General features: G+C 39.3%; 1 protein-coding gene across 1 annotated transcript; it reads right to left on the reverse strand.

Annotated features, from left to right (window-relative positions):
• Positions 1–30,867: 30,867 nt before the first annotated feature.
• LOC137235032 (methionine--tRNA ligase, mitochondrial-like) lies at positions 30,868–56,396 on the reverse strand. The gene is made up of 5 exons (XM_067758275.1): positions 55,382–56,396; positions 48,453–48,503; positions 37,702–37,787; positions 31,162–31,577; positions 30,868–30,988 (listed from the first exon to the last, which is right to left on the reverse strand). The coding sequence occupies exons 1-5, from the start codon at positions 56,394–56,396 to the stop codon at positions 30,868–30,870; spliced, it is 1,689 nt and encodes a 562-aa protein (XP_067614376.1).
• Positions 56,397–72,089: the final 15,693 nt, after the last annotated feature.

A 72,089-nucleotide genomic window follows, 5' to 3' on the forward strand; every position in this document is an offset into this window, starting at 1 on the left:
AAGTCATCAGTATGATACTATGCCCTGTCTGCATCAGATAGGCAATCACTTTATGAAGCATACACGTTTTTTGTTAGCATCATGATTCATTTACATAAAAATAACTACGCGTAATATTCAAGTACATAATCTTAATGTAATTGTGATTTATTGATAAAATACAAAAAATGAAGTTTTGCTATATTACGCCGAGGACACCTCCCTGCGATTAGGTTAGATAGTTAATTTTGAAACCAGAGACTTAAAAGTGTGAAATCATTTGAAATTTTGAATCATCGATTTAAGAATACTGTTTCTTCATTCAATCACTCCTTAGTCAGGAATCTGGCTTACTTTTAATTAAAGTCAATTCAAGATATCAACACAAATATTTAGTATTGTCTGTGATTACCCGCCTTTTCGTTACTTAAATAGTAATAATCCACAAAGAAGTTAACTGGAAAAGGATTTTAATTGAGATTTGCCTAAGAATTGAATAATAAAGAAGCAAATGAAAAATATTTCAACATTCCTATTCCGAAAATTGTCATCGTTCTAAACAGGTGTTGCCAATGTACCATATAAAGGGTACTGCATGAGAAAGTACTAACCTACATTCGATCGTCCTTAATTGGTGATTAAACAATTAGGTAGAGGGCAATTCATTATAAAGTTCTTAATACAAGTTCCATCATATACTCTTCTTGGCGGTATATGGTGGTGGCCAGATGGAACACGGTATCTATACTGGTTTGTGGGTAGACAACTTGCAAGAGTAATATACTACTTTTCTATATTTTCTAAGAAAAAATATTCTTTTAAACACGATATTTGTAATTACAGTCAATTAACGTAGGCTCTCTGGGTCGTTTTAGCTTTCATGATAGCAAGAAAATTGAGTACAAATCTGGAACTAGACATAATTTTTCGGAGTTATGAAGCTCCAACGAAATCGCCAATAGACCTATGTACTTTGATGTATTTAAATTCAAATTGCTTAAACTCTAGTATCTGTTTTCGTTCTGTCATCGGCCAAAATATCCACAATTTACTCTATTTGGTCAATGCGCAATGTGTTCATTCGCAAAGTCCATTTTACAATAATAGCGCAATAAGTAGGACATATAGTAGTGCCATTTTGACATATAGAGGAAAGCAATAGATTGTCTTATGTTTGGACACCATGAAGATGATTTAAGGCTTTCTCTTTTCATAACAAACTACTTAAATAATTGGAAGGATATTATTTCAATTGACCAGTTTTAAACCTTTCTTTTTTTTGACAGTTTGAGTCTAAACTTAGCCTTCGAAGTAGAAAGGCAGTTGGAGATTGTAATTTTTTTGTTTGCGGATCCTGTGGCAAGGGGGGCCCGGGCAAGATTTTATAGAGACAATATGCTTGTTAGATGTGCAATGCAATTGTTGCTTAAATTGTATTCTGGGGCAGATAGTTAATCTGCGTTAGGGTGTGTTGGCCTCGTTCAGAGGAACGAGAGCTGGGTTATTTGGGATAAAGGAACATGGATTATTAAAGTTCATTTTCGTTGTCGTTGGGCGGAAGTAGTACCAGTTTCGCGATTGGTCTGCTAATTTGTCCCTTAATTGTATTGACGTCAACAACACGTACACGGTTATCGGAACCTGGATGTGTGTTGACGATTCTCCCCATTCTCCACTCGTTTGGTTGCAGGTTATCCTATTTTATGACGACTAGGTCCCCGGGTTTTAAGTTGGATTGTGGATGTTTCCATTTATACCTTTTCTGGATCTCGGTGAGATACTCCGATTTCCATCTTTTGCAAAAGGTTTGATGAAGGGCTTTCATCTTTTGCCATCGGTTTACAATTGCGGTAGGGTTTTCACTACAATCGACTTCAGGTGGAGATAAAAGATGCCCACCTACAAGAAAATGGCCTGCAGTAAGCGGCTCCAGGTCGGAAGGGTCGTTGGATGAGGGACTTAGAGGTCTCGATTTGAGGCAGGCCCCAATTCAACATAAGAGGTTTGTAAACTCTTCGAACGTATATATATGATCGGACGCGATCGTATTAAAGTGGGTGAGGAGCGCTTGGCGGTATAAAATGCCATTCTAAAGTGTGATGGCTGTATTTATTCAATGTTCCGTCACTTGCTTCATGCAGAAATGCCTTAAACTCGGATCGTAACGATCGCGAAGTTCCGACAAAGTTAGTACCATTGTCGGAGTAAACGTTTTTCGGACAGCCTCGCCTGGATACAAATCTGGCAAAGGCAGCTAGGAAGGACCCGGTACTAAGGTCGTTTGTCGCTTCTAGATGGATGGCAAACGTATCCTTTTGAAATTCGACATCCCCTCCCTCGGTAGGATTTTATATCAAATGGTCCCGCGAAATCTACCCCAGTGTTAGTGAAGGCCCTAGTAAAGGTAGTGCGCTCTTTCGGAAGGATCCCTGTTACGAGCCCCTTCAGCCTCTTACTTAAGATGGGCTTGCTTAGCATGTTAGTAAAAGTGGTGTGTGCACTGGCATTAGTACGGGAGCTTCAGCCTGGGGAGGGTTCGAAACACCTTTACTGAACCAAGCCATCATCCTTCAGCTTGGGGGCATAACACGAAATTTAATTTGCACACTAATGAAAGCTACCGGAAAGCCTGAGTACCACCCATTATGCCTGGAAAAACCCATACCTAGCAGCGCGTATCTTACTTTGGCGGCTGCTCTCAACCCACCCTACCATGGCTTTAAAGCTGTTAATAAAGCCCCAATAAATCCACCCACACTAACTATGGAATCAGACCAACGCAATTAAGTTTAAAATTCCATAATTACAAATATTTATTAAAGCTCAATTCATTCTTCTTATATTCTAATAGAAGCTTCAAAATAGGTATAATGCTAACACTAAGATTACAATTAATCCTAAAGTACTAACATTTATTTTGTTTGGGGGTATCAATCAGCTGACCAAAACCAACCTACCTCAAGCATACATACATAAGGTATTCCATAGGCTAACGACCTTGTCATTCTCGTAGACTTGTGGCTTATTCAGAAAAAAAAATAATAGAGAGGGAAGAAAAACCCACTCTAACTCCCTTTGGTTTGCTAAGCAGAGATCTCAGCAATCCATTCAAAGATAGAAATTAATGATACAAAAAAAACTAAGTTGACGTGCATATATAGGTATGTATGAACTTATGTGCAATTTGGCGCACGCAAAAAAAAAAACAAAAATATAATGCATCTACGTACATACATAACTACTATGTATGTAAGTACATGTGTAACTAAGCACCTCCTTCTCTGGTTATGCTAAAATAGTTGGTGGACAAAATGACTTAAATTCACTTACATGCTTTTGTCGTTATGTACCCATTTGCTTAGTCCAACGCTGTCCCACGAAGCGAAGAAGGCCTTCCTTGCTTTGTATGAAGCGGCTGGTACGCGATCGTAAGCTTAACCCTATGGAAGAATCGTTAGGGATAGGGAAGATTTCATCCAACCAACAAAAAAAAACCTGCGATATAATTAATCTTAAAAACCGGCTGGGGCTATTTTTAGGTCATGCATTGTAAGACTGGTGTGCGAAGGTCGCTTAAAAAGTATCAAAGATTAATCGCCGCCGGCATGAGCGCAAACAAATGAAAAACTGAGAGATTCTAAGAGAATTTCCAAACTTTTGTTAAAGTAAGAGTTTTAGTATGTTTAAGGTGCCTTTCGGGTTTCTCTCGAAAAAGTAAACAGAAAGTGGGTAAATGGAATGAAAAGTTATGACATTTTGTGGAACTAGGTCAGTTTTAGCAGCGATCATATGGTATTCTAAGTAAACGTACATAGAATAATTCTGTTAATAACAGGTTGTTTAACATATTTGCATATATAAAAAAAAATGTTCTTAATCAAATTAAATATCCGACGGCAAATTTGAGATCTAGGTTGAAGGTAAGTATAAAGAGTAGCTTAACTGGAAGTATGAAGATACTTGGTATATCTTAAGGGTAAGTAGTAAACTAATGTATTAACCGTATATTTAATTTCAAATTCATTTCAGCTTAAGTAAAATTTTAAATTCGTTTTTTCCTTTGTTTTTTTTTTTGATAAATATATGGTTATACCTATCCACATGTGTAATTAACATGCAGCAACATAGTTACAAACTAATAGGTCTTTTTAGCTAGCTTTACACAAGGGAACTCAGACCTTAGGTTCAAAGGTAGGTATTACTAAATTAAATTAGGTTAGGATCATTTTAGATCGGCATGCTAACCATCTTTCTAGATGCATATGCGGTTTTAAATCTATTTACTGTCCTAGTTTCTTTTCTAGCGACCACGCATCGCTAGAATAATATTGAACTATGGGAGTTAAAGTAAATTGATTATTTTATGTATGATTGGGTTTCATAATTTGCGACTATATAACTTGATGTATTTTAAGCGCCTAATTGGATCGGGTTTTGAGGGGTTAGCCGCATGCAACTCGATGGGGGCTCCTGCACCCGTCTTCCAGCGTTCCGCTCGCTAATCTTCTCCAGTGTATGCGCAGTAGGTATTTGTCTGCAAGGGTACCGAATTTTAATTCCCATTCGTTGTTTAAAATACTAACACTACCCGTCAGCACTAAACTACACGGACACTATGTTATAGGATGACACTGCGTTCTTACCTAATTTCTGGGCCGGATCTTTTGCAGGAATTGATGATTTTGTGTTGGTATGTTCGATCTACCGTGGGTAACGTCCTACGAAAACACTCGCGAATTTAGGCGCCTTGCTAGGTTTAACTTAAAATTGAACACTCGACCCGGACTTAAATTTCTACACCAGATGTTTACCGCACGGTAGTTCCTCAGGAAAAGAAAGAGCTGAGCTCCGGAAATCGCTCAAGACCCATATGGTTATCATTGACGTCTTGATTATCGATATATGTATTTTGTTATCAAAAATCATATGCAAGCATTGACAGACGGACGGAAGTTGAGTTTAGACTAGTGTTAGATAATACAGAGTGTTACAGAGTCATGAAACTTGTAACAAGAAAAATCAAAAGCATAAAAAGAAAAAAAAAATTTAAATGAAAAGATGGAAAGTATGGTTGGTGCTGAAGTGTTCATGTACCCAGGGTACATATACCCCCCCACCTAGAGTGTTGGTGCGGTTGGTATCTTTCCTCTGTCTTTTTGGATGTCCTTTTGGTTATAAATAGCTCGTTTGCCTGTATCTACGTCTTGCAATTCATATAAACAATTGCCAGTTTGTGCAACAACGGTTGCTTTTACGAACTTAGGGGCAAACTTGGCACAAAATTTCTTTGAGGCGTCACTCAGCACAAAATTTCGTCTATAGACCGAGTCTCCAACCTTAAATTTTTCTGCCGAACTTCGCAAGTTATATCTTTTTGCTGACGATTCGAACGCTTTTTTAATATTTTCACCTATAGACTGCCGTATTAACGCCAGTTTGTCTAATCTATCTACGACGAGACCTTCGAGGGACCCCAATCTTCGAAAAAGCGGATACTCGTCACCATGAGCCGGCATCTGCTGACCGAAAAGGGCATAGTAAGGGGTACAACCTATGGACTGGTGAACAGAACTCCTCAATGCCTCGGCAATGCTTGGCAAGTGTTTGTCCCACAGAGCCTGGTCATCTTTTAAGTAAGCCCTTATTCCTGCAATTATGGACCGATTAACCCGCTCGCTGGCATTCGCTTGAGGACTGTATAAGGCAGTGTAGACATGTTTGATACCCCGTTCAGCAAGCAAATTATTGAACTGGGATGACTTGAATTGTTTCCCGTTGTCACTTAAAATTATTTCGGGTGTTCCGAAAACAGCAAACACACTTTCCCGAAGAAAATCGCATATCCCAAGAGCATTAAAATTCTTTACGGGCTTGAAAAGAGGAAATTTGGTATAGTGATCCAAAACAATAAAGATTCCGATATTACCTTGCTTTGAACGGGGATATGGACCGAGAAAATCGACGTAGAGTTTTTGAAAAGGACGCTGAACGGTGTATTGTGCGGACATAGGGGATCGCAGCGTAGCGTTTGATGGCTTCGTGATTTGGCAGGTTTCACAACTTCGGATGTAGTCCTTTACGTCAACCGTCATGTTTGGCCAATAAAAGTTCATTCGAAGCCTTTCTAAGGTTTTTGCTATTCCTCCGTGGCATTTGTTAGGCGGGCGGTGAGCATTCTGTATCACGTTCTCAACCAAGCTTTTCGGGATCCATAGTTTCCAGTTGTATACCTCCCGCTCCGGGTTACCGTTGGGACATTCGGTCCTTTTATAGACCCGGTCATCAACTATTTGCAGATCTGGTAGTCTACTTTGATTGTTTTTAATATGAACTATTAATTTCTTGTACTCTTCGGACTTGAACTCGGACGATTCTATATCAACTATCGGACGGACCTCTAACTCATTGATTTCTTCGAAATTTTGACGGGATAAGGTATCCGGCACTACATTTAAAGAACCCTTTCTGTGCTCTATTTTGAATCGATAACCTTGAAGTTTCAATGACCATCGTGCTAATCGGGTGGATAGGTCGCTTTGGTGCATCAACCACTGAAGGCTGGCATGGTCAGTCACAATTGTAAAATCTTGCCCTTCAACATAGGCTCTGAACTTTTTTAAACTGAGCATAGCTGCAAGGCATTCTAGCTCCGTAACGCTGTAATTGCTTTGAGCCTTGTTGAGTTTTTGGGAGAAATATGCAATTGGGACTTCGATACCTTCTTCATTCTGCTGCACCAAAACCGCACCAACACCAAGCTTAGAGGCATCACATTGAATTATGAATGGCTTTGTATAGTCAGGACTGGCTAAGACAGGGGCAGAACATAATACCTGTTTCAAAGTATCAAACGACTTCTGGGCTTCATCATTCCAAGTGAAATTTTTGTTTTTCTTTAATAAGTTAGTCAAGGGGGTGGCAATGGACGCAAAGTTATCTACGAACCGACGGTACCACCCGGCCATTCCAAGGAATCGCCGAACTTGTTTAACGGTAGTGGGTACTGGATAATTGGTAACTGCGGAAATCTTCTCCGGGTCGGTTCGAAGAGTGCCATTACCCACAATATATCCCAAATACTTCACCTCACTGATGCAAAACTTGCTCTTCTCCACGTTAATGGTTAATCCAGCTTTTCTTAACTGGTGAGCAACGTCGGACAGAACGGACATATGGCTATCAAAATCTTCGGACAGTATAAGCAGGTCGTCTAAATACACAAAAACTTGATTTTTTAATTTGGGTGGAATGACGCGATCCATCAAGCGGCAAAGTGCTTGAGGGGCGTTGCATAAGCCAAAGGGCATTACACAGTATCGATACAACGGACGGTTGGGGACAGTAAAACAAGTATAATCCCTAGATTTCTCGGACAGGGGGATTTGCCAAAAGGCTCTACGCAAATCTAGTGAAGTTATGTATTTTGCCTTTGGTATCCTGCTTAGTATACCATCTATATGCGGGAGGGGGTAAGCGTCCTTAACGGTTACGCTGTTTATCTTTCTGGAGTCAAGACACAGACGGACCTTATTTGGCTTCTTCACTAGAACGACCGGACTGGACCAAGGACTGTTAGGGGACTCTTCGATCACTCCTAACTTAAGCATTTCATCGATTTCTGCGTGAACTAATTTTTCTACCGCAGGGGAAATGGGGAAGTATCTTTGTTTGATCGGACGGACGTTGGGCTGTAGCTCTATTACGTACTCCATAAAAGACGTTTTCCCTAAGCCTTCCTTATCACAGTTCGGAAATCGGTTTTTAATCATATTTAAGTGAACGGTTTGCTCGTCAGTTAAGAACATGGCATTACCACACGGTTCTACATCAAGGGCAATTTCGGATATAAGGTGGGGCGCGATTTGGAATTTAATCCAAAAATCGACTCCCAATATAACTCTTTGAGACATGCTCGGTATGACAAAAAACGAAATCAACTGATTCCTACCTTCAAATTTTACTTCCAAGTCTATAATCCCGAAAACCACTTGCGTTTTACCATCACCGGTACAAACGGCAGTTTTATGTTCTCGCAGCTTCTTTTCTTTGCGAATCTCGTCTGCAAGTGAGGATCCTATACATGAGACTTGGGCTCCGCTGTCTAGCAATCCTAAATGATCTACACCACAAATCGTTACTTTAGCATAGGGCCTTAGGTCAGATGACTTCTTGGTCAAAGAGCACACAAAGTTCTTAATTGATCTTCGTTTGTCCTTAATACCTCGCCAAAACTCGTTAATGCGGACGGACGAACGACTTCTAACGGGTATAGACTTATTTTCTTCAGAAAAAATTCGGTTTCGGACTTCATTATAATTTTTCAGGCGGACATCGTAGGGAACAATCTCATGGACAAATGGACTAGTCTTCGCAGAGTGGCTACCTGTTTCTGCGCGGGAAATCAAAGGGCTTATTATTTCGGTTTTGGGTCTTTGCGAGGGTTCAACTTCGAAACCTCGCCCGCTTGCAAGTTTCCCGAACACGTTTCGCATTTCGGCCTATAAACATTTGGCTTGCCGCAGCCGTAACAAAAGACACTTCGGTCTTCAAGACAATCCATATACCTGTGACCTTCACTCCTACAGTTCCAGCACACTAATTTCGACGCGTCGAACGACCGTTTCGTCACCTCGTCCACTTCACACTCTGCAGTTTCGGGTATTTCGTCTTCGTACTGCAGCTCATTAGCATATCTACGGGGTGCTTGTCGCGCATTTGCGGATGGTAGTGGAGTACAGGACTTTGTAATTTCGCTTGCAAGGCTTTCACCCTTCAAGCATAGTCTACGTAGTTCGGCGAGAGAGCTAACAGGTACATATAGCAACTGCTGTCGGATGCGGGGACGTAGGTTGTGTTGCAAAATTTCTATCAGTTCGGCCTCTGTCAGTGGTACTTGTAAGGGTTCAGCCAATTTGAGAACAGAATTCCTAAACTCATCAAAGCTCTCGGTCATACCCTGCTTTCTGCCTCTAATGTGCTCCTTCAACTCAAAATCACTTTTGTGTTGTTGGAAATTAGTTCTGAGAGCCTGACACAGGGAAATCCAAGTGACGCGTTCCACTGAACGTCGATACCTCCAGTACCAATCTTTCGCATCGTGAGTAAATAAACTTTGGACATGTTCGCAAAGGAGGTTGAAATTCCCACCGAGGGTATCTATTACCTGGCATTCGATACGGTAAATAAAGCTATCGACCGATAACCGCGTTGACCCATCGAACGTGATACCCCAACTCGAAATGAGGTGTGCAATTCTGCCTGAATTGGGTACACTCGACATATCGCTAAAGCGAAGCTGGTCAATTGCACGATGGAAAGTTTGGTTGGAGTTATTGGGTAAATGTGGTATGTCCCTAGGCCAAAATCCAGTCGAATGATTGTTTGGCGGACCTAAGGGGATATTGTTGACTACCGGACTATGGTTCTCTACTGGTGGAGCTGGCGGCTCATTCGGATTTTCCCTATTCAGGTTTAGCCTGGCTAGGACCGTGGTCAGGGTACTCTCGAGTCTTTGCTCGATCAAGTGGGCTACTCGGTTCTCGAGGTCATCAACTACAGTGGCCTGTCTAGCCGCAATCACGGCCGCAACTATATTTCTGATCCGCCCTTCCTCGTCTCTACTACCTGTATCTGGTGCAGAAATAGGTAAACTCTGAGCACCGTCTTCAACGTGACCTTGCTCATTGCGGGGCAGCTCTGTGTTCTTATTGTTGTTCTTTTTAAATTCCCTGCTAGTGCACCTGGCTCTGCATTGAGGACATGAATTGTTCTTTTTCAACCAGTTTAGCAAACATGCTCGGTGAAAGGTATGGTAGCAAGACGTTGTTAAGATGTCGTCGGTAGCTTCAAGGGTTTCTTGACAGATTGTACAGCTATTCCCCTGAAGTGTCACCCGTACAGACCCTTGGTTAAACGCCATAATAGAAAAAAATTAAAAATCGAAAATCAAAAGAAAAGCAAATGCTTAAAAAAAAAACTCCGATCCTGAGGACCACAACCCAAAAACGATTCCTCAATGCCCGTAATGCGAGGGTTTGGGAACTAAAAAAATGTTAAATCCAAACAACAATGAATCGATTTACAATAATGGAAAAAAAACTAAGTGTTTTATATATTTAAATTGTATGCACATATGTACCTATATATAGTACATACATACGTATCTCGCTCAATCAAGGTGTATATGTATGGTTTTACCAATATAAGATTGGTAGTTTGCGTATTTCCTAATATTCGTGAAACTACAAAAAAAAAATTGTCAAATCTACAAAGTAAAGTAAATCATCAAAAATATGGTTGGTCTGACATCCAAGCTGTGTGGCGGTCAGTTTGGTAGGGGCATTCCAGGTCAATCGAAAATGAATACTCGAGGCTTTCGGCATGGAAGCAACAAAATCAAAAATTAGAAAAACACTCGAAAATGGATTTTGAGATAAATTAGTTTGCCAGAACTTCACAAAGGTGTTAGATAATTACACTATCGGTTGGCTAGCTGACACACAGACGAGCTAAAACCACAGTTCCAAATAGCTAACATCCAAACGCTCATGAAATCTGCAAAATCTTAACTCCTATAAGGTATCTTCGAATAGGTACAGTAGCTTCAGCGGTCAGATCCGTAGACATCAAGCCTTTAGGGTTCTGCAATTCCAGCGTCAGCCCTGAGCTACTCTGACTACCTAGACATGGCTTCAAAAAAAACTATCAATTAAATTGGTCAAAACAAAAAGCATTTAGCTAAAGTTTCGCGCTTCCAATCAATCGAATTTGGTTCACAAAAAAAAATAAAAAAGGTCATATAGAAATTTTCAAGAAAACGAACAGACAAAAAAACGAATATTCCAAGAGGGAATAATTGGTAGGGACCAAAAGTCTTCGGCGAAAACTTAGTACGCCTCCGGTCGTCGGTCAGTCAGGTCCCTGCTCGGGCGCCATTTTCTGTTACGAGCCCCTTCAGCCTCTTACTTAAGATGGGCTTGCTTAGCATGTTAGTAAAAGTGGTGTGTGCACTGGCATTAGTACGGGAGCTTCAGCCTGGGGAGGGTTCGAAACACCTTTACTGAACCAAGCCATCATCCTTCAGCTTGGGGGCATAACACGAAATTTAATTTGCACACTAATGAAAGCTACCGGAAAGCCTGAGTACCACCCATTATGCCTGGAAAAACCCATACCTAGCAGCGCGTATCTTACTTTGGCGGCTGCTCTCAACCCACCCTACCATGGCTTTAAAGCTGTTAATAAAGCCCCAATAAATCCACCCACACTAACTATGGAATCAGACCAACGCAATTAAGTTTAAAATTCCATAATTACAAATATTTATTAAAGCTCAATTCATTCTTCTTATATTCTAATAGAAGCTTCAAAATAGGTATAATGCTAACACTAAGATTACAATTAATCCTAAAGTACTAACATTTATTTTGTTTGGGGGTATCAATCAGCTGACCAAAACCAACCTACCTCAAGCATACATACATAAGGTATTCCATAGGCTAACGACCTTGTCATTCTCGTAGACTTGTGGCTTATTCAGAAAAAAAAATAATAGAGAGGGAAGAAAAACCCACTCTAACTCCCTTTGGTTTGCTAAGCAGAGATCTCAGCAATCCATTCAAAGATAGAAATTAATGATACAAAAAAAACTAAGTTGACGTGCATATATAGGTATGTATGAACTTATGTGCAATTTGGCGCACGCAAAAAAAAAACAAAAATATAATGCATCTACGTACATACATAACTACTATGTATGTAAGTACATGTGTAACTAAGCACCTCCTTCTCTGGTTATGCTAAAATAGTTGGTGGACAAAATGACTTAAATTCACTTACATGCTTTTGTCGTTATGTACCCATTTGCTTAGTCCAACGCTGTCCCACGAAGCGAAGAAGGCCTTCCTTGCTTTGTATGAAGCGGCTGGTACGCGATCGTAAGCTTAACCCTATGGAAGAATCGTTAGGGATAGGGAAGATTTCATCCAACCAACAAAAAAAAACCTGCGATATAATTAATCTTAAAAACCGGCTGGGGCTATTTTTAGGTCATGCATTGTAAGACTGGTGTGCGAAGGTCGCTTAAAAAGTATCAAAGATTAATCGCCGCCGGCATGAGCGCAAACAAATGAAAAACTGAGAGATTCTAAGAGAATTTCCAAACTTTTGTTAAAGTAAGAGTTTTAGTATGTTTAAGGTGCCTTTCGGGTTTCTCTCGAAAAAGTAAACAGAAAGTGGGTAAATGGAATGAAAAGTTATGACATTTTGTGGAACTAGGTCAGTTTTAGCAGCGATCATATGGTATTCTAAGTAAACGTACATAGAATAATTCTGTTAATAACAGGTTGTTTAACATATTTGCATATATAAAAAAAAATGTTCTTAATCAAATTAAATATCCGACGGCAAATTTGAGATCTAGGTTGAAGGTAAGTATAAAGAGTAGCTTAACTGGAAGTATGAAGATACTTGGTATATCTTAAGGGTAAGTAGTAAACTAATGTATTAACCGTATATTTAATTTCAAATTCATTTCAGCTTAAGTAAAATTTTAAATTCGTTTTTTCCTTTGTTTTTTTTTTTGATAAATATATGGTTATACCTATCCACATGTGTAATTAACATGCAGCAACATAGTTACAAACTAATAGGTCTTTTTAGCTAGCTTTACACAAGGGAACTCAGACCTTAGGTTCAAAGGTAGGTATTACTAAATTAAATTAGGTTAGGATCATTTTAGATCGGCATGCTAACCATCTTTCTAGATGCATATGCGGTTTTAAATCTATTTACTGTCCTAGTTTCTTTTCTAGCGACCACGCATCGCTAGAATAATATTGAACTATGGGAGTTAAAGTAAATTGATTATTTTATGTATGATTGGGTTTCATAATTTGCGACTATATAACTTGATGTATTTTAAGCGCCTAATTGGATCGGGTTTTGAGGGGTTAGCCGCATGCAACTCGATGGGGGCTCCTGCACCCGTCTTCCAGCGTTCCGCTCGCTAATCTTCTCCAGTGTATGCGCAGTAGGTATTTGTCTGCAAGGGTACCGAATTTTAATTCCCATTCGTTGTTTAAAATACTAACACTACCCGTCAGCACTAAACTACACGGACACTATGTTATAGGATGACACTGCGTTCTTACCTAATTTCTGGGCCGGATCTTTTGCAGGAATTGATGATTTTGTGTTGGTATGTTCGATCTACCGTGGGTAACGTCCTACGAAAACACTCGCGAATTTAGGCGCCTTGCTAGGTTTAACTTAAAATTGAACACTCGACCCGGACTTAAATTTCTACACCAGATGTTTACCGCACGGTAGTTCCTCAGGAAAAGAAAGAGCTGAGCTCCGGAAATCGCTCAAGACCCATATGGTTATCATTGACGTCTTGATTATCGATATATGTATTTTGTTATCAAAAATCATATGCAAGCATTGACAGACGGACGGAAGTTGAGTTTAGACTAGTGTTAGATAATACAGAGTGTTACAGAGTCATGAAACTTGTAACAAGAAAAATCAAAAGCATAAAAAGAAAAAAAAAATTTAAATGAAAAGATGGAAAGTATGGTTGGTGCTGAAGTGTTCATGTACCCAGGGTACATCCCCATAAGTTGCGTTTGTGTCCGCTTCCTGTAAATAGTACAGACCTTACAGTTGTGGATAACCGACCTTATCATGACTTTAACGCGTGGGATCCAGTACTGAGTGCGGATATGACGTAGCATCAGCTGGTTCCCTCCATGCAGGGTGGTCTCATGAGAGGATTTAACTATAAGTCTGGATAACCTGCAAGTATAAGGAAGAATAATGGGATGACTTTCGTTATGGGACATGTCTTTGGATGCCCCAGTCCGCCCCCCAGTTCGAATGATGCCTTCTTCATCTATATATGGGTTCAGGGGTAAAATCTCACTCTTCCCATTTATTAGTTTTGCTGACTTCAAATTTGCGTACTCTTCTTGATAATGTTGCCTCTGGCATATTGTTATCAATCTTCGTGTTGTTTTTTCTACTTCGTCAGGAGCTATCGAATGAGAATCCCTTTTAAAGGAGGCTTTAGTTGTTGGGTGCGTATTCTGGAAAAGCCGAAGAATACAGGATATAACGCGCAAAGCCCTTGGTAAATCGGAAAACCTATCCAGAATATCAAAGTTATTTTTGACCGAAGTTGCATGAACTTTCACCCTCTTTTCCTCCATATTCGTGTTGTAATCTTCTTCTTGTGTTGGCCATTTTTCGTCGTCTTCTTGTAAAAAAGAAGGTCCCTGCCACCACAAAGAATTGTCGATTAGATCCGAAGCGAGGAGGCCTCTGCTCGCCAAATCTGCAGGGTTTGACGAGGAGTCTACGTGCCGCCATACTTTGTCTCCAACTTTGTCGATGATTTTCGTTATTCGATGTGCCACAAACGTTGACCACGAACATGGTGGCTTTCGGATCCATGCCAGTACTATCGTCGAATCTGTCCAAAGGGTTACTTTAATATTGGAAAGTTGCATATTTTCTATGGCCGACTCTATGATTTCTGCAAGTAGGACTGCGCCGCAGAGTTCCAGTCGAGGCAATGATATAGTTTTGACCGGGGCTACTCTCGTCTTGGCCATCAGCAAGTTGGTGAAGACTTGATCCTTCGTTTGTACCCTCAGGAAGACAGTGGCGGTGTATGCTTTTTCCGAGGCATCGCTGAATCCATGTATTTCGACATTGTCCTTCAATGTGTAGTGAACCCATCGCGGTATGCGTATATCGTTGATTTTTTCGTAGTCAGTCATGAATGATTGCAACCGATGTAGAGTAGTTTCAGACACATTGTGAAGACCCCAAAATTACAGGCTTTCGGGGCCTCCACAAATTTGGATTTTGTATAAATTAAATTATAATTTACTTATACATACATGTATATACGCTTCCCAGCTATAAATTGAAATTAGAATAATTTACATATATATATATTGAACTTACCTATTGTTATATAGATATACCTTTCAATTATAAAATGAATTATAAAATTTATACATATGAAATGAATTTACATACATTTGGAATTAAATACATTTTTAAAACATATATAATTATGATTCATATTAAATTATATATAGAATAATGAAAACTTTTATCGCAGAGTGTAAGAACTCAAATAATTATACACAAGCATACATACTTACGTATAAGCAAACAAGGAGAAATGGAATTATCAAACGATAGCGAACACACATGCGTACAAATATACATTTAGGATGCTTAGCTAGCTTTAAGAACTTTTATTGTAAAATCAACGGAAGCCGACTCAAAATGGTATAAAAGGAGCGGCAAATTCATAAGCAAGGCACTCTGGGCTTAGCAGTCGTAGAGTGAGCTATACAGTGGGCTGTGTTAAACATCCACTACGGAGCAACTGGTGGTGTCAAACCCCAGCTGTTTATGCTAGGTATACCGCCGAGTCGTGTAAAACGTTCGACGATTACGTATTTTACTAGGGATCCGGTGAGTTGTGTGAAACGCTCACCGATTACGTATTTTACCAGGGATCCGGTGAGTTGTGTGAAACGCTCACCGATTACGTATTTTACTAGGGATTCGGTGAGTTGTGTAAAACGCTCACCGATTACGTATATATTATAGTCATATACGTGTGTATATAGATTTTATTATTGATGTAAATAAATCGTTATTTTATAACGCTAAACAACATATTTTATTGTATAGGCGAACCCATTCGCTGAGTTATACCCCAGCTATAAACCCGACTAACGGGGTTCGTTACAATTGGCGACCGAGCAGGGACCCTTATACATATAAGGGGACATATATTTTATTTCACCGGAACATATAACAAAACAACATGGTCAAGGTAAATTGGATTTATTATCTGAAGAAGGAAGATCTTTTGACATACGCGGCCGAGTTTGGATTCAACGACAGCGGAACCGTCGACGAGTTGAGGAAGGAGTTCGCCCAGTTTATTAACCAAAATCCGAGCTACGAAACACGTTTCGCAGAGTTGGAAACAAAGCATTCCAAAACAACATTAACCGCTAATCAACAAGGTCAAGGCAACAGTGAAACCGCTTTCGGAAGTCGACCAGCAACCCCAGTCAACAACATTGAAAGCGTAAGCATACCTACGATACCTAATATGTCATATCAATTTGCAGGACAACTGACCCAACCCCCGTCTACCGTCTGCGTAATGGATCGAGCACTAAAATGGGGAATTAAGTACGATGGCAAAGGTGACCCACTGAGTTTCGTCGAGAGAATAGAAGAGCTGGCGGAGGGATATGAAGTGGACCTTAATTTACTCCCGCGAGCGCTACAAGAACTATTCAAGGACTGAGCCCTGGTATGGCTACGGAACAATAATCGTCACTGGAGCGAATGGAACAAATTTAAACACGAATTTTTACGCTTCTTTTTGAGCGCATCATACTTCGAAAGGCTGGAAGACGAGATACGTCAGCGAACACAACGACCACGAGAGTCGTTCAAGGACTACGTTTTGGAACTACAGAACCTTATGAGACACGCTAACCTCACCGAGGAACAAAGACTGCAAAGAATATATCGAAACTGCCGCAGTGAGTATCAATTATATATAAAACGAACTGAATTTCAGACGCTCGAAGGCTTGGTGAGTCTAGCAGAGGACTTCGAAAATATCACGAATGGCAGAGATGCGCAAAGGGTAGTGGCAAGAGCACTTCCAGCAAGGCATCCAGATGACCGGCAATTTTCCATACAAGAACTACCAGATGTAGAGCCTAGTAGTAGGATTGGCAATGGCAATACACAACGAAGTAACCCACCAACAAGACAAACGTATACGAATCCCAGGACCGCATGCAGGCGATGTGGTGAAAACGGACATCGGGCCTATGCGTGCCGCAATGAGCGTCGAGACTTTTGTTGGGAATGTGGTCGGCACAACATTCTCGCAAAAAATTGTTGCCGCGTAGCATCGGGAAACGACCGGAGACTCGACCAGACCCGAGGGGTAGGGTCTCCAACAGTACAAATTCGGGAGGTCTAACTATTTTGAAGCAAACAGGAGGGCGCATTTTGGCCGACGTAACGATAAATGGCTGCAAAGTAACAGAAACAGTAGATACAGGAGCGACAAGGAGTTTTATGAGTGACACATGTTCGAGGAGATTAGGTAAGGCGATTTTGAAACAGGTACGAAGCCGAGTGGTATTGGGCGATGGTAGAGTCAGCACGATAAAGGAAGCAATGGTGGCAGACGTAGAGATCGAGAAAGAGATGTACAACAGCGAAATACTCGTTCTTCCAGGACTAATAGAAGAAGTTGTCATCGGCATGGACATACTTTCCAGGGCAAACACATCACTAAGTTTCGGCGGTCACACGGTAACGCTACAAGCAGAAGAGGCAAGCAAAGACACGGTTATGTGCAGAACAATAACTGAGGCAGGCGAGCCAGAGCCAAACGACATGGAAGAACTAACTATGGACCAACAAAGCCCGTCTGAAAACAGTACAAGAGTTAAGGATTTCCTAGACGAACAGATTCTTAGCCTCGAAAATATGACTGGTACCTCAAATATCGCGGCGCATAAAATAGTCATGCGTGACGATCGGCCGATAAAACAAAGATACTTTCCACGGAATCCGAAGATGCAGGAAACCATTAATATGGAGATAAACGAGTTATTGGAGAAGGGGTACATCGAGCCATCGCGAAGCCCGCATAGTGCACCGATCGTACTCGTAAAGAAGAAGAATGGTAAGTGGAGGTTATGTATAGACTATCGCCAGCTCAACGCACGCTCAGTCCCCGATGCATACCCACTACCGCGGATCCAACACATACTAGACCGGCTAAGAAATGCGAAGTACATAAGTAGTCTGGACCTGAAAAACGGCTACTGGCAGATCCCTATGGAGGAAGGAAGTAAGCAATATACGGCATTTACTGTACCTGGACGCGGGCTGTTTCAATGGCGCGTCATGCCATTTGGGCTTCATTCAGCACCCGCAACATTTCAACGGGCATTAGATCAAGTAATCGGCCCCGAATTAGAACCGAACGCATTCGCATACCTAGATGACATCATAATTACAAGTTCAACGCTTGAGGAGCATATTATACATCTAACGGAAGTGTTTAAACGCCTACGAAAAGCGAATTTAAGAATCAACGCCGAAAAGTGCGAATTTTTCAAGAAGCGACTGAAGTATCTGGGACATGTGTAAGCGAAAAGGGTATACACACGGACCCAGATAAAGTAGCAGCGATTAAGGAATTGCAAGCACCAACAAACGTAAGAGAATTAAGACGATTTTTAGGTATAGCATCTTGGTACCGGCGATTCGTACCAGAGTTTTCAAAAATAGCGCATCCGCTGACAACCATGTTAAAGAAGGGTAACAGATGGAAATGGACCGAAACACAAGAAACGGCATATCAGACACTGAAGAACTCACTCACCGAAGCACCAGTACTGGCGTGCCCAGATTTTACACGAAGATTTACATTACAAACAGACGCGAGCGATTTTGGACTAGGAGCAGTCCTCACACAGGAGCTAGACGACGGAGAGTGTGTAATCGTGTACGCTAGCCGCCGCTTCAACAAAGCAGAAATTAATTATTCACCCACGGAGAAAGAGTGTCTAGCCATTGTATGGGCTATACGCAAAATGCGACCATATCTGAAAGGCTACGAATTCACGGTAATCACGGACCACTTATCATTGAAATGGTTGAACGCCATCGAAAGTCCTTCGGGACGTATTGCGAGATGGGCGTTGGAGTTGCAACAATACTCGTTCGATGTACGGTACAGGAAAGGTAAGCTAAACGTAGTAGCGGATGCACTGTCACGACAGCCGCAAGACGCACAACTCAACAGACTGGAACACGAAAACGAAATATCGTGTAAATGGCTTGAAAAAAGGAAGGAGGAAGTTAAACGAAACCCGGAGAAGTTTCCAGACTACATAATTGAAACGGTGAGTTATATCGGCACATAGCTGTTCAGATCGACGATCAAGACGCGATCCCGTGGAAGCTATGCGTAGCGAAACCACAACGCGGTAAAATATTACAGGAAGTGCACGACAGTCCAAGCGCCGACACATGGGTATCCGGAAGACAATAGCTCGAGCAGCCACAAGGTACTACTGGCCAGGAATGTTTCGCGACATAAAACGGTATGTACAACAATGTCCAACCTGTCAAATTGACAAGCCTAATCAACAGCAAGCAGCAGGGAAAATGTTAACCCAAATTCCAGAAGAACGGTGGGCAACGGTGAGCGCAGATGTCGTTGGACCATTACCACGTTCAAAGCACGGCAATACCATGGTTCTAGTATTTATAGATCGTTTCACCAAGTGGGTAGAGATCGTACAATTACGTAAGGCAACAGCGGACAGCCTCATCAAAGCATTTAGAGAGCGTATATTATCACGATTTGGAGTTCCGAAGGTCATTATTACAGACAACGGTGCCCAGTTCACGAGCAGACAATTCAAGAGACTCCTTCAGGACTATGGAGTAAAGCACCAATTAACAGCACCCTATACACCACAAGAGAACCCAACGGAGAGGGCAAACCGAAACATCAAACGGAAGTTGGCACAATTCACGGGAAAAGAACAACACAACTGGGACGAGTTATTACCAGAGATAATGTTAGCACTAAATTCGAGTGTGTGCGAGGCAACAGGGTACAGCCCGGCGTTCTTGGTACAAGGACGAGAGCCACGGATCCCTAACGCCTTATACGACGAACGAACATTTGGCACAGGTGAAGCCACAACAACGGCAAATGAAAAGGTAGCGAAAATGAAGGAGATATTTCAAATGGTACGAAGAAACCAGCAACGTGCGTCGGCAGAACAGGCACGACATTATAATTTGCGGAGAAGGAAGTGGAATCCGGCGATAGGAGACAGAGTTTTAGTAAAGGAACACCATCTGTCTAAGGCAACCGACAACTTTGCGGCCAAACTAGCACCAAAATTCAGCGGGCCCCATAGAATCACGAATTTTATTTCGCCAGTCATCGTCGAACTGGACAAAACGTTTCAAGGCAAGAAGAGAACAGCGCATCTAAGCGAGCTTAAACCATTCTATGAAAACAAGTTAATCGACGGAGGAAGCGAAAGCGCAACAAAACCCTCCACAGATGCCCATCTACATCCTTACAAACACAACCGAAGAGTAAAATCACCGAAAACTACAAAGGAAGGCGTAGAACGACGTAACCGTCACATTTATATTACCGGTAACAAAATTTTTCGGCAACCCTAATTTGGTACAAGCCAAAACAACGCTTATCTACTCTATAAACGGCATCCCCAAACAAATCACAGCCGACTAACAATAACAAGGAACAAAGAAATGCAATGGTACAACAACAAACAACACGTGCAAACACGAAATATAAACTCAGTGGTACAACAATAACAAACACAAGCAATACAAGAAAGAACAAATGCACGCGCATAACAATAGTAACTAACATACGTAATAGAAAATATCACAGCTACATGGTACAACAACAAACAACACATGCAAGCACGAAATGAAAAGATACGGTGGTACAACAACAACAAACACAAGCAATACAAGAAAGGGCAAAGACACGAGGATACCGACAGCAACTAACATAAGAATTGCGAAGTATTAAAGCTACAGTATAACAACAATAGAGGTCAACGTAACTTAAAGAGGAATAATTATTTGGTGACAGCAACAACAAAAAATACCAACACGGTTCGGGTTACAACTAGATGGTTTTGGACAAAATTTACAGCTTTCACGCGATGACAACTGATCATGGCAATACAATACGATGCGAAAGGACAGTAAAACCATTCCGAGTCAAGCAGCAGCCATGGAGAGGTGTGATAAATTCGAAATTAAAAACACTAGTGAAAGTGGCTTCCGCATACGGCTACGGCGCTTAGACAGAACGGAATACGAGGATAAGAGCGACAACGAAAGTGAGTGCGGCAGCGACTACGGCCGGCTTAGAGACACAGAAAGTGACGCCAGCACGGGGAAAAACGGTGAGGAAGAAGATGCAATCACCATTGACAGCGACAGCGAGGGCGGAGAAGAAGTGGTGAGAGCGATGACACCCATAAGCATCTCATCAGAGGAAGAAGAGCCCAGGCGACGAGGCTCAGTAGAGGTGAGGGAGGTGGATAACCACCGAGCGGGCAACGGCTTCATAGAATATGAGCGGAACGTAAACGTGCGCATACGCATCTACAACGATGGCGGCACCGATGAAAACCCCCCCCGCAAAAGTTACAAATATGCGACGCAACCGAAGAAGAAGAGAACAAAGCTGACGATACGCTGAGCGTTTGTGCTGACGAACAGTGGATGGAGAACTGGCTCGAAGAAGTCATCAATACCGATCCAGGACCAATCAGCCCAGAGGTGGTCGAAGAAATCGAGCAATGGCTCTGTCAAAATGACGCACCGGCCGAGCAACCCGCAGAGTGGCGCAACTACAGTGGGATAAACCCACTCCCGGAAGAAGTGGTGAAAGCAGTCGAAAAGCACCGTCACACTAATCAAAGAAGAAAGTTTCTGGTAAAATCGGCAAACAATACATTTCGAGTACGGATCAACAGAGGCGGCGAGGTAACAGTCACGAGCCGGAAGTAAGGGGGGGATGTGAAGACCCCAAAATTACAGGCTTTCGGGGCCTCCACAAATTTGGATTTTGTATAAATTAAATTATAATTTACTTATACATACATGTATATACGCTTCCCAGCTATAAACTGAAATTAGAATAATTTACATATATATATTGAACTTACCTATTGTTATATAGATATACCTTTCAATTATAAAATGAATTATAAAATTTATACATATGAAATGAATTTACATACATTTGGAATTAAATACATTTTTAAAACATATATAATTATGACACATATTAAATTATATATAGAATAATGAAAACTTTTATCGCAGAGTGTAAGAACTCAAATAATTATACACAAGCATACATACTTACGTATAAGCAAACAAGGAGAAATGGAATTATCAAACGATAGCGAACACACTTGCGTACAAATATACATTTAGGATGCTTAGCTAGCTTTAAGAACTTTTATTGTAAAATCAACGGAAGCCGACTCAAAATGGTATAAAAGGAGCGGCAAATTCATAAGCAAGGCACTCTGGGCTTAGAAGTCGTAGAGTGAGCTATACAGTGGGCTGTGTTAAACATCCACTACGGAGCAACTGGTGGTGTCAAACCCCAGCTGTTTATGCTAGGTATACCGCCGAGTCGTGTAAAACGTTCGACGATTACGTATTTTACTAGGGATCCGGTGAGTTATGTGAAACGCTCACCGATTACGTATTTTACCAGGGAACCGGTGAGTTGTGTGAAACGCTCACCGATTACCTATTTTACTAGGGATTCGGTGAGTTGTGTAAAACGCTCACCGATTACGTATATATTATAGTCATATACGTGTGTATATAGATTTTATTATTGATGTAAATAAATCGTTATTTTATAACGCTAAACAACATATTTTATTGTATAGGCGAACCCATTCGCTGAGTTATACCCCAGCTATAAACCCGACTAACGGGGTTCGTGACAACATCTTCATCCCAGCCTGTCCCTTCCAACCAAATATTTTGCATTATTATTTTGGCTACCATTACGACTGGTGCCAGACAGCCAAGAGGGTCGAAAAGTTTTGCGATCGCAGAAAGTATTGACCTTTTTGTTGCGGCATGGTTATTGTCAAAGGGTTTCGCTGTGAAGTAGAAGTAGTCGAAATGGGCGTCCCACCTGATACCGAGTGCTTTTACCATGCTGGTATCTTCAAACTCAAGAAAATCCTCGCTTAATAGGTGTTGCTTCGGTATACCCTGTAAAATTTTCTTGCAGTTGGCCGTCCATTTTCGCAATGGCAAACCTGCCGATTGCAATGCCGATGATATTTCGTCCCTTGCCTTCATTGCAATTTCGATGCTGTGTCCACCGGCAAGTACGTCATCAACGTACATGCAATTTCGCAGGATATCTGCTGCCATTGGATGCGATGCCTCCACGTCATCAGCTAGTTGGTGCAGCGTTCGAATCGCAAGGAGCACAATTAACCCCAAAGGTTACCGTTTTCAATTCATAAATACTAATTGGAGTTTTGGGGCATTTGCGAAATATGATTCTCTGGTATTTTGTTTGATTTTCATTAACCCATATTTCATTTCATTTCATTTTTCATTTCATTTTATTTAACAAATTTGTACAACTAAGAACTTAAGTCTTTTATATGTACATCAACTGACATTAAAAACTTATGCTAATACATTTTATGTAAATGGGAAGTTCACAATATAAAAATTTAAAGAAAACTAAAATTTACCTACTGACATAAAAGTATGCGTTTAATATATGCACTAACTTAATTAATCTTATAACTATTACAAATTAATCGAGACACATGAATAGCAGAAGTACAGAAAACAATGAAAGGAGAAGCAAGGAAATTAGATAACATAAAGATTATTTTAGAAATAGTATTTTTGTCAAAATATAGAAGAAATATCAACATCTGCGAAGTATTTCAGTATAATGCTTTTGCTATTATTCAGCCCTACTTGAATTGATTCGGGAATAGCGTTCCAAAGTCTAACAGCGCTAATAAAAAACAATCTGCTAGACGCTAAGTATTTGAACATCGGAACCACCAATTTACGGTTTCTTTGAGACCTGGTAAAATGAAGTTTGTCATAAAGATACTTGGGGAGCTTACATTCTAATAGTTTAAACATGAACATGCAGTTTCTGGCGGCCAAGTAATTAAGGATGTTGCATCCCAGAATTTTATCCCTCCAGGGTGATATGTGATCGTATCGACCTACCCCATACACGTACCTGGTAACATTATTGAAGGTTACATTGATCTTGTTGGCGGACTCCGAGTCAAGTTTAGTATACACAAGTTCCAAGTATGTGAATTGGGGTACAATTAGCTGCATTGCAAGCTTGCGACGAGTTTCCTGTGGTGTGAACGGTGCCGATATGCGTAAGGTCCGCAGTATAACATAAACATTGCGGACTACTTTATTAACGTGGTCGAAAGAAGTTAATTTGTTATTTAATACAAAGCCTAAATTTTTAACTTTGTCAGTGGTACTAAGTGCCTTCGAGCCAATCTTTATAGATGGAATACTTTCAGGGTCGATTTCATTTTTGGATATCGGCATAACGTACGATTTTGCAGCGTTAAGACATAAAGCATTGTTTTTAGCCCAACAGAAAACAGCAAAGTTTACTTTGAAGCATAAGTCTTCAACCAGGCCAACACGATTAGAAAGGTACAACTGAATATCATCAGCATATGCGTGGACGTTAACATACTTACACACGGAAAACACATCATTGACAAACATACTAAATAATAGAGGACCAAGAATTGATCCCTGAGGAACACCTGCTTTAATGGATTTGAATTCTGACGAAGCTTTCTCTCCTCTGACCTTTTGTTCCCTACCTTGGAGGTAACTAGCCATGACTTTAATGGAACTATCAGAAAAGGCAAAGAAGTGACGGAGTTTCCAGCACAATAGCTCGTGGCTGACCGAGTCGAATGCCTTAGAGAAATCCAACATGCAAAGAATGGTTAGGTCGCCATTATCAAATGGCCCTCTGATGTCATCCATGATTTTTACCATAGCAGTGGCACAACTGTGTTTAGGCTTAAAGCCAGACTGTAGAGGTGAGAGCAAGTTGTTTTCTCTAACAAAATTAGATATTTGTTCAGCCATTAAAGATTCGCACGAAGGATCCGCAGCAAGCGGTTTCTTAGGCACAGGCACAACTATTGCTTTCTTCCAAGCAGAAGGAAAACAACCACTTGTAAAACAGTGGTTAATAATGTGGGTCAGAGGATTTACAATGAAAAGAAGAAAAATGTTTACGAATTTGAACGAAACCCCATCATTACCCACGGCACACGATTTTATAGACAAGATAGACTTTATTACGTCACACTCACTAACGCACTTAAACTCAAACGTATTAATAAAAGTATTGACAAGTTCAGGCATCCTCTCAGGAGAGAGATAGCTGGAGTTGTTGCTGGAAGCGATGAAAAAATTATTTAGTATGTCAGGGTCAATACTGCATTCCACCTTATTTCTCCCATGGACCTTTAGGGTTTTAAGGTTACGCCATAGCGCTTTTGATGGCAGAGAAGGATCCAATTTGCTATGAAAGAAATCCTTTTTGGACTGCCTAATTACGGCAGTCGCTTCGTTGCGAGCAGCTTTCTACAAAGCCCATGAAGCATCATTTCGGGACCTTCTCCATTTGGCGTGCAGCTTATTGCGCTTTTTTATTGCACAAATAACTCTTCTACTAAACCAAGGATAAGATTTATTTAAAACATGGACAGTACGTGTAGGGAAATGACGATCAAATATGACATTTATGTTTTGGTTAAGATGTTCAAGTTTCTTACCTACCGTATCTAAATACCAACAATCGTTCCAAGGAATTCAGGAACAATCGCTGAGCAACACTTTGGTATCCACAGAACGGAAATCACGATATACATAAACATATGGCTCAGGACGATTAAACCCAACGTTAACAGTACAAAAAATTAGGTCATGGTCTGATACAAAACAAAGCTGGTCAAATTTAAGAATATATGTCAAGTCAGATATCATAAAATAGTCTAATAAGACCAACAGATTGTTTACACAAAATATTCAACAACAACTTATGATTACCATTAGCGCCGGTAGTTGAGTTATCAGTTATGTTAAATTAAATGTTGTGGGCTGACATAGAGACATCATTATATTACAAAACACATATCTTTGACAAGGAAGGGAGAAAGGTGGAAAAAACGCAATAGAGATTATATAAGTAGAACACGGAAAGAGAAAGGAAAAAATATCATTGTATCTTACATTTATAAATTCTGTTATACTCTTAAAATTATAAACCTTAAATAACATTATGTTAAAAATTATAAAGTTTTATAGTTTTATAGTTATACGCTCTGCCAACAATTTCATCAATGTCTATCTTATCATTTACCCTAATTGCTTCTTCGCCATCTCTTCTTCGAACCATCACCTGTCCTCGCACAGAAAAAGCTGCTGCTAAGAGTTTTTGACGCTTTACCTGAGCTGCATTCTGCATTATCTTGCGGTTCGCTCTCGAAAGGCTTTCACGTATGTAAATTCGAGCAGAGCCTTCGATTGAGATGTCGCTGGCAAACAGAGCTTTTTTGTTGGTTTTACAATAACTAGCAACAGCTTTGAGTAAACGACTTCGAGCATGTGAGGAGAATAGTTTGACGATAATTGGTGAAGAAGAAGCAGATTTACTGCTCGTTTGTTTGGATTTGTTGGCGGGTATTCGGAAAACTTCTCTAACAGCAGGCACCTCAGTGTGTACAGCTTTACAGATGTTAGCGAAGATCTCCACACACTTCTCATTAACAACATTAGGTATGCCGCTTAAAATTAAATCAGTGGAAACTGCCACATTTTCACATCTATCAACTTCTTTCTTTAGTGACATTACCTCTGCTTTTAGAATTTTGTTCTCCTCACACACAGATTCAACCGCTGTCAACCTAACATCCAAGTATTTTATGCTGTTCTTAATAGAGAGCAGCTCAGCTGAGATCGCTTCAATTTTTTGCATCAGCCTCTCTTCACTATTCTTTACGTCACCACTCAGCTTTTCAACCATGCTCTGATTCTGCTTCTCAATTTTCTATGTCGCTGTTAAATACGTATTTGAACAGCCTCCAACGTAGTATAAGGATTGTCAGGTCGGATTGAAGAATCGGACCTGGATATAAGGCATCATTTAGACTTTTGCTATTAGTGGTAGGACAAGATGCATTAAATACGACTCTGACTTTTGTCGTTGTACTTCCCTCCTTTATAACAGCATGGTGAGGTAGGAAATAACAGTCATTTGAGTCTGGCGAAATATTGCCTATTTGCTTCATGTGCCCTAAGGTTTCATATTCGGATACAACTCTATTGTATTCCGTTTGAAGAACTGGGTTTTTCGCAGGTCGTGTCTCGTTGCGATAGAATTGAGAGCACGCACTTCTTAATGAGGGGCCTAAGTTAAACTCTATCCTAAAGGGTAAGGAGACTATGTATTTGCCATCATTGTTCCGAACTGTTGTGGATTTGTATAGCTCCTCGCAGAAAGTGTTATCGTTATTGATACTCCTCTTCTTTGGAATTTCCTCTATCTCCCAGAAAGCCGCCAGTTGTTTGTCTAAAGTGACCTCGTTGAAATATGAAACTAGGGTTTTATTTGTATCAACCGCATCTGTACGGCCTGTCAAAATCCAGCCGAACACCATTTCCTGTGCTATTAATGTGTTTGTCACATCTTTCCTAATGCCGCCTAACATAATTTGGGGGTATATGTCTCCGCCCAGAATAAGATCGACAAAGAATCGTTTGTCAGCCAGTACTAAGTCAGGCAATGCTTGCCCAGTCATTGCGTTTATTAAATATGATATAGCGTATGATGTCTTAAATGAAATGTGGCACAGTTCATTTGACTGGTGCACTTTGTTACCGAATGGCCAGCAGAAAGGCAGTTTATACATCCACGGCTGCTCTTAATTTGTTCAAACCGTTTATTGGGTGTTAAACGTAAGAACTTTTGACACTTTGAAATTCGATGTGCAGGACTTTTGCACATCTTACACGTAGGTTTGGCTACACTTGCACTTGCCTGATAGGACCCTAATTTTTTAGCAGATGTATCTGTTGCCGAACGAGATACTTGTGACTTCGGGGTTTTGGAAACTGTATCCCCTCTTAGATCAGTCACGGTTTCTAGGGTTTGGAAATGATTGGATAAGAATCTATCCATATAAGCCCATTTTGAAATTTCCGTTTTGTTTTCAATTGTTTGTTCCCAGAGTGCCAGTGTGGTTTCTGGCAGTTTTGTGGAACATAGATATGTTATAATTGCATCCCAGTTTGATATGTCTATATGATGACATTGGAGCGCCGAGATGCAATTATTTATTTCACGTTGCAGTTTCTTTATAGAGCTACCGCATTCACTCTCAACTGCTTTCAAACTAAAAAGAATTTTTAATTGGGCGTTTACTAAGATACGTTTATTTTCGTATCTATCACAAAGATTTTTCCACGCTGTTTCGAAACCGTCTTTCGTTAAAGGACATCGCCCAACTATCTCTTTGGCCTCGTCTTCAGTCTTTTGGTTTAAATAGTATAATTTTTTCTACTGCTTCGATGTTTTTGTTACGTATATATATAGCAGTGAACATGTCTCTAAATGAAGGCCAAAAAAGGTAATCTCCTTTGAAAACGTCCGTATCGCACGGTGGCAGGCGCACGCGAAATTCCCTGTCTCATGAGCTTTCTTCTTTCTTTTCAGCTTTCTCAAGTTTTTCCGAAAGTTCAGCCATCGCTGCCTGGCACTTGAGAAAGCTGAAGTATGCAATTTTGTGCTTCTTTTTGATAGCCTACAGCTCTTTTGCCTCCAGTTCTGAGGAGCTCAAGAGTTCTTCATATGTCTGCTTCGCCTTCTCCCATAGCGATTTCAACTCCTCCTTTTGGACTAAGAGGGTGTGTTTTGTATGGTCTGAAGGGGACATATCATGATAGTCATTTTCAAACTCAGTCACTGCCTCTGCTTGGCGTATATAGGTATCCATTATATTAAATAAAAATTTATCGAAATATTAATTAATTAATTGCCTTTGCAGAGAGTACTGATTGAAAATGAACTGGAATGAAGGAATGTATTCGAGAGAGATTTCTCGGTGAAGTGGCCTCGAAGCTTGCAAGAAAGCTAGTAGTTTGAGGGAATGTCCAATTGCGTGGTGGCAACGGCGCGCACCCACGTAATTGTTAAAAGAAAGTGCTAATGCAGCTGTGTTAACGAATTGTTTAAGCCAATAAGTAATGGCTAGTGAAAAAGTGGTGTTAGTGAAAAAATAAAAAATGTATGAACGCTCGTTATGGACTTTTTGGTAATTTAACCAAGGACTGTATTAAGACTTTAAAGTGATTAGTGTCTTTATATCACCAAAAATAGATCAGTCAAAACTGATTTGTGTAGCCGCAAGTGAAAAATAAAATAATTCAATTTTAAAAAAATTTAACAAGAAATAAGCCTTTTGGCCACCCAAACAACAGCAACAATATGTGCAGTTTAAAAAACAAGTGCACTTTGCCCTGAAACAACAAAATAAATTGCAGTATTGCCCGTGTAAATAAGTGCAAGTGATTTGTATGTGAGAAAAAATTTTGAGGTTATGTTAACCTTTTAGAGCAGTGTTGAGCTACCTTGAGCTGTGTCCGGAAAATCTTACCGCTGGTGGGGGATTGTTCCGGATAGTCACAAGGCGTGTTGCACAAACTTTAAATTACTGCGTTAAGCGCTTTTTGTCCTATTTTGCACAAAATAAGACTTCTCACTTCACGAACAAAAATCACTTGCACTGTTTAATATAAAGAGTCACTTTGTAATTTGTAATTTTATTTTGAAATTTTATTAAAAGTGAAAAGGAAAACCCTACCTAGAACGGAATATTTTCAACTAGGTACCTTTATTAATTCGTTGATCCGGAGTACTCGAATGTGATTTAAATTTTGTTGTTTGATGTTTCCCAAAGGTACCACCAAAAGTGTATCAGTTGTTGTATATTGGCTGTTGTTGTTGTTTTGAAAATAAAATCGCTGGTATCACCAAGAAAGTTGTATCACCATGGACAATTGCTGATATTTGATGTTGAAATTTTTGGTTTTTTCTGTGTATTCTCACGAGTTTGGTATGCTTCCTTGCTTTAATGCCTAGAGAGTTGTGTGGACTGTAATTATGTGACTGGTTCTCTTTACCGGCGCGGTAAGGACCATGAACAAATGCGTGGTGGCAACGGCGCGCACCCACGTATTTGTTAAAGATTAGTTAAGGCGAAAAAAGGGGAAGAAAAATAAAAACACCAAAAGGGTTTCGTATTAATAAAAAAAGGAATTCACAGTGTTTTTTTATTCAATGTGTATAAATAAAACAAGTGTTAAGGAAGATGTTAACAAATGTTGTGAAATAATAATTTTTAGTTGGGCCAAACTCTTTTTTAAAATGTTTGCTGGGTAGGAGCTGCTTCGGCCGATAGATTAGTAAAGAAAAACCAAAAAGTTTCTACTTTTTCCTTCTATGCGCTTTCGCGTCATCATCAGGAAGGTCTACATTTATTTCAAAAAACAGAAACATGAAAACACAAAATGAAATATAAGAATACAGCACAATCAATAGACATAAAAATTAACATTTGGAACTTTACTCACATTAATTTGATTAATTTTTTAAATTACAAAAACATCACATATTAATATTAAACATATTGTTTTTATATTATTATTTGTTTACATGTTTGATGACAGCTGTGTAAGCGCTGTTTGTGTTGTCCACGTGTTCTTTAAAATTCATTACGTTAGTGAGTTGCTGTTGAATTCGGAGACTTTCCAGTGTCATCCGTCTTTTTTCTATTCTCTCAACATCCAAAGTCCTAGCCTTCGCAAAATCAGATGTGTGTTCGTTTTCGATCAGGTGTTGAGAAAGCGCTGTTGTTGTTTTGTTGTTTTTTACGTCCATTTGATGTTCGTATAGTCTCGATACTAATGCCCTTTTTGTTGTGCCTATGTAACACTTATTGCAGTTATTGTTGTTGTTACCTTTGCATTGGATTTCGTAGACTACCTTGCTTTGGTGTTCCTTGTCTATCCTGTCTTTTGTTTTTGTAAAGATTCTCCTTAGTGTATTGTGCGGTTTATACGCAAAATTTATGTCGTTATTTTTCATTATTTTTTTTAGCGCTTGAATGCCGGTTAGGCCGGGCCCATATGTAACGCCGATGAATTTTTGTTGGTATTTGCTTCGGTTAGCTCATTTGCAATATTAGCTTGGCTAATTTTTTTCGTAGTATTATTTAGTAAATTTTCTATTAACCTATTGGGGTAGTTATTTTTAAACAGAATACTTCTTATTATCTTCTTATTTTCTTCAGTGAATTCATTATCGCTTAGGAGGTATATTTTTCTTATTAGGCTGGTTGCCGTATTTATTTTTTGTTTACATGGGTGATTTGAATGAAAATTAATAATTCTACCGTCTTTGCATACCAGTTAAGAATCAAGTTCTTATTTCTTCGATGTATTTCCACGTCTAGGAAGGCAATTCTGTTGTTTTGTTCTATTTCCTTTGTAAATTGTATTTTGGTATGCTGTGCGTTAAAAATTATCAATATGTCTTCCACGTCTTTGGTTTTTACAATAGCGAATACGTCATCTACATATTTGGCTATGTATTTGACATATATGTCTTTACTTTTTAATTCAGCGATGCTGTTGTCCAAAATTTTATCAAGTACGATATCTGCAATGGTTGGAGATAGTGGGTTGTCCATTGGCATTCCGTAAATTTGTTGATATAAAGTTTTATTGTATGTGAAATAATTATTATCACGCAAGCAGAAATCAAGTATCGCCTGGAATTGTTTCTTATCTATTTTCGTGTATTTCTCCAATTTATCCCATTTCTGCATTATAATACGTATTGCGAAATGTATTGGTGTATTTGTAACAAGTAAGGAAGCTAAGTTCGGGTGTAACCGAACATTACATACTCAGTTGAGAGCTGTGGAGACAAAGTAAGGGAAATCACCATGTTGTAAAAGGAACCTAGGGTAACCCTGGAATGTGTTTGTATGACATGTGTATCAAATGGAAGGTATTAAAGAGTATTTTAAGAGGAAGTGGGCCATAGATCTATAGATGGACGCCATTTAGGGATATCGCCATAAAGGTGGACCAGGCGTGACTCGAGAATTTGTTTGTACGATATGGGTATCAAATGAAATGTGTTAATGATAATTTTAAAAGGGAGTGGGCCTAAGTTCTATAGGTGGACGTCTTTTCGAGATATCGCCATAAAGGTGGACCAGGGGTGACTCTAGAATTTATTTTATACGATATGGGTATCAAATAAAAGGTATTAATGAATATTTTAAAAGAGCGTGGGCCTAAGTTCTATAGATGGACGCCTTTTCGAGATATCGCCATAAAGGTGGACCAGGAGTGACTCTAGAATTTGTTTGTACGATATGAGTATCAAATGAAAGGCGTTAATGAGTATTTTAAGAGGGCATGGGCCTTAGTTCTATATGTGGACGCCTTTTCGAGATATCGCCATAAACGTGGACCAGGGGTGACTCTAGAATTTGTTTGTACTATATGGGTATCAAATGAAAGGTGTTAATGAGTATTTTAAAAGGGAGTGGGCCTTAGTTCTATAGGTGGACGCCTTTTCGGAATATCGTTATAAAAGTGGACCTGGGTTGACACTAGAATGCGTTTGTACAATATGGGTGTCAAACGAAAAGTGTAATAAGTTTTTTAAAAGGGAGTGGGCCTTTGTTCTATGGGTGGACGCCTTTTCGGGATATCGCCATAAACGTGGACCAGGGGTGACTCTAGAATGCGTTTGTACAATATGGGTATCAAATGAAAGGTGCTAATGAGTATTTTAAAAGGGTGTGGGCCTTAGTTCTATAGGTGGACGCCTTTTCGAGATATCGCCATAAAGGTGGACCAGGGGTGACTCTAGAATTTGTTTGTACGATATGGGTATCAATGAAAGGTGTTAATGACTATTTTAAAAGGGCGTGGGTCTTAGTTCTATAGGTGGACGCCTTTTCGAGATATCTCCATAAAGGTAGACCAGGGGTGACTCTAGAATTTGTTTGTACGATATGGGTATCAAATGAAAGGTGTTAATGAGTATTTTAAAAGGGAGTTGGCCTTAGTTCTATAGGTGGATGCCTTTTCGAGATATCGCAATAAAGGTGGGCCAGGGGTGACTCTAGAACTTTTGTGTACGATATGGGTATCAAATGAAAGGTGTTAATGAGTATTTTAAAAGGGTGTGGGCCTTAGTTCTATAGGTGGACGCCTTTTCGAGATATCGCCATAAAGGTGGACCAGGGGTGACTCTAGAATTTGTTTGTACGATATGGGTATCAAATGAAAGGTGTTAATGAGTATTTTAAAAGGGCGTGAGCCTTAGTTTTATAGGTGGATGCCTTTTCGAGATATCGACATAAAGGTGGACCAGGGGTGACTCTAGAATTTGTTTATACGATATGGGTATCAAATGAAAGGTGTTAATGAGTATTTTAAAAGGGAGTGGGCCTTAGTTCTATAGGTGGATGCCTTTTCGAGATATCGCCATAAAGGTGGGCCAGGGGTGACTCTAGAATGTTTTTGTACGATATGGGCATCAAATGAAAGGTGTTAATGAGTATTTTAAAAAGGCGTGGGCCTTAGTTCTATAGGTGGACGCCTTTTCGAGATATCGGCATAAACGTGCACCAGGGGTGACTCTAGAATGTGCTTGTACGATATGGGTATCAAATTAAAGGTATTAATGAGGGTTTTAAAAGGGAGTGGCCCTTACTTGTATATGTGAAGGCGTTTTCGAGATATCTACCAAAATGTGGATCAGGGTGATCAAGAACATCATCTGTCGGTTACCGCTAGTTTATTTATATATGTAATACCACGTACAGTATTCTTTCCAAGATTCCAAGGGCTTTTGATCTCGCCCTGCAAAAATTTTTCATTTTCTTCTACTTAATATGGTAGGTGTCACACCCATTTTACCAAGTTTTTTTCTAAAGTTATATTTTGCGTCAATAGACCAATACATTTACCATGTTTCATCCATTTTCTCATTTTTCGTAATTTTCGATATCGAAAAAGTGGGCGTGGTCATAGTCGGATTTCGGCCATTTTTTATTCCAATACAAAGTGAGTTCAGATAAGTACGTGAACTGAGTTTAGTAAAGATATATCGATTTCTGCTCAAGTTATCGTGTTAACGGCCGAGCGGAAGGACAGACCGTCGACTGTGTATAAAAACTGGGCGTGGCTTCAACCGATTTCGCCCGTTTTCGCAGAAACCAGTTATCGTCCTAGAAGCTATGCCTCTACCAAATTTCACAAGGATTGGTTAATTTTTGTTCGACTTATGGCATTACAAGCGTCCTAGACAAATTAAATGAAAAAGGGCGAAGCCACGCCCATTTTGAAATTTTCTTTTATTTTTGTATTTTTTTTGCACCATATTATTACTGGAGTTGAATTTTGGCATAATTTACTTATATGCTGTAAAGATATTAACTATTCTTTTAAAATTTGAATTTAAAAAAAAAAATTTTTTTAAAAAGTGGGCGTGGTCGTTCTCCGATTTTGCTAATTTTTATTAAGCAGACATAAAGTAATAAGGGTAACGTTCCTGCCAAATTTCATCATGATATCTTCAACAACTGCCAAATTACAGCTTGCAAAACTTCTAAATTACCTTCATTTAAAAGTGGGCGGTGCCACGCCCATTGTCCAAAATTTTACTAGTTTTATATTCTGCGTCATAAGCTCAACTCACCTACCAAGTTTCATCGCTTAATACGTATTTGGTAATGAATTATCGCACTTTTTCGATTTTTCGAAATTTTCGATATCGAAAAAGTGTGCGTGGTTATTGTCCGATATCGTTCATTTTAAATAGCGATCTAAGATGAGTGCTCAGGAACCTACGTACCAAATTTCATCAAGATACCTCAAAATTTACTCAAGTTATCGTGTTAACGGACAGACGGACGGACATGGCTCAATCGAATTTTTTTTTGATACTGATGATTTTGATATATGGAAGTCTATATCTATCTCGATTCCTTTATACCTGTACAACCAACCGTTATGAAATCAAAATTAATATACTCTGTGAGCTCTGCTCAACTGAGTATAAAAAGGGATATTACGTCGAATGAGATCAAAACTTCATCTTCTTCTATTGTGAGATGTTTAATGCTTTCTTTGAGTTCCATGGAGCTTTTTATGTTGAGATCTTCGGATATAATATTTTTTAAGATACTTCCAATGAACTTTGATAGTCTATAGCATGGCACATTCGTAGATGAGCAAATCGGTCTAAGTGGTGTATGCGGTTTGTGTATTTTCGGAAGTCCGTACAGTCTTGGTGCGTTAGCAGCCGAGGAAGTCAGTTGGTATTTTTGTTTTGTATCGAGCCCGTTCTGCTTGTAGAGGTCATTTATAATGGTGTTGTTCTTCCTCAATAATTTTTGCGTGGGATCGTTCCTAATAGTTTTGTACGTGTTCCTGTCATTTAGCAGCTCTTTCATTTTTTGTTCATATTCGTCTTTGTACATTAAACCCGTCTTATTTCCTTTGTCGGCATTGGTTATTACTCTCTATATTTACTTAGAAAACTTTTGGTGTTTGCAGACGTTTTTAGTATGAACTTTTCTTTGGCACTGTTGCTTATGTTTTGCTGAAAAGTGTTTACTTTGATGCAATTTCACTTCTTACTGAATTTTTTTCCCTCTCGTCCTCAAAGCTTTGTACGGATTGTTCCAAATCTGCAACAATTTGGATTGGAAAAAATGTTTTTCTTGATATCGGCAAAGCGAATTTTTGCCCAAGTGATAATAGCCAAAGTGACTCTTGCGGGACTTCGATGCTTGTCTTGTTCACAAACCATTCTTCATTAAGTCTCATGCCAAACTTGACCGTATTCTTAGATATCTGTGCCTGTAGTTTTCTGTTGTGTGTGTCTTGTGTGTTTGTAGTGATTTTATTCGAGAAATGTCTGTGGTTTTCTATAATGTTTTCATAATCTGTTTGTTGGAGTTTGTTTTGTAACGTTTCCTGTATGTGCTTCACGGTAGTTGTGATGGTTTTTATGTTAATGTTGGATTCTTTTATTTCTAAATTCACGACTTTTAGAAGAAATCACTGTTCCAATTTATTTAGGTCTCATCGAGTGGTGTCTAGCTTGAAGCAATGTTGTATTGTTTTTGTTTTACCTTGCAGATGTGGTGGTGTGATGCCATATTCTTTGCACCGTAGTAGGAATTTTAGTCTTTCTTTTTGTTTGCCTAGTTTCTGGACGTTTTTCTTGTGCTGTTTGATTAAGTAGCACGTCTCTTTGCATTTGTATTTTATATGTTGGTAATACTGCTTCATGTTTCTAATTTGTAAAATATCTTATTTTTCCGGTTTTTTTTGCGCACCGTAGAATTTATAATTTTTAGTTGGGCCAAACTCTTTTTTAAAATGTTTGCTGGGTAGGAGCTGCTTCGGCCGATAGATTAGTAAAGAAAAACCAAAAAGTTTCTACTTTTTCCCTCTATGCATTTCGGCGCTTTCGCGTCATCATCAGGAAGGTCTACATTTATTTTAAAAAACAGAAACATGAAAACACAAAATGAAATATAAGAATACAGCACAATCAATATACATAAAAATTAACATTTGGAACTTTACTCACATTAATTTGATTAATTTTTTAAATTACAAAAACATCACATATTAATATTAAACATATTGTTTTTATATTATTATTTGTTTACATGTTTGATGACAGCTGTGTAAGCGCTGTTTGTGTTGTCCACGTCTTCTTTAAAATTCATTACGTTAGTGAGTTGCTGTTGAATTCGGAGACTTTCCAGTGTCATCCGTCTTTTTTCTCTTCTCTCAACATCCAAAATCCTAGCGTTCGCAAAATCAGCTGTGTGTTCGTTTTCGATCAGGTGTTGAGAAAGCGCTGTTCTTGTTTTGTTGTCTTTTACGTCCATTTGATGTTCGTATAGTCTCGATACTAATACCCTTTTTGTTGTGCCTATGTAACACTTATTGCAGTTATTGTTGTTGTTACCTTTGCATTGGATTTCGTAGACTACGTTGCTTTGCTGTTCCTTGTCTATCCTGTCTTTTGTTTTTGTAAAGATTCTCCTTAGTGTATTGTGCGGTTTATACGCAAAATTTATGTCGTCATTTTTCATTATTTTTCTTAGCGCTTGAATGCCGGTTAGGCCGGGCCCATATGTAACGCCGATGAATTTTTGTTGGTATTTGCTTCGGTTAGCTCATTTGCAGTATTAGCTTGGCTCATTTTTTTCGTAGTATTATTTAGTAAATTTTCTATTAACTTATTGGGGTAGTTATTTTTAAATAGAATAATTCTTATTATCTTCTTATTTTCTTCAGTGAATTCATTATCGCTTAGGAGGTATATTTTTCTTATTAGGCTGGTTGCCGTATTTATTTTTTGTTTCCATGGGTGATTTGAATGAAAATTAATAATTCTACCCGATGATACCATCTTTGCATAACAGTTAAGAATCAAGTTCTTATTTCTTCGATGTCTTTCCACGTCTAGGAAGGCAATTCTGTTGTTTTGTTTTATTTCCTTTGTAAATTGTATTTTGGTATGCTGTGCGTTAAAAATTGTCAATATGGCTTCCACGTCTTTGGTTTTTACAATAGCGAATATGCCATCTACATATTTGGCTATGTATATGACATATATGTCTTTACTTTTTAATTCAGCGATGCTGTCGTCCAAAATTTTATCAAGAACGATATCTGCAATGGTTGGAGATAGTGGTTGCCCATTGGCATTCCGTAAATTTGTTGATATAAAGTTTTATTGTATGTGAAATAATTATTATCACGCAAGCAGAAATCAAGTATCGCCTGGAATTGTTTCTTATCTATTTTCGTGTATTTCTCCAATTTATCCCATTTCTGCATTATAATACGTATTGCGAAATGTATTGGTGTATTTGTAAAAAGGGATATTACGTCGAATGAGATCAAAACTTCATCTTCTTCTATTGTGAGATGTTTAATGCTTTCTTTGAGTTCCATGGAGTCTTTTATGTTGAGATCTTCGGATATAATATTTTTTAAGATACTTCCAATGAACTTTGATAGTTTATAGCATGGCACATTCGTAGATGAGCAAATCGGTCTAAGTGGTGTATGCGGTTTGTGTATTTTCGGTAGTCCGTACAGTCTTGGTGCGTTAGCAGCCGAGGAAGTCAGTTGGTATTTTTGTTTTGTATCGAGCCCGTTCTGTTTGTAGAGGTCATTTATAATGGCGTTGTTCTTCCTCAGTCATTTTTGCGTGGGATCGTTCCTAATAGTTTTGTACGTGTTCCTGTCATTTAGTAGCTCTTTTATTTTTTGTTCATATTCGTCCTTGTACATTAATCAAATTAATGTGAGTAAAGTTCCAAATGTTAATTTTTATGTCTATTGATTGTGCTGTATTCTTATATTTCATTTTGTATTTTCATGTTTCTGTTTTTTAAAATAAATGTAGACCTTCCTGATGATGACGCGAAAGCGCCGAAATGCATAGAGGGAAAAAGTAGAAACTTTTTGGTTTTTCTTTACTAATCTATCGGCCCAGCAAACAAATGTTGTGAAAGTTTAAAATATTAAATATATTTTTGGAAATTGACAACTTACGTGAACGTGCGATTACGTGTACCTTTGCTGGCTGCTGGATTTAAAGAGGATGAGACCACAGGCCACAGGCCTAAATATATCTCCCCTCCCTCGTAACATAATTTTCTTTGGTTATTTTCCTTCGTTACTACCACCCACATATGCTTGTGATCACTATACACACAGGCATGTGTGAGTGGTGGTACGTATGTATCCTAGATTTTTACCGTTGTGAGCCCGCGGTACAGCAACTTTGTTGCCGGGAAACCCATCGAAGGAGCTGTATCGAGGGTTCATCGGCTCATGTGGCAAAGATGCTCTTTCTCTTTTGATCCAGCAGCCAGCAAAGGTACACGTTATCCCACGTTCACGTAAGTTGAAAATTTCCTAAAATATATTTAATATTTTAACCTTTCACAACATTTGTTAAAATCTTCCTTAACACTTGTTGTATTTATATAGATTGAATAAAGAAAACACTGTGAATTCCTTTTTATTAATACGAAACATTTTTGGTTTTTTTATTTTCTTCCCTTTTTTTCGCCTTAACCATTCTTTAACAAATACGTGGGTGCGCGCCGTTGCCACCACGCATTTGTCGATGGTCCTTACCACGCCGGTAAAGAGAACCAGTCACATAATTACAGTCCACTCCACTCCCTAGGCCATTAATCAGAAGCACCATTCAAATTTCGCACTAAATCAAGGAAGCAGTTATTTACAATCGTGATAATAATCATCAGCAATTGGCACACACAAAAAAGTGATAACTACAATTTCTTGGTGATACAAACAGATTCGAGGAAGACACAACACCAACATCAACAACTCAAACAATCCACAAAAATCAATCTATTAGTCCGGTTCAACAATTTATTGAAAGGTACGTGGTTTTAAAATATTCCGTGCTAGGTAGGGCTTCCTTTTAATTTCACATTTAATAAAATTTCAAAAGAAAAATAACAAATTACAAAGTGATTCTTTATATGTAATAGTGCAAGTGATTTCTTTTCCGTGAAGTGAGAAGTCTTATTTTGTGCAAAAATAGGAAAAGGCGCTTAACGCAGTTATTTAAAGTTTGTGCAAAACGCCTTGTGACTATCCGGAACAATCCCCCACCAGCGGTAAGATTTTCCGGACAGCTCAAGGTAGCACAACACTGCTCTAAAAGGTTAACATAACGTCAAACACCGCTTTGCGCCACTTTTCTACTTTCACCTTTGCAGGATTTATCTGAAAAAATTCATTTAATCCACGGCACAAAAATTCGATTTGTTAAGGTTACTTATTCAGAAACCTGTAAATTTAATTTAGGCGCACATTTAATTAAATAAAATTTTTACTCAAATACAAATCACTTGCACTTATTTACACGGGCAATACTGCAATTTATTTTGTTGTTTCAGTGCAAAGTGCACTTATTTTTAAACGGCACATATTGTTGTTGTTGTTTGGGTGGCCAAAAGGCTTATTTCTTGTTCAATTTTTTAAAATTGAATTATTATTTTTTTCACTGATCTATTTTTGGTGATATAAAGACACTAATCACTGTAAAGTCTTAATACAGTCCTTGGTTAAATTACCAAAAAGTTCATAACGAGCGTTCATAAATTTTTTTTTTTTCACTAACACCACTTTTTCACTAGCCATTACTTATTGGCTTATACAATTCGTTAACACAGCTGCATTAGCACTTTCTTTTAACAATTACGTGAGTGCGCGCCGTTGCCACCACGCAATTGGACATTCCCTTAAACTACTAGCTTTCTTGCAAGCTTCGAGGCCACTTCACCGAGAGATCTCTCTCGAAGACATTCCTTCATTCCAGTTCATTTTCAATCAGTACTCTCTGCAAAGGCAATTAATTAATTAATATTTCAATAAATTTTCATTTAATATAATGGATACCTATATACGCCAAGCAGAGGCAGTGACTGAGTTTGAAAATGACTATCATGATATGTTCCCTTCAGACCATACAAAACACACCCTCTTAGTCCAAAAGGAGGAGTTGAAATCGCTATGGGAGAAAGCGAAGCAGACATATGGAGAACTCTTGAGCTCCTCAGAACTGGAGGCAAAAGAGCTGTCGGCCATCAAAAAGAAGCACAAAATTGCATACTTCAGCTTTCTCTAGTGCCAGGCAGCGATGGCTGAACTTTCGGAAAAACTTGAGAAAGCTGAAAAGAAAGAAGAAAGCTCAGGAGACAGGGAATATCGCGTGCGCCTGCCACCGTGTGATACGGACGTTTTCAAAGGAGATTACCTTTCTTGGCCTTCATTTAGAGACATGTTCACTGCTATATATATACGTAACAAAAACCTCGAAGCAGTAGAAAAATTATATTATTTAAACCAAAAGACTCAAGGTGAGGCCAAAGAGAGGTAAACGCCCAATTAAAAATTCTTTTTAGTTTGAGCATCTAACTCAGTGGATGCGGTAGCTCTATAAGGAAACTGCAACGTGAAATAAATAATTGCATCTCGGCGCTCCAATATCATCATATAGACATATCAAACTGGGATGCAATTATAACATATCTATGTTCCACAAAACTGCCAGAAACCACACTGGCACTCTGCGAACAAACAATTGAAAACAAAACGGAAATTCCAAAATGGGCTGATATGGATAGATTCTTATCCAATCGTTTCCAAACCCAAGAAACCGTGACTGATCTGAGAGGGGATACAGTTTCCAAAACCTCAAAGCCACAAGTATCTCGTTCGACTACAGATACATCTGCTAAAAAATTAGGGTCCTATCAGGCAAGTGCGAGTGTAGCCAAACCTACGTGTAAGATGTGCAAAAGTCCTGCACATCGAATTTCAAAGTGTGAAAGGTTCTTACGTTTAACACCCAATAAAAGGTTTGAACAAATTAAGAGCAGCCGTGGATGTATAAACTGCCTTTCTGCTGGCCATTCGGTAACAAAGTGCACCAGTCAAATGAACTCTGCCACATGTCATTTAAGACATCGTACGCTGCTTCATATTTCGAATCAGCCAAAACCAACAAATACTTCAGACACTATCGGAGCATCTACCTCACGGGAAGCTCAAATACGACGCAATGCTGAAAGGGAAAATGCTCCGATTAATAATATGAACTCATGTTTTGCTAATACAAATAAAGGGGTATTACTATGGACAGCTCAGGTTAATATTCATTTTAATGGTGTTGACTATTCGGCGAGAGCCCTAATAGACACGGGATCTGAATGTTCATTCATTACCGAGAAACTAAAGCGCAGAATTAATCTGCCATCCAAACACCTGCATGCCCAAGTTTCGGGCATCAATAATACAATGTCTGCACAAGTAAAAGAAGCGTGCAACATACAACTGCGGTCACCAACCGACCCATTAATCAAGATCAATACGATCATGCTGGTTTTAACACAATTGACAGGAAATCTTCCAACTTGCCAAATAAACGCAATGACTAGGCAAGCATTCCCTGACTTAGTACTGGCTGACAAACGATTCTTTGTCAATGAGCCAGTCGATCTAATTCTGGGCGGAGACATATACCCCCAAATTATGTTAGGCGGCATTAGGAAAGATGTGCTAAACACATTAATAGCACAGGAAACGGTGTTCGGCTGGATTTTGACAGGCCGTACAGATGCGGTTGATACAAATAAAACCCTAGTTTCATATTTCAACGAGGTCACTTTAGACAAACAACTGGCGGCTTTCTGGGAGATAAAGAAATTCCAAAGAAGAGGAGCATCAATAACGATGACACTTACTGCGAGGAGCTATACAAATCCACAACAGTTCGGAACAACGATGGCAAATACGTAGTCTCCTTACCCTTTAGGAAAGAGTTTAACTTAGGCCCCTCATTAAGAAGTGCGTGTTCTCAATTCTATCGCAACGAGACACGACTTGCGAAAAACCCAGTCCTCCAAACGGAATACAATAGAGTTGTATCCGAATATGAAACCTTAGGGCACATGAAACAAATAGGCAATATTTCGCCAGACTCAAATGACTGTTATTTCCTACCTCACCATGCTGTTATAAAGGAGGGAAGTACAACGACAAAAGTCAGAGTCGTATTTAATGCATCTTCTCCTACCACTAATGGCAAAAGTCTAAATGATTCCTTATATCCAGGTCCGATTCTTCTATCCGACAAATCCTGACAATCCTTATACTACGTTGGCGGCTGTTCAAATACGTATTTAACATCGACATAGAAAAAATTTACCGCCAAATATGGGTTAATGAAAATCAAACAAAATACCAGCGAATCATATTTCGCAAATGCCCCAAAAATTCAATTAATATTTATGAATTGAAAACGGTAACCTTTGGGGTTAATTGTGCTCCATATCTTGTGATTCGAACGCTGTACCAACTATCTGATGACGTGGAGACATCGCATCCAATGGCAGCAGATATCCTGCGAAATTACATGTACGTTGATGACGTACTCGCCGGTGGGCACAGCATCGAAATTGCAATCAAGGCAAGGGACGAAATATCATCGGCATTGCAATCGGCAGGTTCCCCATTGCGAAAATTGACGTCCATCTGCAAGAAAATTCTACAGGGTATACCGAAGCAACACCTATTAAGCGAGGATTTTCTTGAGTTTGAAGACACCAGTATGGTAAAAGCACTCGGTATCAGGTGGAACGCCCATTTCGACTACTTCTGCTTCACAGCGAAACCCTTTGACAATAACCATGCCGTAACAAAAAGGTCAATACTTTCTGCGATCGCAAAACTTTTCGACCTTCTTGGCTGGCTGGCACCAGTCGTAATTGTAGCCAAAATAATAATGCATAATATTTGGTTGGAAGGGACAGGCTGGGATGAAGATGTGTCTGAAACTACTCTACATCGGTGGCAATCATTCATGACGGACTACGAAAAGACCAACGATATACGCATACCGCGATGGGTTCACTACACATTGAAGGACAATGTCGAAATACATGGATTCAGCGATGCCTCGGAAAAAGCATATGCCGCCACTGTCTTCCTGAGGGTACAAACGAAGGATCAAGTCTTCACCAACTTGCTGATGGCCAAGACGAGAGTAGCCCCGGTCAAAACTATATCATTGCCACGACTGGAACTCTGCGGCGCAGTCCTACTTGCAGAAATCATAGAGTCGGCCATAGAAAATATGCAACTTTCCAATATTAAAGTAACCCTTTGGACAGATTCGACGATAGTACTGGCATGGATTCGAAAGCCACCATGTTCGTGGTCAACGTTTGTGGCACATCGAATAACGAAAATCATCGACAAAGTCGGAGACAAAGTATGGCGGCACGTAGTCTCCGCGTCAACCCGGCAATCGACAATTCTTTGTGGTGGCAGGGACCTTCTTGGTTACAAGAAGACAACGAAAATTGGCCAACATAAGAAGAAGATTACAATACGAATATCGAAGAAAAGAGGGTGAAAGTTCATGCAACATCGGCCGAAAATAACTTTGATATTCTGGAGAGGTTTTCCCATCTACCAAGGCCTTTGCGGGTTATATCCTATATTCTTCGGTTTTTCCAGAATACGCACCCAACAACTAAAGCCTCCTTTAAAAGGGATTCTCATTCGATAGCCTCTGACGAAATAGAAAAAACAACACGAAGTTTGATAATAGTATGCCAAAGGCAACATTATCAAGAAGAGTACACAAACTTGAAGTCAAGAAAGCTAATAAATGGCAAGAGTGAGATTTTACCCCTGAATCCATATATAGACGAAGAAGGCATCATTCGAACTGGGGGGCGGACTGGGGCATCCAGAGACATTTCCCATAACGAAAGTCATCCCATTATTCTTCCTTATACTTGCAGGTTATCCAGGCTTCTAGTTCAATCCTCTCATGAGACCGCCCTGCATGGAGGGAACCAGCTGATGCTACGTCATATCCGCACTCAGTACTGGATCCCACGCGTTAAAGTCATGATAAGTTCAGTTATCCACAACTGTAAGGTCTGTACTATTTACAGGAAGCGGACACAAACGCAACTTATGGGGATCCTTCCGAAACAGCGCACCACCTTTACTAGGGCCTTCAATAACACTGGGGTAGATTTCGCGGGACCATTCGATATAAAATCCTAACGAGGGAGGGGATGTCGAATTTCAAAAGGATACGTTTGCCTGTTTGTCTGCTTTTTGACGAAAGCCGTCCATCTAGAAGCGACAAACGACCTTAGCACCGGGTCCTTCCTAGCTGCCTTCACCAGATTTGTATCCAGGCGAGCCTGTCCGAAAAACGTTTACTCCGACAATGGTACTAACTTTGTCGGAGCTTCGCTATCGTTACGATCCGAGTTTAAGGCATTTCTGCGTAAAGCAAGGGACGGAACATTGAATAAATACAGCCATCACACTTTATAATGGCATTTTATACCGCCAAGCGCTCCTCACATGGTAGGTTTGTGGGAAGCGGGGGTAAAAAGTTTTAAGACCCACTTTAAAAAGATCGCGTCCGATCATAAATATACTTTCGAAGAGTTTACCTCTTATGTCGAATTGAGGCCTGCCTCAACTCGAGACCTCTAAGTCCCTCATCCAACGACCCTTCCGACCTGGAGCCGCTTACTCCAGGCCACTTTCTCGTGGGGGACATCTTTTAGCTCCACCTGAACTCGATTGTAGTGAAAACCCTGCCTCAATTGTAAACCGATGGCAAAAGATGAAAGCACTTCATCAAACCTTTTGCAAGAGATGGAAATCGGAATACCTCACCGAGATCCAGAAACGGTATAAGTGGAAACATCCACAGTCCAACTTAAAACCCGGTGACCTAGTCGTCATCAAGGAGGATAACCTACAACCGAACGAGTGGAGAATTGGGAGAATCGTCAACACATACCCAGGTTCCGATAACCGTGTACGTGTTGTTGATATCAATACAATGAAAGGACAAATTACGAGACCAATCGCGAAATTGGTACTACTTCCGCACAACGACAAAGAAAATGAAATATACATTCCACGATCCCAAATAACTCAGCTCTCGTTCACCCCGAACGAGGCCAACACACCTATAACCCAGCTCTCGTTCCCCTGAACGAGGCCAACATACCCTAACGAATCCGCACTTAAATCAGCAACTACACCTCCATATATCATATCCCATATGAACTAAACTTCCAAATTTAAAAGTATTTTCGAGTAAGAAACTAATGTATCGTCGGGAGGAAAATGTACCTTAAATGTGATTATTCTTAAATAATATTTCGAACGTTTACAAATTATTTGCAAAAATTTTCGATATATGATAGCGTCTACAGATAACATTTTCAGGGTTTTCATCCACGGAATCATCGGCTTTCTGAATGGTATTAGATGGAAAATATTCCATTTTTTAATGCGTGTATTTTAGCGTAGTTTGTAATCAAACAAAATCGTTCAGACTCTTTAAATTTGGAATCGAGCACCTCTACCAAATCAAAGAAAAGTATAGGTTCCAAATCGCATACGGATGTGTTTGCCAATAACACGGCAGTTTTATATGGAAATGTTTCTGCAATGTTCTAGTAGTCAATAATAGTACTATTAAATTTGAATGTGCCAATCATTCGTCCAAATTTCTTTTCGTATTCAAATATTTGTAACAAATCATAAAAGCTCGTATGACTTTCCGCAACTGTTTTCTCGCTTTTAAAAATGGCACATATTTTTTTTAAATTTTGTCCAGCATATAGTAATCTACAAGGTATGCCACCTGTTTTAAACGTTCCAGATTTAGAAGTTCAAGGGAACCCGTTTTTCATACTAAATATACTCGTATTACTTTAAAACCCATGTCATCCTAAACAACTGGCAGTGGTTATATTGACACTAGCATCTGCTTTTTTATAATTACCGCTGAACATACTTTCAAAAACAGTGGAAGTGCCGGAGGGTATAAATTTATGAGCTCCAACAGGTTTGGCATTTACTCCTTCAACAATAATAAAACTGCAATCAACTGGTTATGAATCTTAGGTTATCCCAATCTTCAATGTTAGACTGTGCTGAAGTTCCATTTGAAAATGGGTTTAGACTCCGGGCATAAGCATTTTGGCATTTTGGTATAAAGCACCGACAACACCTATAAACAAATTACAGTCTTATCTGACCACAAGAACAACGACACGTATTCACCTCAAAGTTTTCAGATATTCCACCCTCAGTGGGGGTTACTTATGTCTTCAGAAGTACATACATATGTCGTTCATAAAGCATTCACCGGCACTGATAAGCCGGCACTATATCTACCATATGTAAGGGGTCGTTTCATTGATACCTATAATACGCGTTTCCCTTTAACTTGAGTGCTTCTTCATCCGATTATTTCTTTTTCGATTTTCGGTCAAATGTATTACCAGAAGATACAAAAAATAAAAATCATCTAGTGGTCAATCCTTCTTCTAAGATTTTAACAACTCATTCGAGTATGGCAGTCTTGATATGACAGGGGTTTACGAATACAAGCAGCCTAACATTTTCAAAAACATGCCTATATGCAGGTTGTAGTTGTCCACTCATTTCCTTTAAGGAGTAGGAAAGCGTAAGCCGCACATGATCCGGATTATCCTCAGCTAATCAAGCTAAACAGTTTAAGAAAAAAAAAAAAATTAACTTAAGCTAACCTAATCGCAAGGATATGCTCTCAGCGTAATAGGGCAATGTATCAGGGTTTAACACTCACTTCTTCACTTAATTATCGTAACTAATCAATACTCATATAATAATGTCAAAATCGTGTACGTGTAAATATCCTTTGGTTTATTGCCTAAAACGTGTATAGTGTCCAATGGAAGCCAAGAAGGGGTTTGATTCCAAATTTCAACCGCGCATGTTAAATGATTATTTGGAGTTATTTAGTCCCTTGTTATGATTAACCGCCAAGCCTTTGCAAAAAGAAATGTTGAGGTCCCGGTATAAATGTATTCCAAGGAAAATATAAAGGACGGATGCTTAGCTTACCCGTATCATTGATATGAAAAGAGCCATTCCAAGCTTGGACACCAGTATCGTGGTATCACAGTTGCCCCTCCAACTTAAGCATAGTCCAACCAACGCTCCCTTCCAGCGGTCGGCCGAAAAAACCACTAATTTTAATGGGTCCACCAGCAGTGTATATTCGCTTGCTCATTCGTCCAACGCATCAGCCTATTATCCTATTTTGTATATGCCAGCCAGTCAATAATTTTATGCTTTGGCATTTAACTTCCTCAACGACTTCTATGCCGCATTTCCTTCTCAGGAAACGTTGCCAAGTTTCTAATGAAGCAGGTGTCCAGCACCATGTCGACATTATGCCACCCGAACCAAAAACGCATAATAAATGCAGCTGCAACAAAGCAATGCCTGGACGGTTTTCCATTTTACATTGTTACTCAGTTGAAATACGACAGATTATAAATTGGCGCACTCTCTGTCCACACTTGCGTGTGCCTAAACTCCGTCCAATGACAAGCAAGGGATGCCAGTATAAATTTCAATCTAAACAGCGTACAGAATCCTATTCGTACACTAACCAAATGTATTTTGTAACTTGCTGACGTTGATTTGATATCGTCAGCGGAATGTTTTAGACCAAAAACATAATCATGCCATGTATAGCAAAATATCCGCCTACCAATACAGCGCCACACAGTGGACACAACAAAAAACTAGCCGCATTAATGATTTAAGTAGCCAACAAAGCAAATACCTACTGTTCTATTGCCATCCACCCCACTTAGCGCCATGGTGGTGATAGTAAGTAATAATGGTAGCGACCAAATAAAAATAAAACCCCTTTTGTCAACACGACCTTTGTATGCAAATTGCCCAACACGATACTTGGCTTCACGGCCATCCCTCTCCATTTTTTAACGCCCATCCATATAGGAAAATAGGTGAGACGACTGAGAAGAAGCCGACATGGAAAGATTGTCCAGTTGGTTCGTTCACTAAGCTTATGCTTCACTCAAACCGTTTTCTTTTTGCTAATTTCTTACATAAATGTTTTTAGTGTTATTTTAACTTTAAGCACTTAGCGGAGAATTCTTGTTGCACACAAAGTGCTTACATACATATATATATAAGTATGTGTGTATGTTGTGCTTTAATGTCTTATTTAAACTTACTTCCATCGCTATGCGCCACACACTCACGCAACACGAAATACCTCAAGCCCTCTGTTGTGGCGGATTACTTGGCTTGTGCGGTGCGGGTGGACTTCTCTGGCTTAGCGGGAGTGGACTGTATGGGTGGCTTATCACTCAAAATTGCAGTTAGCCCAAACGAAAACTCACTATGGTTTTGTTCACTTTATTTTAATTAAGTTAACTTTAGTGGGGTGTACATAAATACAAGTTTTAATTCAATGTACTATTAAATAAAGGCGAGTAAAGTAAATCACGGGCAGTCGTGTCAGCAGCAAGATATATAATTTACAATAGCAAAAAAAAGTAAGTAAGCAAACGTCAAAAAGCAAAGTAGTGATAAAAAAACCCCACCTTATCGACGTACATGATACACTACCATATCGGCACCTAGTCACCCCATTAACATTACGAAGAGATTCAAGACAACTTTAAGATCCAACATGCCGCCACCCTTGAACTATATATGTACATATGATATGTTCAACTTAATCTTATAATAAATATTTCAAGGTATTTGACAATAAATATTTAAATATCAAGAAATTACAAACTATGTATTTTGAGTATCATATGGTTACAAATTCAGTCTTCAGTTATTAAGATAACTATTAGAAAAGATATTCACCTTTACAAAAATTCAATTTTATATAAATTTTAAATTTAAATTTTTAATAATCATCAAAAAATTTACTTTATATTTTTAACTTTGCAAAGTTTACTTAACATTTTTAATTATTAAAAAATATTAACTTTACAATTTAATTTTGAAAGTCTATCTCGAAAAATTTAATGTTTTTACAAACTTGAGTAATCGAGATAAATATGAAAAAATACGAAAACCTTATAAATGTTACGCCCGTGCTGATGATGACTCGCAAAACAAATCCACTTTTGTAGGAAAAAGGCACAGTCTGCTTACGGTCGAACGTACTCTCCATTTCTTGTATTCACGGTTACGACGCGCACGTTTCCATCGCTACCAGGGTGACAACGAATTACCCTCGCAAGTGTCCACTTCGTAGGTGGAGTTCGTTCATCAAACAAAGCTACGACATCTCCTTCTTCGTAGTTGCGTGCGGATCTAAACCATTTAGTTCGACGTTGTAAATTTAGCAAGTATTATCACGCCATCGGCGCCAAAAATGTTGTCGCATAGAAGAGATTAAATGCCATCGCTGAAGTAAATTTCCACAGAACCCTTGACCCTCAGGTTCTGGGATCGACTTCAGTGGCTCGCCGACGAGGAAATGGCCAGGCGTTAAAGCTTCAAGATCGGTTGCGCTGATCTGATCAGCGCATAAGGGGCGAGAATTGACGCATGCTTCGACTTCGGTCAGCAGAGTGCTGAATTCTTCGAAAGATAGTAATTTACCTTCTAGAACGCGTTTAATATGGTATTTTATGCGCTTGATACCGACTTCCCAATATCCGCCCATATGAGGCGCGATTTGCTCGTTAAAGTGCCACTCCATGTAGGAGTCAGCGAAAAACGATCGCAACTTCTCATCTGCCATACACTTCTCATATCTCTCGCGCAATTCTCTGTCAGCGCCAACGAAGTTCGTACCGTTACCAGAGTACATTGCTTTGCAATAACCTCGATGGTTGATAAAGCGTTTGAATGCGTTGAGAAAGGCACTTGAGGACAAATCTCCAAAAAATTCCAAATGCATAGCACCAGTACACATGCATATAAACAACGAAATATAGCCCTTTGTTGACTTTGACCCTCTTCCATGTGCAAATTTGTAAGTAGACGGACCAGCGAAATCTACAGCTGTGCGCGTGAAGCATCGAGTATAAGTGGTGGGAGACGAAGGAAGATCGCCCATCGACTGGACGGATGTATTACGGTTCAAGCAAGTGCATTTAACGCACTTATGGTATATGCTTCTAATCAAATTACGGGCACCAATTACCCAACAGCGGTGTTGAAGAACGACAGTCATTATATGTGGCCCAGCGTGTAGGGTATACTTATGTAAGTCAGATATTATTAATTTCGACAGGGTGAATTTTTTGGTAAGATAATAGGGTGTTTGACGTCAAGCGCGACATCCGCAGATTTTAGGCGACCTCCGACACTTAAAACATCTGACGGATCAAGATAAGGCTGCAAACGCAACAAGCTACTTCGCAAGGGAATCGGTTTTTTCTCCCTGCAATGAAAAATCTCATTAGTAAAATACATACTTTGGGTATATTTAATTAAACGTAGTTCGGCTGCAGCTAACTCTTGAAAAGTAGGAGTACCATCTTTGATTTTTGGTGCGCGGTTCTTACTAGCGCGGGTATTGTGAATGAACCTTAATACATATGCGATAACCCTCCGTAGTTTTGAAAATGATGAATATTTAGTCATGATTGACCAGCACTCCTCGGGTACCGTTATGTGAACGGCAACCTTCTTGCGTAGACCAAGTTCAGTTAAATGCGGTTCTGGCGTAGATTGCTTCCAAAACTGATCTTCGCTGTACAAAAAGTCGGGACCCGACCACCTCAGCTGATGTTGTATAAGTTCTTGCGGCGTTAAACCTCTTGATGCGCAATCTGCCGGATTGCGTTCTGAGCGTACATGGTGCCAGCACTCTGGTGGTAGAATTCCTTGTATGTCGGCCACACCATTCGCAATGAATGTTTCCCATCGACTAGGGTGAGCTTGCAACCATGCCAGAGTAATAGTTGAATCAGTCCATGCGTATAGCGGGTAGCGAAGTTCGTCCCAACTTTGTAGTACATTTCGTACTAACTTAGACGCGAGATGAGCTGCGCAGAGCTCCAAACGCGGTAATGTGGTAGACTTAATTGGCGCTACTTTGGTTTTAGCCGAAATCAGGGAAACCGTGACTTGTCCGTTGCTATGTACTGTACGCGTGTATATGACGGCGGCATAGGCTCGTTCCGATGCATCTGAGAAAACGGGAAGCTCAGTTGCTGATTCAGAGGTTTTACAGCCAACCCAACGAGGCACCTTTAGATCCGTTAAACTTTGTTGCTCCGATCGATGTTCACACCAGAGTTCCGCTAATTTATCAGGTATTAGTTCATCCCAACCGACCTCGGCGCGCCAGATGTCCTGAAACCACATCTTGGATTTGATCGTGGTGGGTGCGAGCAAGCTTAAAGGGTCGAACAGCGTGCTAGCATCAAAAACGCTCTCTTTGTAGCAAGCCTTGGTGGTTCCTTAAGGTTGATTGCAAAATTGAAATAATCTTCGTCCGTGTTCCACACGAGGCCGAGAGCGTGAACATATTTACTTTCAGCGATGTAATGAGCAATGTTCTCTGAAGCGCTAGGGATAGTGCTGGTAAGCTCCCCACAATTTGAAGCCCACTTGCGAAGTTCAAACCCACTACCAAGGAGGATTTTGGAGACATTGTGTTGCAGGGACTGAAGCTCATCAACACTCGAAGCGCCGGTTAAAAGATCGTCCATATAAAAATCCCTTCGTATTATTGCAGCGGCATTTTCGCATATACTTGTTGAATAACGTGAACTTTGCTGAAGTGCCTTGACAGCCAAATGTGATGCGGCGGCGACCCCGTACGTTACGCGAAGCATCCTGTAGTCTTGAATGGGATGCGATGGGTCACTCCGCCAAACAATCCGTTGCAGGTCTACGTGTTTCGGTGAAACAAATACCTGACTGTACATTTTTGCAATGTCCGCAGTGACGGCATAACTGTGGGTTCGGAAGCGTAAAAGTATACAAACCAAGCTCTGTTGCAGTTGCGGTCCGACAAACAGTGCGTCGTTGAGAGAGTTCCCATTTGTTGTCTTAGCGGATGCGTTGAAGACGACTCTTAATTTGGTCGTAACATTCGACTCCTTAATCACGGGGTGATGGGGTATATAATATGTGGGATTCGACGTTTCGACAGCAGCTTCCATGTGCTTCATGCTTATGAGCTCTTGCAAAAATTAATTGTAACTGGTACGTAAATCTTTATCGGCGGAGAGTTTCCTTTCTATGCGTAAGAGGTTACGAACCGCCTGGTTTCGAGACTCTCCAAGGGGTACATCAGGCTTTAGCGGTAATTCGACGATGAAACGGTTGTCCGGTGATCTGGTATGCGTTGCTTCGAAGTGCTCTTCACATAATTGTTCCTCCCTTGTTAGATACGTTTTCTCCGGTGCGTTTTCCAGTTCCCAGAGCCTCGTCAAAGCTCTTTCGAGTTGCACCTCACAAAAATAAGTTTGGAAACACGGCGTTGATGGATTGTCTACACTTCCGAAGATCGTCCAACCGAACACTGTGCGTTGAGTTGTAGGCATCCCACATGGACCCTTTCGAATCTCCGAGCAAACTAGCGTCTCCATTACGTCCATACCTATTAATAGATCAATAGGACCAGGCCTCATAAACTGCGGGGCTGCTAGGGACAACCCTTGGATATGTGGCCACGAAGTTATACTCACGGTTTGAGTCTGTAAATTCCCAGTGATTTTTGGTAAAATTAATGCATTGATAGCGTAGCATTGATCAGAAAAGTTCGATGATAGTGACAGCGAAACTTGACCTCTAGCGCGTCCTCCCTGTGAGGACTCAATGCCCGTAATTATGGCGGTAGATGGGCTCCTACGTAAGCCCAAACGTCGGACACACGACTCAGTTACGAAGGAGGCGTGCGAACCAGAGTCAAACAGCAAACGAGCTTGTTGAAAGCGACCAGACCAATCTCGTACTTTAACGAGAGCCGTAGCCAACAATATAGATTTGTTCTCTGGTAGCGGATCAGCATTCGTGTCTAAACACGAAGACACATATTCAGGGGCGCGGTTATCGGTCGAAAAAGCGATTGCGGAAAGAGCGGTGGTGCTATTCCCTGAAGTGTTATTTGCGGCGGCGTAGTTCGATGTTGTTTGTTGGTTTTCAGCGGTGTCGGTACTGTTGGTTGCTGCTGGCGTTCCATGTAATAGCGTGTGATGGCGTTGGCAACAGTTGCGGCATGACGAAGAACTATTGCAACGAGGTTTATAATGCCCCGAACCTAGGCAATTTATGCAAAGATGTGACTGCTTAACAAACTTTGATTTAGAGGTAGGACCAAGGCTGATGAATTTATCGCAGCTATAAATCTTGTGCGCACCCTTGCAAAAAGGGCAACTATTTGTGTTGGGATCAGACATAGCATGGAAAGCTTTGGTGTGTTTGTTAGCAGTAATGGGTTTACTTGGTTGTAATGGCGTTGCTGCTGACAGCATAGACAGGGATGTACATCGAGTCTCAAGAAATGTAGTTAGCTCCTCAAATGTTGGCGGTGCATCAGTCAAAAGCGACAGCTCCTACTGCTTCCTTGTTTCAAAAGATAATTTACATACTATTTCATGGACGAGCCAGTCGTCCCAGAAATCAACAGGGCGGCCTAATGCCTTGAGCTCGCGAACATGATGCTGATATGGGTTCAGAACTACTTTAATTGCGCTGGCGGTGTCACTTGTCGCTTTGCGGACATCGGCCATTGCCTTGAAATGAGATTCGACAATAACTCGCATAATGTTGAACCGGGACTTGAGCAAGTCCCATGCCTCCTTATAATTGGCGTCACAGATTTGAAACCGCTGACCACCTTCAACGCTTCCCCCTTTAAACAACTCCGGAAATAATGCATTTTCTGCCCGTCCGACAATGTAGCATTACCATCAACAAGTCAGCAAAAGGAATCATAAAAGCTGATCCACTCAGTTGAATCGCCCGAAAAAGATGGTAACTCAATTTTTGGCAAACGAATGGAGGCAGAAGCTGTTGTAGAATGGGTTGCATTGTGACTTGGAGATTCTACCCGACATTTGCGAACGCGATTAAAATTGGCTAGGGCCGATGCGTACCAAGTTTCGGCTTGAGTCCGTGTGCTGTCCTCAACTGCAGTGTTTTCTGTACCACATGAAGAGTCCACCTCATCTTGTGCAGCGTTGAATCGAGCCCATTGCTCATTCAAGAGTTGCAAATAATTTTCAACTTGATCGATGTCTACAGTTAATGCAACATCCGTGCTTTTGGTCATATAACGTTTGGTTGCATTGAGCGCGGAATCGCGGGTTTTTACAAAGGCGGACATACTTTTAGGTATTACTAATATTCGAAGAGGTGTATGTGATTCTATTCGGAGAATGCCGATTTGTTACAAAAAAAATGCGAAAATGTAACTTTTGTATCAAAATTGCATGGGGGTATAAACGTATAAGCGGAGTCTGCTATTTAGTATTGAATGCTCGCTTAGAGGGCAATTAAAAGTCGTATGAGTTGAACTTGTACGAAACACAAAGCATAAAAGGAATTTGCAATCCTTGTTAATATGTATATTTGTATGTGTGTAGAGGGCAAATGAAAGTCATTTGGTACTTTTGGTACTTGCAATTGTAGAGTTGCGCCAAGATTATTGAATATATAAGCTATGTATATATGTATATAATATTTGTGGAATACTTGCGGTTTTTTAATTTATGCGGTGAAATGCTTTTCCTGGTGGATAATCCGGCTCGAAGGACCAAAAAATGTTGTGTCGGATTACTTGACTTGTGCGGTGCGGGTGGACTTCTCTGGCTTAGCGGGAGTGGACTGTATGGGTGGCTTATCACTCAAAATTGCAGTTAGCCCAAACGAAAACTCACTATGGTTTTGTTCACTTTACTTTAATTAAGTTAACTTTAGTGGGTTGTACATAAACACAAGTTTTAATTCAATGTACTATTAAATAAACGCGAGTAAAGTAAATCACGGGCGGTCGTGTCAGCAGCAAGATATATAATTTACAATAGCAAAAACAAGTAAGTAAGCAAACTTCAAAAAGCAAAGTAGTGATAAAAAAAACCCCACTTTATCGACGTATATGATACACTACCATATCAGCACCTAGTCACCCCATTAACATTACGAAGAGATTCAAGACAACTTTAAGATCCAACACCCTCCATTGTGTAAGTTTTAGCTGCCTCAACCGGATTGACGATATTTTGTTTATTTTTTGACATCTTTTGTCCATCCACTGTCCAATGAGAATGTACAAAAAGTTGTTGTGGTGGTTCCAATCCTGCTGCAATAAGAAATGCAGACCAATAAATACCATGCAACTTTAAAATGTCCTTGCCGACCACTTGCAAGTTTGGTGGCCAAAACTTGCGATAAGCTTCGTCTGAATATCCAACAGAAGTGAGATAATTGATAAGCGCATCTAACCAAACATAAACGGTTTGTGTTTCATCGTCAGGAACAGGAATAGCCCAATGCACTCGATTCGAAGGACGTGAAACAGAGACATTAGGCAATGCCTCACTTAACATGTCTAATAGTATTTTTTCAAACTTGGCAGGACGTATAGGACCACCTTGCTTCATCCAATAGCGAACATCATCTTGAAATTGCGATAAACGGAACATATAGTTTGTCTCCCCAGTCCACTCAACCGGACGGCCAGAATCAAGCGATAAACGTGCGCCCGATTGTGTGTCCAAACGTAGCTGTGATTCTGTTAAGAAAGTTTCATCTGAAACACAATACCAACCACTGTATGCAGCAGAGTAAATGTGGCCGAGCGATTTTAAAGCGTGCCAAAAATGCGCTATAGCCTTCTTGTGGCGCTCTTCAGTAGTACGTATAAAATTCGTGTTTGCTATACTCGCTTCGGCGAATACATGACGATATAGCGCAGATATATACTCGCAATATTGTGCAACTGGCACTGCTTGAGCCACTGCTGCTTGTTGGATTTTTGTACCATGTTCATTAGTGCCAGTACAGAGATGAACTGTCTTTTTGAGGTCAAGAAAACGTTCATAGCGGCATAGCGCATCTGTTATGACAGCTGAATATAGATGTCCTATGTGTGGAGTGGCGTTAACGTAGAAAATCGGAGTTGTGGCGTAAAAATTGTTGTTGGTTTGAATACAATAGCATCGCAAAGCATTTAGTTTATTTAAAAGCATTAGTTGTTTTTGTTACAGCAGAGATTTTATTGCCTTTTAAACCACTGATACATTATTTTCCGGTAGTGGCTTACACGTATCTGAAAATGCAAAAGAAAAATTGATCAATGAAAAGAAAGAAATAAGGTTAAAATAAGCAAAATTTACTACATGAACAGCAAATTGTACGTGGAATGCCGCCATTAGTGGCAAGGCTCAACATTTTCATAAATGGTCATTCGCTTGTTTAAAACATACTGATGTGAATGTTGATTGTACTAATAATAGCTGAAAATAGAAAGAGAAATGAATTAACATTACATATTACAATTCAAATCATCTAGCTTCCTTACTCACCGCGTTTTTCTATCAATGACACTTTTTTTTTCATTCAGGAAATGGAAAAGCGTAGCAGATGTCAAAATCTCTACATTTAATTTCTGACTGTCAAAGATTATTGCAATATAAACATTAGGCCTCATCCGCAATCATCTCGCGCACAACACGTCATGCACTCCATGCCGCACGACATATGGCGCACAACACGACAAGTCCGCACTGCATATCCCGATCAATCATTCATTTAGTCGAGATTCAAAAAATATATACGTAATTCCACGAATCTCAACATTATCGACAATACACGTCGAAAATAATGTTGAATGGTGGAAGTGCAACTCTGTAACACCTTTTCAGTCAGGTTTCGAACCGTTCCGTGTGGTGGCAGGCCACTTGTTGTGAAATCAAAGTTCACCACAAATCTAAAATAAAATTTATAAATACGTCGGCGACATCTACCGACACAAATCAAATTATAAAACGTACCAAGGGCGCTAAAGCACCAGCCACATCGCATGGATGCGTGCGCAATCCGTTTTTTCTTCGTTTCTTTGCGCGCATAAGAATCTACTTATGGCCTTTAATTTTTTATTTCAATTAAATTTTATTTCAATAAAATGTTTTTTTTTTCTTCTGCGAAAATATATTAGAGATACTTTTTTTTTTACGCCACCCAAACAACATTCCGCCAACCTCAAATTGGGCATGATCAATGATACCAATATTCTTTCAGATCATGACCCGTTACCAAACTTTATTGGCCAAGTCAGAGGGAGGCGCAAAGCGTTTCGACGTCGCGTGCCAGCTCTGCGGCAGGGACCATAGTCTCCGACTCTGTGCCGAATACATAAAAAAATCCCTGGAGGAGAGGTTGCGAGCCGTGCTGCTGCACAAATACTGTCCGAATTGTCTGTCGCCCTTTCACCGCGTGGACAAGTGCAATAGCAAATATCGCTGCAAACGGTGCCAGCAAAAGCACCACACCACGCTCCATCTAGATGAGCATCTTTCTGAACCCGATGATGCAACAATCATTGGCGACGACAACCCGTCCGATGACACGTTGTCAATCCACCTAATGGGGCCGACAAAGTCCTGGGCTCAGCAGGTGGATGAAGAGGAAATGGAGGAAGAGAGAGCAAAAATGGAGGAAGAGAGAGCAAAAAGCGAAACGAGACCGTCAATGAGCAGGAACGGGATGCGCAGTTTCCGGCCGCCGTTGCAGCACGAACGAACGGCGGAAAAAGCAAGGAAACCTCGAAAGGAACGCGACAATTGTCGGCACCGCGACATCGGACCCCAACGAGGCCCCACCAAGCCATCCAAACGCGAGAGACAGCAGCGGCGAAATAAATCGACGCCATACACCCTTGAAGCTCAATGTACAAGGAAACTATCACGTGGTACACCGGAAGGCTTCCGAACCGGCCGACTGCTCCAAGCTACTCCAGCACCCATCATGCGGCCTTTCGTGCCCATTGCGCCGACGGCCATAGTGCGCATCGAATCGCGGGGGCATTTACATCTGGTTCGTGCTATCATCGATCCCTGCGCCACCAGCACAATCGTCGATGCAGAGTTGGTACGTGATCTCCAATTGGAGTGCCAGAGACCAGGGCAATGCGCCCTTATTTTGCGCGGCAAGTTCTGGTCATCGACGCACGTCACCACTCAAGCTGCAGTGGTCAAAGGCCACTATCGCTTGATTCCGCCGTCTAATGTGGACCCGCAGATTGCCGCGCCTTTTGAATTCATGCGGCTTGCGGATCCTCAATTCTACCGCTCATCGCCAGTTCGGCTGACACTCGGCGCTGATCTATACGCCGAAGTGATGGTGAGCGGTACACCGGCATCGACAGTTGGCGGTCTCCTAACCCAACCGACCCTGTTCGGGTTGGTGGTCTCGGTAGCCTGCCAAAAATAAATATCCAATTTTTTCACGCCTCACACATGCGCCATCTTATATAAATTTAAGTAAATATGCACGGAATTCAAAACCACGAACGTATATCAAATAACTTCTTCTCTTTTTCCACAGGAGAGCGAAACGTGAGGTCAACCATCTGGCGTGCAGTGCTTGCAGTCCGCATCTGCACTGCCCTATTTCGTTAGAGCGCTTTACTGGACGTGCGATCACGTGGCATTCTCTTTTTTTCATTTTTTTTCTTTGTTGCTTACGGCAAGGGGCCGGTATGTTTAGGCCACAGGCCTAAATATATCTCCCCTCCCTCGTAACATAATTTTCTTTGGTTATTTTCCTTCGTTACTACCACCCACATATGCTTGTGATCACTATACACACAGGCATGTCTGAGTGGTGGTACGTATGTATCCTAGCTTTTTACCGCTGTGAGCCCGCGGTACAGCAACTTTGTTGCCGGGAAACCCAACGAAGGAGCTGTATCGGGGGTTCATCGGCTCATGTGGCAAAGAGGCTCTTTCTCTTTTGATCCAGCAGCCAGCAAAGGTACACGTCATAGTACAACTCGTCGCAGGAAACCTGGCAGACCAAAGAAATCAACCAAATAAATTTATATATTCGAATTATATTGTAACGTTTTTCTTTTATATATTTATTTATTCAATAAAATTTTTATAAAAAATTATACTTGACAATCAGACTCTCCAAAAATTTGTAGCGCATCATTAGGTGAAAATATAAAGGCGTACATTTTCATGCGGTATTTTTTTAAATATGCCATTCGTTTAAGTATATACATGTATAGATTTAATTGAAGCTCATAATTCATGGATATGTATGTGAGTGTTTGGCCCGTAAACTTCCAATCCACTATATATAGAGTATTTTTATACTCAGTTGAGCAGAGCTCACAGAGTATATTAAGTTTGATTGGATAACGGTTGGTTGTACATATAAATTAACGTTTTATAGTACGTTTTATATTTTTTAAAAAGGTAGCGAACTTGTGCCCGCTTTCATATTTATTGGTTGTGATTCAACTTAAGAATAATTACAATGAATGTCTTAACTTAAAATTACACCTATCATTGGCCATACGTCACATTGCATTTGCATGTGTGCCCTATTTCTTGTTATTGCCCAAAATCGAACTATTGCTGATTGTTGTTTACTGCGATCGTTGCTGACTGTTGTTTACTGTGCTTATTGCTGACTGCTGTTTGCTGTGCTTATTGCTGACTGTTGTTTGTTACAATTAAACCGATGATGAAGCATTTAATGAAGTTGCGCGTGCAGGCCGTTGGTAAGGGTCAACTTGGTAAGCGGTTGCCTTAACTCTTCCCAATTTAAGTGTGAGCGTCCTCGATCATTAGTAGAATGGCAAATTGTTAAAACTCACATATGTTGGAATATGATTTTCTTGACTTGATTGGCTAACTTCTTGATTCGTAATAGATTGTACTGGCTTTGCTATTTCATCTTCTACATATCGTATTTCCACGGATCGTTTCCTTAGAAAAAAAAAAATAAGTATTATGATTATTAGGAATGCTGCCGTTGTGAAACTTCCGACAGAGAGTGTCGCTTTTTTAATGGAATTGATTTGATGCGTGTTTTTGATGTGCAGATCTTTTAAAGCTTCTAAGGAGAGTAATTCGATGTGGTCTTTTTCTAATGGAGTTGGCTGTAGTATTGCGGGAATGGTTTCAATTGGTCTTGCTTCAACATTTTCGAATGTTTGGCCGTTTATTTTTATTGTTGCATTGTTAAATATTATCACATGCGTTCCATTGATCGGTTGAGATACTTTATCAGTTTGCACTTCGCCTTCGAACCGGTTTAGCAATATTACTCCGGGTTTGATTTCTTCTAAGGTAGGAACGTGACGGCCGTTCGTTTTCGAACAAGTCGAATTTAAACTATTTATTATTCTAGCTACACATAAGTCTTTACTTAAATCTATAACATTTGTTTCTTTACAGATCGTTAGATCATTTTAACTTTCACAATCATTTTTTATTCCGTACAGTGAATATTTTCCTTTTAGTATTTCATTATACTCAGTTTTTATTATAGTATTTTTTGCCCTTTTTACAGGTCGTATGATAATTCTTCTAAATATTCCTTTCAGTGTCAGCGGTATTTTAACCATGTATAAAATTTTCATTCCTTTACTTACTACATTTATTTTTGATATTTGTAGTGCTTCTTCGGCACTTTTAAATGGTATTTTTTCCTTTTTCACCTTGATTGACAATTCTATTTCTTCTTTGCTTAGTATTACAGAGTTCAATATATTTTCTTTTGCCCATTGGATGGCATATTTTATATTTATTAATTCTTCCTTAATTAACCTAATTCTATTTTGCAAATTTATTATGATTTCCGTTACAACATTTTCTTCTTTTCTAATAGTCTTTATCATTCTATTAACTATATTAGTTATGTTATTTATTCGTTTTTCAAATAGGTTATTAATTACTACTTGCTCATTATTATTTTCGTTTAGATTATTTAAATTATTGGTTATTATGTTTAAATCTTCGTGGTCGGGAGATCCGGCTATGTATTTCCATGCCGTTTCCAATATATCAATGGATGTTCTAGTTTTATAATTGATGTTACGGTGGTGTGGTGTGGACGTTAATGAACATTTCAACCTTAAGTAAGGATGAGATTGAGGCAGAGTTAAGAGATTTTTTACAAATTGTTCAATTTTCGCATACATTCTTTGAAAGTAGAATTTACGTAAAATTTGGGTTTTATTTTAGCGGCTGTTTCTCTGAGCTCGTTGATGTTCTTCGATTATAATTTGCTCCTGTTCTGTTTCTGATGTGACGTCCTGAAGTAGAGTTTGTGTGTAACGGATTTTAACATTACTAAAGTGGAGAGGAAATATTTCCTGAATTTTACCCATCAACCCTTCTGTAGTGTACAGACCGTTGACGAGGGCTGGATCTAAATATCCTTTAAATATATCAATGATGTCCTGTGTAGAAAAGTTTGGCTTTGTAATTGTATGTCTGTGGAAAGTAGGGAATGGTAACTGGAACGAGTAGCTATCCTCGTTGCCAAACATTAGAAACAATTGATTCTTAAAAGCATTTATGGGGGCTTCAGTGGCAGGAATGAGAGGGTGTGAGGAGCTTTCGTTGCTATGTTCTGTAGTTTTGAGGGTGTTAATGTCAGTTTGTGGCGGTCTTGATAGTGCATCTGCAACAACGTTTGTTTTTCCGGGCTTGTACTTCATCTCATAGTTGTATTCTTCCAGGATACACTTCCATCTTTTCATTTTTCCATTGTGGTTTTTATTGCTCAATGCAAAAGTGAGTGGCTGGTGATCGGTGAAAATTACAACCTTTGCAGATCCATATAAGTAGTTTCGTAAGGAAGTGATTGCCAAATTATTGCCAGCATTTCTTTTTCATTTGCGGCGTAATTCTCCTCAGTTTTATTTAGTGATCGAGATATGAAAGTTATCGGTTTCCCCGATTGTTCAAGGACGTCACTTAAAGCGTAGTTTGAAGCGTCTGTGGTGAGGTGGAATTCTTCTTTGAAATTATGGTACGATAGTATGACTTCTTGCGATGTTAATGCTGATTTTATTTTATTGAAGGCATCAATAGCGTCGTTATCGAACACAGCCGGCTTTTTGTTGGAAGAATTTTTGGACGCATGTCCATCTTCCCCTCTTAAAAGCGTGGTCAGAGGTTTTGCTAGCTTAGCGTAATCTCTGATGAAGCGTCGATAATAGCCCGAGAGGCCAAGAGCGGTTGCCTTAACTTATATAAAGGAATCGAGATAGATATAGACTTCCATTTATCAAAATAATCAGGATCGAAAAAAAATTTGATTGAGCCATGTCCGTCCGTCCGTCCGTTAACACGATAACTTGAGTAACTTTTGAGGTATCTTGATGAAATTTGGTATGTAGGTTCCTGAGCACTCATCTCAGATCGCTATTCAAAATGATAGATATCGGACTATAACCACGCCCACTTTTTCGATATCGAAAATTTCGAAAAACCGAAAAAGTGCGATAATTCATTACAAAAGACCGACACAGCGACGAAGCTTGGTAGGTGAGTTGAACTTATGACGCAGAATAGAAAATTGGTAAAATTTTGGACAATGGGCGTGGCACCGCCCACTTTTAAAAGAAGGTAATTTAAAACTTTTGCAAGCTGTAATTTGGCAGTCGTTGAAGATATCATTATGAAATTTGGCAGGAACGTTACCTCTATTACTATATGTACACTTAATAAAAATTAGCAAAATCGGAGAAGGACCACGCCCACTTTAAAAAAAATTTGTTTAAAGTAAAATTTTAACTAAAAATTTAATATCTTTACAGTATATAAGTAAATTATGTCAACATTCAACTCCAGTAATGATATGGTGCAACAAAATACAAAAATAAAAGAAATTTTCAAAATGGGCGTGGCTCCACCCTTTTTCATTTAATTTGTCTAGGATACTTTTAATGCCATATGTCGAACAAAACATTACCAGTCCTTGTGAAATTTGGTAGGGGCATAGATTTTATGACGTTAACTGTTTTCTGTTAAAATGGGCGAAATCGGTTGATGCCACGCCCAGTTTTTATAGACAGTCGTCCGTCTGTCCTTCCGCATGGCCGTTAACACGATATCTTGAGCAAAAATCGACATATCTTTAATGAACTTAGTTCACGTGCTTACTTGAACTCACTTTATCTTCGTATGAAAAATGAACGAAATCCCACTATGACCACTCCCACTTTTTCGATATCGAAAATTACGAAAAATGAAAAAATGCCATAATTCTATATCAAATACGAAAAAAGGGATGGAACATGGTAAGGTAATTGGATTGTTTTATTGACGCGAAATATAACTTTAGAAAAAACTTTATAAAATGGTTGTGACACCTACCATATTAAGTAGAAGAAAATGAAAAAGTTCTGCAGGGCGAAATAAAAAAACACTTAAAATTTTGGCAGGTATTACATATATAAATAAATTAGCGGTAACCAGCAGATGATGTTCTGGGTCACCCTGGTCCACATTTTGGTCGATATCTGGAAAACGCCTTCACATATACAACTACCACCACTTCCTTTTAAAACTCTCATTAATACTTTTAATTTGATACCCATATCGTACAAACTCATTCTAGAGTCACCCCTGGTCCACCTTTATGGCGATATCTCGAAAAGGAGTCCACCTATAGAACTAAGGCCCACTCCCTTTTAAAAATACGCATTAACACCTTTCGTTTGATGCCCATATTGTGCAAACAAATTCTAGGGTCACCCCTGGTCCACCTTTATGGCGATATCTCGAAACGGCGTCCACCTATGGAACTAAGGATTACTCCCTTTTAAAATGCTCATTAACACCTTTCTTTTGATACCCATATCGTACAAACACATTCTAGAGTCACCCCTGGTCCACCTTTATGGCGATATTTCGAAACGGCGTCCACTTATAGAACTAAGGCCCACTCCCTTTTAAAATACTCATTAACACCTTTTGTTTGATGCCCATATTGTGCAAACAAATTCTAGGGTCACCCCTGGTCCACCTTTATGGCGATATCTCGAAACGGCGTCCACCTATGGAACTAAGGATTACTCCCTTTTAAAATGCTCATTAACACCTTTCTTTTGATACCCATATCGTGCAAACAAAGTCTAGAGTCACCCCTGGTCCACCTTTATTGCGATACCTCGAAAAGGCGTCCACCTATAGAACTAAGACCCACTCCCTTTTAAAATACTCATTAACTCCTTTCGTTTGATACCCATATTGAACAAACGAATTCTAGAGTTACCCCTGGCCCACCTTTATGGCGATATCTCGAAACGGCGTCCACCTATGGAACTAAGGATTACTGCCTTTTAAAATACTCATTAACACCTTTCATTTGATACCCATATCGTACAAACACATTCTAGAGTCACCCCCGGTCCACCTTATTGGCGATATTTCGAAACGGCGTCCACTTATAGAACTAAGGCCCACTCCCTTTTAAAATACTCATTAACACCTTTCGTTTGATGCCCATATTGTGCAAACAAATTCTAGGGTCACCCCTGGTCCACCTTTATGGCGATATCTCGAAACGGCGTCCACTTATGGAACTAAGGATTACTCCCTTTTAAAATGCTCATTAACACCTTTCTTTTGATACCCATATTGTACAAACAAATTCTAGGGTCACCCCTGGTCCACCTTTATGGCGATATCACGAAACGGCGTCCACCTATAGAACTAAGGCCCACTCCCTTTTAAAATACTCATTAACTCCTTTCGTTTGATACCCATATTGCACAAACGAATTCTAGAGTTACCCCTGGCCCTCCTTTATGGCGATATCTCGAAACGGCGTCCACCTATGGAACTAAGGATTACTGAATTTTAAAATACTCATTAACACCTTTCATTTGATACCCATATCGTACAAACACATTCTAGAGTCACCCCTGGTCCACCTTTATGGCGATATTTCGAAACGGCGTCCACTTATAGAACTAAGGTCCACTCCCTTTTAAAAATACGCATTAACACCTTTCGTTTGATGCCCATATTGTGCAAACAAATTCTAGGGTCACCCCTGGTCCACCTTTATGGCGATATCTCGAAACGGCGTCCACCTATGGAACTAAGGATTACTCCCTTTTAAAATGCTCATTAACACCTTTCTTTTGATACCCATAGCGTGCAAACAAAGTCTAGAGTCACCCCTGGTCCACCTTTATTGCGATACCTCGAAAAGGCGTCCACCTATAGAACTAAGGCCCACTTCCTTTTAAAATACTCATTAACTCCTTTCGTTTGATACCCATATTGCACAAACGAATTCTAGTGTTACCCCTGGCCCACCTTTATGGCGATATCTCGAAACGGCGTCCACCTATGGAACTAAGGATTACTGCCTTTTAAAATACTCATTAACACCTTTCATTTGATACCCATATCGTACAAACACATTCTAGAGTCACCCCTGGTCCACCTTTATGGCGATATTTCGAAACGGCGTCCACTTATAGAACTAAGGCCCACTCCCTTTTAAAATACTCATTAACACCTTTCGTTTGATGCCCATATTGTGCAAACAAATTCCAGGGTCACCCCTGGTCCACCTTTATGGCGATATCTCGAAACGGCGTCCACCTATGGAACTAAGGATTACTCCCTTTTAAAATGCTCATTAACACCTTTCTTTTGATACCCATATTGTACAAACAAATTCTAGGGTCACCCCTGGTCCACCTTTATGGCGATATCACGAAACGGCGTCCACCTATGGAACTAAGGATTACTCCCTTTTAAAATACTCATTAACACCTTTCATTTGATACCCGTATCGTACAAACGCATTCTAGAGTCACCCCTGGTCCACCTTTATGGCGATATCTCGAAAAGGCGACCACCTATACAACAACCACCACTCCCTTTTAAAACACTCATTAATACCTTTAATTTGATACCTATATCGTACAAACACATTCTAGAGTCACCCCTGGTCCACCTTTATGGCGATATTTCGAAACGGCATCCACATATAGAACTAAGCCCCACTCCCTTTTAAAATACTCATTAACACCATTCGTTTGATGCCCATATTGTACAAACAAATTCTAGGGTCGCCCCTGGTCCACCTTTGTGGCGATATCTCGAAGCGGCGTCCACCTATGGAACTAAGGATTACTCCCTTTTAAAATAATCATTAACACCTTTCATTGGATACCCATATCGTACAAACGCAATCTAGAGTCACCCCTGGTCCACCTTTATGGCGATATCTCGAAAAGGCGACCGCCTATACAACAACCACCACTCCCTTTTAAAACCCTTCATTAATACCTTTAATTTGATACCCATATCGTACAAACGCATTCTAGAGTCAACCCTGATCCACCTTTATGGCTATATCCCTAAATGGCGTCCACCTATAGAACTATGGCCAACTCCTCATAAAATACTCTTTAATGCCTTTCATTTGATACACATGTCATATAAGCACATTCCAGGGTTTCCCTCGGTTCATTTTCCTACATGGTTATTTTCCCTTATGCTGTCATCATAGCTCTCAACTGAGTATGTAATGTTCGGTTACACCCGAACTTAACCTTCCTTACTTGTTTTCTTTGTTGTTATTCTTCATGAGTATACAATCGACATGTCCCCATAATAAACTGATAGAAAACGTACTGTGTTTATTATTAATTTTCTCTTTTTTACAACAGCAAAAACAAAATGGTTTTTTTTTTAACGTCGACGTAGATCCGATTGTGATGAAATTCCGTATAACATTGCTATTATTTTGCTTGCTTACACTTAGTCATTGCTGAATCGTCTGACCGGACAGTCATGTCGTTCGCATTCTCTAATAAAGTTATGGATCTAAATAAACTCTTCAAGAAAAATGGCGGCAGTGGCAGTAATATCAAAATTCCTGGTATCAAAAATAATAAAGAAAGTATTATGAATATACAGTCACCAAATATAAACAAGCACAATAATATAAATAACAACAACTCGTTATCAACTGACGAATCTGACGTTAGTAACGAATGTTTTTCTAAGGTGAAAAAAATTTCATCAAACACCGAAGAGGAATATGTACCGAAACAAAGTGCCATGATAATTCCTTCATCTCCGGTAGATTCAAATCTAAATTCTTTTATTAACTATATGCCGCAAAAAATTGCAGTTTCACCCATTTATATACCCACACCATTGCAAAAAAGCCCATCGTCACGAGCGTCATCACCAGTCATAATTGCAAAACAAACAACTGAGTTTCATCCAAAACGCAGAAACTCATTATCCACGGCATCCATATTGAAAACAGAGTCAACGCGTTTAAAAGTTGAAGAAGCAAAACCGCGCAAAAACAATAAAGAATCCAAATTAAAAAAACAAGAACAAACAAGTTCAAAACAACATCCTATAGACATACAAAACGATACTGTCTATTTAACTCGTTCACAAAAGAAGAGCTCATTCGACGTAAATCTACAAATACCATATAAATATAATAAAAATATCATTCCAATATTTAACAAAGGTATAAAAATGGATATATATATACAAAAGGAGAAGACCGACAATCTATGGGCAAATATCTCGATGAAAAATGGAAATACCGAAACAATCAAGACACCTCTAGCCATCTATAAAATAGTAAACGCAGAAGATGATTTAATTAAAAATTTGAACCCACAGAGCGCAGCGAACAATCAACAAAAGTTCTATGAATTAATGCTGAATGAAAAAAGCGATAAAACTTATAAGATTTATGATGAGTGTGGCATAATTCGTATTGGAGACGATGATAAATCTTTATATACAAATGCACGTATCGAATTAAAAAAGAATAATACATATGTTTTCAACATAGATTTAAACATAATATTTATACGTAATTATATAAATTTACGATCAGAATTTTATAAATGTAATCTATATAGTCGAAGTGACAATAATTATTTATCTTGTCTGGTCATAACTGTTCTAGATAATCATAGATTAGATATAGGTGAAAAACTAATGCAAAATATTTTAAATAGTTAAGTAAAACAAAAATGTACTCTTTAGTATGCTTTGTATTATTTATAGTAATATTTTTAGTAATTTATATATTTGTCAACTATATGACCATTTTAATATTGAATAAAGGAAAAAAAAAACTTCACTTTAAAAGCACACTCTAAATATCGTCTTAATGATACCTACGTCTATGGTAATACTCTGAGTAATTTGAACAATGGAGATTTAAATTGTACCGGTGACGACGAGCAATTAATCGAGTGTGATATTGATCCTAATAATGAATTGGGTGCAAATGCCAAATGTGCACAATGCCGACAGATTTCAGCTCGTTGTGTTCATATAAAAAATTCCATTTATAATTCGCAAGATACAAACACAATAGTAATTCAACCAAATCAATCAGCGACCAAAGGGTATTGTCTGCCATATATTTCAACTTCAAACACGTGTACTAGAAAAAATGGAGGAAAGTGGATATTAACTACTACAACAACAATAGAAGAATTGGATAATGCCAAAAATTTAATATATACTTTTGAAGGTTTTTGTTCTACACCAAACTTTTTTCAAAACGATATACTTTCCAATAATGATTGTACAAAATTTATAGGGTGTAGGAATGGGAAGTTGGCGATACACGACTGGAACAGTTATGAAGAAATGAAATGTTCTTGCCCGTCAAATTTATATGAACCAAAAATTGGATCACAAAATACTCCACCATCATGTGTACCGTTAAATATATATAGGAGAAAATATGGCAATGATGATGACAAGACACCATTTGAAATAATTTCAATGGAGTATGTCGACTCTAGCTACTTGGCATTATTACATACTACAACAAATTCAATTACTTTACATTAGGTAAACAAATATCAAAGATATTGGTAGAGTAGTATTTAATAAAACAAAAACAATAGCATACTGCATCTCGAATAATTCAAACTATACTACAACAATTATGAACGATGATTATTTGCTTGGTAATGCGGGAAAATATGTCAACGCAATTTTTCGTTACCGTTTGCACAATGTTGCCGAAACAAACGATGATGCGGATGACAATTTTAATAACTATTCGAATGCGAAAATGTACGAAGTGTATCGCAAAGGTGCTAGTGTTGAAAATTTAGCCGGCATACGTATTCCGTGTTTTAATTTTCCCATATATCTACCATATCTTGAGTCAGACTCCTATAATATGGGCAATATGATGGGTAGAAAATATACACTACATCCAGACATACCACACGAGCGACAACTATATATAATGGTGTATGTTTTTGAAGTAAATATACCCAACTATGATGCTAACATTGTTTTGGGTAATGCCATATAATATATTCCGACATTCATGTCAACAAGTTTTGAGAGCTATTATCGCTTTTACAATGGTGCCATTGCTTGTGTGAATGTTGGTGAACTTTCTAGATACTACAACAAGAGGGCGTTTCGCACCATGTACCCTCTACCGTCAGCTACACGATTTCAAAATATACTCGGAAATACTGGAATGATGGACAATTTGTATAAGCCGGATCAAACGAGTGAAACATTTACCAAAGGTTATGGATTTCATTTTATATACGAAGGAAAAATTGAACCATACACCCTCCTCTTCACCGGTACATATTTCACATACACAATAGACAAGAAAATCTATACACGAGCCGTCAGCTGCGGAAATCAACTATTGACACAGAAATACCGTCTTAACTTTGACGAGGCCTGGATAAATAGACCCAAAGAAGCTATTGTCGGCATCTCCTCAAATGGTCCATTACAATTTGCCGTTACAGGACGTAATGCCCATATGTTTACACGAAACTCGTTCCATATTGAGCGAAACGAGATTGGTGTAACTAAAAAACCATATCTAGATATGAATTAAATGAGACAGGTATAATTGTTTTTAAAACGTTTTATTCTTAAAATAAAATAAAACAAATATGTTATTATATTTTAATTGAGTTTTCTATACTCTCGGAACCGCATAAATTAAACGAGTTCATCAGCATGGTAACGTTGATAACTTTTATGTCAAATAGACGGTTGCTGTTTTCTATTGACTTTAAGTTGCGTGTTGATTGTGGGCCACGTACTGACGTTGTAGGTGTTAGTGGATCATCGAGAAAAGCGTATGTTAATGTATATTTTGATGGTAGAAGTTGTCGTGGTGTTAATTTTTCAATCTTTGTCAACGGTAATAGAATACAACGATAAACAATTCTTGCCATTTTTATCAAAGTATACATATACATCTCTTCGTGACCGGATGTTTGAAAAGGATAGAGGAGACCAGTTTCGTTGTAAAATTTAAACGTGGTCATATTTTCTACTGTTGTCTTGAATACCTTAGTTTCGAGTAGTTTGGCTACTTTCGTTTTGTAAACGTCATACAATTCAAATATATTCACTGCGTGTGGTCATCTCAAGAAATCATTGTGTATCTTCAATATAGTCCAATCAAAATGAGTATGAAACAGAACAAGGACGTAGTTTCCATAATTTTTGCGAATTTGGTAACACAATATGCGTATCGTCATTTTCGTCGTCATCATCAATATCAATACGAATATTATATTTACACGGTGTATTATCCATACCGTTGCTAGGTAAATATTCATACAGAAAATCCGTATCATATTCGTTTATATAGACTAGGATGTGATAGAAATTACTTTGATTGTATGTCGAGATTATTATGCGCAAATCTTTGCAAATACATGTCCACTCGGAGAGGATTTTTCTTACCAAACGACTACAAACTATTAGGTAAATTTGAACAGCTTTAATTTTTAATTTAAAACTTTCTCGAAGTGATTTGGTATTTGTTATGAAAAGCGGTGCTGTACTATAAAGTTGTGGTATTTGCATGTCTATATTGTAGTTGATAGCAATTAAGTTGGGGTCCATTTTAAAACGATTATTATGAATTATATATTGGAAAATTTTGCCGTGTTTACGTATCTTCGAAAAATGACTGATTCGCTTTTCGTCTATATACAAATATATATGTAGCTGATCTACATTTATATCTTTGACAAGAAAGGCGATTATTATATTTTTCATAATAAGATTATTGAATACAGAAATTTGAATATTCGCCTCGACAATGACCACATTACCATATGAACAATAGTAAAAGTGTTGCTGAAATTCAATGTCATCTTCATACGATTTATATTTAAGATCCTCGTTTTCACCGATGCTATTAAAAATTTTAATACTGTTGTCTTGATCAAAATCACCATCATCATTGTCATCATCGTCGTCGTTGTTACTAATTGATATTGTTGTTGCAGATAGATTGTAGTCCATGGCATCAAGTTTGTTATCTTTGTTTTCAATAGTTGAATGTTTAATTGAAAGCGATTCCTGTTGCACACAGTTTGTAACATTCAATAGAAGCATATTTGGGAGAATAGAGTTGAAGGTAGAATTTTTTGATACATATGTTTCAATTTTCCGTTTTTAATCTGGTTTGAAATTAAGGACAAGTTTACGAATTTCATATAGGTTATCATGATGCGTTTTAAGGCTGAACTCCTTTATCTTGTCGTCAATACGTTTTTCTGGTTTGTTGAATCCATATCTTAAAGATTGCAAAAATACATGTGCCACATAGTTGGATAATTTTAAGTTTTTTATCAAATGAGTCAATAGTTCATCATAGAATACATTATCTATTACACAGTCTTCCATGGTTGTATAATAAACATAGTATGTGATGGTTTTCTTTATCCCACTCGGAAAATTATTCATCATAATGGAGTCGGTCTTGTATAAGATGGCAACAATATTTTTGTATTTTCTGCAAGCTTGTTCAAGTTCAATCGATATACTTTGAATAAAATTAGGATAGAGATTATTTTTTTGAGGAAATGTTATCTTGTTTACGTTATCTAA

Source organism: Eurosta solidaginis, chromosome X, assembly GCF_040869045.1.
Source record: "Eurosta solidaginis isolate ZX-2024a chromosome X, ASM4086904v1, whole genome shotgun sequence".
In the NCBI taxonomy this organism is placed as follows: Eukaryota; Metazoa; Arthropoda; class Insecta; order Diptera; family Tephritidae; genus Eurosta; species Eurosta solidaginis.

What these genes read in the sequence shown, in the direction of transcription:
- LOC137235032 (XM_067758275.1), bottom strand. Translation starts at nt 56,396, where the DNA reads ATGCTTTTAAATAAACTAAATGCTTTGCGATGCTATTGTATTCAAACC. An exon ending in TAAAACTTACACAATGGAGG is followed by an intron (nt 48,504 to 55,381) that starts GTGTTGGATCTT and finishes CCGCCACAACAG; the next exon opens with AGGGCTTGAGGTATTTCGTG. An exon ending in AAGTTTTGATCTCATTCGAC is followed by an intron (nt 31,578 to 37,701) that starts GTAATATCCCTT and finishes ATTATAATGCAG; the next exon opens with AAATGGGATAAATTGGAGAA.